Source organism: Mesoplodon mirus, assembly GCF_964341445.2.
Source record: "Mesoplodon mirus genome assembly, chromosome: 7".
In the NCBI taxonomy this organism is placed as follows: domain Eukaryota; kingdom Metazoa; phylum Chordata; class Mammalia; order Artiodactyla; family Ziphiidae; genus Mesoplodon; species Mesoplodon mirus.
The window spans coordinates 13,761,666-13,817,089 of NC_138983.1; the positions used below are offsets into that span (position 1 = coordinate 13,761,666).

Genomic DNA, 55,424 nt, shown 5'->3' on the forward strand with positions numbered 1-55,424 from the left:
CCGTGGAGCAACTGGGCCCGTGTGCCACAACTAGTGAGCCCGCGTGCCACAACTAGTGAAGCCCACACGCCTAGAGCCCGTGCTCTGCAACAAGAGAAGCCACTGCAATGAGAAGCCCACGCACCACAACGAAGAGTAGACCCCGCTCACTGCATCTAGAGAAATCCTGTGCACAGCAACGAAGACCCAACGCAGCCAAAGATAAATAAACATTTAAAAAATGTAAAATAAAATACACATTAAGGGACTTCCCTGATGGTCCAGTGGTTAAGACTCCACACTTCCACTGCAGGGGGCACGGGTTCGATCCCTGGTTGGGGAACTAAGATCCCGCACACTGAGTGGTGCAGCCAAAATAAAATAAAATACACATTAAGCTGCATAACCATCAGTATGTATAAAATTTCCATGGGGTGGCTTCTCAGATCTGTTTCACACTTCGGGGAATTGGGTCAGGGTGGAGAGTCAGGGGCTTCCCCATGGACTCCCTTCCTGTACCTGTTTCCTCTATGAGTAGAGGGTGGTTGAACCAGAGATTCTCTCCCACTTAGCACAGATGTTCTGTAACTCACGATTGAGGTGGTAGATCTTCGTCTTAGGACTCCTGTATTCCTGAGATAGAACTTGATATAAAAATAGAATGAGGACTTCCCTGGGGGTCCAGCGGTTAAGACTGTGCGCATCCAGTGCCGGGGACACAGGCTCGATCCCTGGTCAGGGAGCTAAAATCCCACATGCTGTGTGGTGCGGCCAGAAAAAAAAAATGCTAAGTACAATTTGAATATCTTCCGGTTTAACATCATACTTAAAGGCCGTTGTTTCTCTTTAAAATTTACCAAAAAAAAGGGACTATGCCAAAGGTACTATTTTTAACCTAAAAAAAAATTGACTTATGCATCTTTATAATCATATATCTGTGTCTTAATTAAACTATTTCTTCTAAAAACCCACATGCAGTCACCTTTTATTTTTGAATAGATTCCTTAAGCACCTAATTGCCGCACTCCTGGTTCCCGGCTTACTGGCTTTCTCAGTCAGTACACAGCCTCCCTAACTCTCCCAGGTACTTTACATGCTGTGCTCACCTGAGCATCTCAGTCCCTGATGAAGAAAAGCCATCAGGAAGGAAATGAAAGAGCAGGTTTGTTCCTTCACCTCTGGGAATGTCAAAATAATGTCTGATAACATTGTCCTTCCAGGAGGGATCATAGATGGCTTTTTTTTTTTTTTTTTTGCAGTATGTGGGCCTCTCACTGTTGTGGCCTCTCCCGTTGCGGAGCACAGGCTCCGGATGCGCAGGCTCAGCGGCCATGGCTCACGGGCCCAGCCGCTCCGCGGCATGTGGGATCTTCCCGGACCGGGGCACGAACCCGTGTCCCTGGACTCTCAACCACTGTGCCACCAGGGAAGCCCCATAGATGGCTTTTTCTTGCACCTTCTGCCTTTTTCAAGCTCTTTCCTTCTCTCTGGGGAGTCCTTTCCAACCCCCTCTGCCACCATCTGGTGTTTAATTTTTTTTTGCATACATTGGCTTTCTCTTTACTGGTAAAGGCTCCAGCTGTTGAGAGGACTGTTGTTCTTTTCAATCAAAGTCAGATCTTGGGATGGGGAAATGAACACGTTTCAGCCGGGAACGGCTGTCCCAACACTCCTGCAGCCAAGTCTGTAGGACCTTGGCCCTGCTTCCCTCCCCACACCCCCATCCCCCCATGCAGGGTCCCAGTGACCTGAGGCCTCCTGAGGTTTGGGGTGTTCTTATACTGTCTGATTGAGGTATAATTCACACACTATACAATTTGCCTACTTAAAGCATCCAGGTCTGGTTTTGAGTGTTGTGCAACCATCACCACAACCTAATTTTAGATCATTTTCATCGTCCTAGAAAGAAACCCCATACTCATTAGCAGTCACTCCCCTTCCCCCCCTCATCCCCATTCCCAGCCCCTGGCAACTACTAATCCTTCTGCTCTGTAGCTTTGCCTGTTCTGGATTTGTCATATAAATGCAGTCATACAGTACATGCCTTTTGTGTTTGGCCTTCACTTAGCCTTACCTCCTGAGGCATTTTCTTCTTTCCTCCCCATGCTTGAAAACTGCTCACAGCAGTAGCCTCGGACCACCTGCTCCTGCCGTTTCTAGCCCTTTTGAGCTCGTCTCCTTGCAGACCAGCCGTGTTTCTGCAGCGCCCTGTCCCTTCTACTTCTCCCAGCCCCTCCTGTTACCTGCTGTGTCATCTGCCTCTCCCTGAGTCTGGCAGGCTTCTAGACCTACCTGCATTGTCCAGTACGATTACCCATTAGCCACTGTAGCTACTAATTAAAATTAAAAACTTCATCTCAGTTTCACCATGAAGCCACATGTGACTAGTGGCTATCATGTTGGACTGCAGGACAAAGAACATTTCCATCATCACAGTCGGTTATGGTGGTTGGGACTGCTCTGGAGAGTTACTTTCCTTTTAAGAAAACAGAACAGCTACCATTTATGAGTTGTAGCCCCTGTACTAGTGCACCCAGCAACTGGCAGCATAGGGAGATGGAGACTGAGACAGAGACACTGCAGTTCTTCTCTGTCACAGCTATACTAGGAGAGTTGGATTTTAACCCAGGTCACCCTGACTCCTGCAGAGCATATTCCTCTGGGAGTGAATGGTGGACCTTGGGGGCCCTGGTTTAAATTCCACCTTTAGAGTGGAGCTTCATGAAGGCGGGGACCATGTACGTATTGTTCTTCACAGGAGCCTTAGGGGCTGGTAGATAATAAGCATCAAGGAGACATTTAATGAGTGAGTAAATGAACAAATAAATATCAAAAGATGACAGTTGCTTTTGTCCAAGAGCTTTCGGACATGCTTTTTCCCCCAACTACATGACATTCGAGTTTTATTTAGAAATTTCCATCCACGCCAGAAAGAAAGGGAATAACTTATTTTCACGCCTGTTTATAGATTACTAGCTACCAGCCAGGACCCAAATTCTCTATAGGCCCTCAGTGGCTGTGAAACAAATGATGGCCAAGTCCGTTAGAGCCACTTTACAAGAATTCTGCTAATACAGCTTCCTGCCCCGTGAGGAAATTGGTGGAGGGGCACCTACGTGTGGTACTCCAGCCCTGAGAGTGCCACCAACCTGGTCATTCCTGAAGTGGATAGTGCCCAGAGCCTGGGGCTTACATGACACAATGACTTTTTTTTTTCAAGTTAAGGTTTGAGGGTTTTTTTTTTTCCCAAAGCATAATGTTATAGACGAGGACTTAGTGTGTGGTGGGAAAAGCTTGTGTTTAGGAGTCTCTTAATCTGATTATAATACCAGCTGTGTGACCTTGGGCAGGTGACCTGATTCAGCCTCAGATTCCTCACCTGCCAAATGGAAATGAAAACACCCACCCAGCAGGGCTGGGAAGATGAGAGAGTGTCTCCAGCGTTTAGCACACTGCCACCCTTGGCAGACATGCTCATTCAAGTCGCTAACGGCCCTAAGTACATCAGAGTTAACAGTGAGCGTTTCCCCATCCCGTAGCCCGTTGATAACTGTCAAACAGGTGGGGGAGTACGCTTCCAGAATTTCTCTCTATATACAAAAATATGTACACATATAATGATGTTTGCTAATAAAAATGAGATCATGCCTTAATGTACAGAATGTTTGCATTTTTTTTTCAGTTACTTTGTCACGGGCACCCTTCCATCTGGACATGTACACTGGAATCTACCATTTTCACTTTTAGAGACTACATAGCATTTCATGGTTTCTCGACTGTCCTATTGGACACAGGTTATTTCTAGATTTTTCACTATTATAAACTGTAAGAGCCAATTCAAGGAAGGTTCGGGGACTTCCCTGGTAGCGCAGTGGTTGAGAGTCCGCCTGCCGATGCAGGGGACACAGGTTCGTGCCCCGGTCCGGGAAGATCCCGCATGCCGCGGAGGGGCTGGGCCCATGAGCCATGGCCGCTGGGCCTGTGCGTCCAGAGCCTGTGCTCTGCAACGGGAGAGGCCACAACAGTGAGAGGCCCGTGTACCACAGAAAAAAAAAAAAAAAAAAAAAAAAAAGAAGGTTCAGGAGTTCCATTAGAGGGGCATTAGTGCAACATCTTGTTTTCAAAGCAAGTTCTTATTTTATCGTCTCATTTGGTTTTCACAGAAACTGTCAGAAAGGTAAAGCTCCATTTACAACTAGGAAAATGAATTTGTCGAGAGGGACAGATGTCCCAAGGATCCCGCTAATCGTGGCAGAAGGGGCCTGGGACTGTCCCCTTCAGTTACATTTGTTGTGCAGGGACTATAAATGCAGGGGCCTGCAGGGGCCAGGCAGGTGATGCAAGCCTGCGAAAGGAGACCAATCTAAGATGACAAGTGACAATTGGCTCAGTGTCAAGGCAAGAATAGCAAGAGGTGGGGAATGTGGACGAATGAGAGACATTCTTGGTCTCTTGAGGCCAGACACCAACCACTTGACTTTTTGACATGCAGACTCATGGGCCCAGGGATTGCTTGAGCTTCCAGTCTTCAACAGAAGCAGGAAATGCCGATTCTTATATGAAATCTCCCAGATAACAAGTGTAGCCAACCAACTTGGAAATCATCAGCCCTTGCACGCTGGATTGTGAGCCCTGCTTCAGGCCCAAACTTCATTTTCTACTTTCGATTTTAAAATGGGAATCTAAAGTGTACCAGGCCGCATAGCTGCTACCTGACACAGCGGTCACTTGGAACAAGCCCCCACGCTCCTGCTGTCCCATTACCCTGTGAGGTTAAGTGGCCCAGAAGAGACTCATTTTGTGACTCGCCCTCCCGGTTCCGGGGGCCTTTTGTCAGCCTTCATTGCTGGGCTTTGGTGAGCAGGGCTTGATTTTGTTCACCTTTTCCTTAGCCTTCTTTGTATACATTTCTTCTGCTCACCCAGGCCAGAGCCTTGGACAGCATTCCCAGTGGGCTTGGGTGTGTCCGATGAAAATCACTGTGATTCCTGAAGACGGCTGTCCAGGTCCCCTTCACTTTTCTCCTTCTCCTCTTTTCCGGGACAGTGTCATGGTTAAGAGTAGGACCACTAGAGTCACACTGCTTGGGTTCAGTCTCTGCTCTGTCCCTAGGTCGCAGTGTGCTCTTGGGCAGGTCGCTTTACCTCTGCGTGCCTCCCAGTTATCTGTAAACTGGAAGAAATGCTCAGCTTAGGAAATGTTAGTTGTTACACTTCTGTTGGTCTCCTCTCACTTTGCCAGGGGCTGTGCAGGTGCTGGTGGTACAAAGACCACACCGTTGCCCTAAAGGAGCATGACCTTGACCTAACTGTGTGCAGTGGTCAGCAAATTGCTGACTCTGGGGCAGAGGAAACTGTCAAGTTTTTGAGTTTTGCAATCACTCGCGTTCCCACGTACCCGTAAGGCTGTGGTTCCAGATTCCTTTGGGATGCTGAGGCAAACTGCCCACCTCCCTTCCCTCCTGTCAACGACTCGACTCCAACTCGTGCTGGTCTACAAATGGGAGAGAATCTGCTGGCTCCTCAGCACTTGCCCTGTGTGCCCAGCTTCCTTCCCCTCTGGAGGTTAACTCCAACCCAGGACCCACCTTCCCAGCTGAGAGGAAGATCCCAGCCAACTCTCCTGTCCAAGTGGCTCCCTGACTCTCCCTCGCTTTCCCAGCTTCCTGTGGTTCCGGTTCAAGAGCACTTCCCCTGGGGCGTCCCGGTATCCTTGTCCAGTCCCAAGGGCCCCTCCTCCATCCCCTTGACCTATGCTGAGCATGCACCCCCGCCCCACTCCCAGATTGCCCCACTCTGGACCCATTTTGCTCGCAGTAAACAGGAAGTCATCTCTGCCTCTACTCAGGACGAGGCGGACAGGGCAGATCGGCTGTAAGCCTGGAGCGGTTGCTTTAAATTTCAAAATTAAACTTTCACTTCTCCCCTTTTTCTCCCCATTAATTTAACATATTTATTGAGTGGCCACTGTGTGCCAGGTCTTGCTCTGGAGACATAGTGATGAATGAGATGAAGTCCCTGCCCACACATCTGAGTGGGGGAAACAGACACTAAGCCAATAACCTCATTAATGAATATGATAAATCTTGTATCAGAATGGAATGTAATTCTCTATGAGTGTAATAATAAGCTGATCCACCCCAACTAGGACTTAACTGGGCAGAATGTCAGGGTAGGGACCACGAGGGGCAAAGGCCCTGGGACAAACAGGTTGGCAGTTCCTCACAAGTTGAACACAGAGTTACCTATGACCCAGCAATTCTACTCCTAGGTATATACCCAGGAGATATGAAAACATATGTCCACATGAAAACTTGTACATGAATGTTTATAGCATCCTTATTCATAATAACCAAAAAGGGAAACCAACCAAATGTCCATTGACTAATGAATGGATAAACAAAATGGTGTGTTGAATACTATTCAATGAATAGTATTGAACCTTAAAAACATTATGCTGAGTGAAAGAAGCCAGTCACAAAAGGCCATATGTTGTATGATTCCATTTATATGAAATGTCCAGAATAGACAAGTCCATAGAAAGTAGATTGTGGTTGCAGGGTGTATTCGTTTGCTCAGGCTACCATAACACTGTGCAACAGACTGGAGGGCTTAAACAATAGAAATTTATTTTCTCACAGTTCTGGAGGCCAGAAGTCAGAGATCAAGGTGTTAAAAGGGTTGGTTTCATTCTGAGGCCTCTCTCCTTGGCTTGTTGATGACCCTCTTTTTCCTCCTGTGTGTGTCTATGTCCTGATCTCTTCTTATGACACTAGTCATATTGGATCAGGGCCCCTTCTAATGACCTCATTTTACCTTTTTAAAGATGGTGTCTCCGGGGAATTCCCTGGCCGTCCAGTGGTTAGGACTCCGTGCTCTCACTGCAGAGGACCTGGGTTCGATCCCTGGTCAGGGAACCAAAATCCCACAAGCCAGGTGGCACAGCCAAAAAAAAAGATGGTGTCTCCAATAAGGCACATTCCGAGGTTGGGGGGTGCGGTCTACATATCAACACCAACCTATGAACGGGGGCACAATTCAGCACCCCATAACACGAAGGAATGGGGGGTGACTGCTAATGAGCACAGGACTTCTTTTCAGGGTGATGAAAATGTTCTGATATTAGAAATTTGTGCTGATCAATGCACAAATTTGTGAATACAGGCACACCTCGAAAATACTGCAGGTTTGGTCCCAGACCACCACAGTAAAGTGAACATCACAATAAAGCAAGTCACATGAATTTTTTGGTTTCCCAGTGCATATAAAAGTTACGTCTGTGCTATATTGTGGTCTATTAAGTGTGCAATAGCATTATGTCTAAAAACACAATGTTCAGACCTAAACTAAAAAATCTTTTATTGCTAAAGATACTAACCATCCTCTGAGCCTTCAGTGAGTCATAGTAGTAACATCAAAGATCACTGATTACACCTCACCATAAGAAACATAATAATAATGAAAGAGCTTGACATATTATGAGAATTGCCAAAATGTGACACAGAGACAAGAAGTGAGCATACGTTGTTGGAAAAACGGTGCCGATAGACTTGCTCGATGCTGGTTTGCCACAAATCTTCAATTTATAAAAAATGAAATATCTGCAAAGTGCAATAAAATGAGATGTGCTTGTATACTAAAAGCCAGTGTCCACTCTGAAAGGACAAATTTGCCCTGGGGCAAGAAGGAGTCTGGTTTGCAGAGAGGGAAGAGAAAGATGGGGTGAGTCAAGCTGGTGGGGATGGCAGGAGCCTCCCTCAACCCCATAAGCCCCAGTACTTCACTGGTCTGCTCCCTATATAAGACTTTGCCCTTCTCCAGTGTGTCTGGCATTAAAACTCATTGTAAAGCACTCTTTCAAACTGGGACTGGGGTTGGAATTGGGTATCTTTTAAACCTTCAAAGACCAACTTCTGTTCCTCATGGTCAGTTTGCCATGGAGCATACGGACGCAGCTCTAGATAACCTCTTGCTTATTGTCACATAGTGTTTCCTGTGTGTCAGGCAGGCACTGTTCTAAGTCCTTGTCAATTACTAAGTCATTTAGTTCCAGCAGTCCAGTAAAGGGACTTCCCTGCAGTCCAGTGGTTAAGACTTCGCCTTCCAATGCAGGGGGTATGGGTTCGATCCCTGGTCAGAGAGCTAAGGTCCCACATGGCTCGTGGGCAAAAAGCCAAAACATAGGGCTTCCCTGGTGGCGCAGTGGTTGAGAGTCCGCTTGCCAATGCAGGGGACACGGGTTCGTGCCCCGGTTCGGGAGGATCCCACGTGCTGTGGAGCGGCTGGGCCCGTGAGCCATGGCCGCTGAGCCTGCGCGTCCAGAGCCTGTGCTCCGCAACGGGAGAGGCCACAGCAGTGAGAGGCCCGCATACTGCAAAAAAAAAAAAAAAAAAAAGCCAAAATATAAAACAGAAGCAATATTGTAACAAATTCAATAAAGACTTTAAAGAATGGTCCACATCAAAAAGAAAGAAATCTTAAAAAAAAAAATCCAGTAAAGTAGGAACCATTATTCTCCTGCCCAAAGTCACACTGCCCATACAGATAATAAACGGCGGAGTCAGAATTCAAACCCTGGCAGCCTGGCTCCAGGGTCCACGCTGTTACCCACCACACTGTGGGGCTCATAGCAAGCCTGTGGGTTAGGGTTTATTAGCCTATTGCAGCCTCAATTTACAGATGAGAAAACTGAGGCCCAGAGAGGTGAATGACTTGTTGGCTGGGGTCGGACTGTGAGTTAGGACACGTTGGGATGGTGTGGGCATGTGCACGGGTAAGGGACCTCGGCGCCCAGTGACTCACAGGAACAGAGCCTGGGGTCGGTGGGTCTGGGGGGAAGGTTGGGATGGGGAGAGGCCCCAGCCTCCTGCTGCCTGTGTGCCCAGCCTCATCCCTGATTCTTCCAGCTCTCAGCCCACCCCTGGAGGCAGCTCCTTGGCAAGGCTGCGGGGACGGCCTGCCTGGCCAGGAGGCTCAGGGCCAGTGTCAGAGGTGCTGAAGAGACGCCCAAGGGGATGCCTCGGGGGGCAGGCACCTTCCTCCCAGCTCGGGAGTGGGTGTGGCAGAGGCCCCGCGTGACCTTGTGGCTGACATTCCTTGGCGGCCACGTGGCCCCAACTGGCAGGGACAGCTGCGGACAGCGACGGACCAGCTTTGTTCGCAGGGTGGCGCCTGCTCTCCATCCAGGCCCTGCTCCTTCTGGGGGCTCGGTGGGCAGCTGGCGCCGTGTGTCCCCCGCCATGAGTGTCTAGAGGCACGGAGCCACCAGGGTCTCTCTGGAGGGGGCTCGGGGCGCTGGAAGGATGGGGCAGGACCAGACGAAGCAGCAGATCGCGAAGGGGCTCCAGCTGTACCAGTCTAACCAGACAGAGAAGGCGCTGCAGGTGTGGACGAAGGTGCTGGAGAAGAGCTCGGACCTCGTGGGGCGTTTCCGCGTGCTGGGCTGCCTGGTCACGGCCCACTCGGAGATGGGCCGCTATAAGGAGATGCTGAAGGTGGGAGCGCCGCGGCCGGGCTGGGAGGGCGGGGCCGGGGCGGGATTTCTCCCAGGCCTCCCAGCCCCCCTCCCGCCTCCTCAGGCTCCCCTGTATCCCACAGACTAGTGGCTGGGGCCTGAGGCTCTGAATCCACTGGGTCTCGGCTTTGGATTTGGGCCTGTGGCCTTGAACTCTGGTGTCTGAAGCTCTGAGACTGAGGTTCTCAGCCTCAGGGTTCGGGGAGCTGAAGGCCAGGTCTCAGAGTCGAGGTTCCAGCCTTCCTATTCGGGGTTCTGAGTCTGAGTCTAGGGGGCGCTGGCTCCAGGTTTGAGGCTGTGGATGGGTGGGTGGTGGAGACTGCAGACCTAGGCTCAGGATGGAGAGGTGGAAGCTGTGGGTCTGGGTTTGGGAGGTGGAGGCTCCTGGGCTGCAGCTTCTGGGGCTTCTGGGACTGGGGAGCAGGGAGCGCATATGAGGCCAGGGGTGGACGCTCTGGGCCTGAGGCTTTGGGCTGTGAGGCTTGGAGGGACGGAGGCTCGGGTCCCAGGCTCAGGGTCCAGGCTGACGCTCCCGGCCTGCCACCCTGGCGGGCAGTTTGCTGTGGTACAGATCGACACGGCTCGGGAGCTGGAGGATGCCGACTTCCTCCTGGAGAGCTACCTGAACCTGGCGCGCAGCAACGAGAAGCTGTGCGAGTTTCACAAGACCATCTCCTACTGCAAGACCTGCCTCGGCCTGCCCGGCACCCGGGCAGCCACCCAGCTCGGAGGCCAGGTCAGCCTGAGCATGGGCAACGCCTTCCTGGGCCTCAGCCTCTTCCAGAAGGCCCTGGAGAGCTTCGAGAAGGCCCTGCGCTATGCCCACAACAACGATGACACCATGCTCGAGTGCCGTGTCTGTTGCAGCCTGGGCAGCTTCTACGCCCAGGTCAAGGTGGGCCCGGCCCCCCAGGGAGGGCGGTAGAGTCTCGGGCTCCCTGAGAGTCTCCCGTGAGCCACGCTCCCTGTTGCATCACCTCGTTCAATCCTCCCATTTAGGTAGGGATGAGGCAGACGGAAGCCTGGGAGGGAAAAGACAGCCAGGAAGTAAAGACATGGCCAGGCAGGGCAGAGCCAGAATTCAAGCCTTGATCTGTCTGACTTCCTGGGGGAATGGGAAGCTCCTATGTGAGGACAGGCCATGAACCTGTACTACCACGTGTTTGTTGTGTGATCTTGGGCAAGTCACCTCTCCTCTGTGAACCTATGAAATGAAGGAGAATGGAACCCACTTTACAGCGTGGTTGTAAGGATTCATTCATCAAATATGTACTGAGCATCTTTGATATCCCAGACACTGCTGGCCTAGGGTGCAACAGTGAAAACAACAGCCAAGTCCCTGGGTTCATGAACCTTGCATTCTAGCTGGGGGAGAAAGACAAATAAATGCAATCAGCAAATCAAGTATACAGCATGGTGGAAAGTGCCTAGGAAAAAGGCGAGCAGGGGAAGGGGGCTGGAAGTGCTGAGGATGAGGTGTTGCAATTTCAAACAGGGTGGTTGGAAGGCCTTGTAGAGGTGATGTCTGATGTCTTGGAGGAGGTGAGAGGGTGAACCATGCAGAAATCTGGCAAAAGAATGAAAAAGAGGGAACAGTTAAAGCACAGCTCTGCCCTTGGGGGACCTTACCCAGTATGTTCCAGGAAGGATGGAGGCCAGCATGGCTGCAGCAGCTGTGTGAGAAGAAGGTAGGCGGTGGTGGGGTCAGAGAGGTAAGGGGGAAGGGAAATGGCAGACTGAGAAGAAACTGATGGGGTCAATGACCTCAGGCTTTTGGTCCTGAGCATCTGCTCTCTTTCCCCCTAGGCATCTAGGCTGTGCTTGGCCCATGGGGGATGTTAGTGCCTGGCACATAGTAGATGCTTAAAAAATCCTGGAGAGTGTAAATGCTGATGGATCAGAGGTGGAAGTATGAGGAAGTGAGGGTCATCCATGACCACACTGAGGATTTTGTTTTCAGCAACTAGATGTATGGGGAAGCCATTCAGTGAGATGCAATAGGATTGGAGAGGGATAGGGGTGTTTTATAACCTTTTTTATTATGAAGAAAATTAACCATGCAGGAAAGCAGAATAATATAATGAATCTCCATATACCCACTACTTAGATTTAACAATTATTAATATTTTGCCATATTTGACTTACAAATTTTTCACTGAAGTGTTGTGATGCAAAATTATAGACATCGGGCCTCCCTGGTGGCGCAGTGGTTGAGAGTCCGCCTGCCGATGCAGGGGATACGGGTTCGTGCCCCGGTCTGGGAGGATCCCATATGCCGCGGAGCAGCTGGGCCCGTGAGCCATGGCCGCTGGGCCTGCGCATCCGGAGCCTGTGCTCCGCAACGGGAGAGGCCACAGCAGTGAGAGGCCCGCATACCGCAAAAAGAAAAAAAAAAAAAAAAAAATTATAGACATCATGATATTTTACCCCAAAGTAATTCTGTATGCATTTCTGGAAAAAAAAAAAAAGAAAGAAAGACCATTTTCTGATATAAGGACACTTTCTTACATAATCACAATACTATTTATCACACACACCATATTGAACAATTATCTCTTAAATTTCTCTACTTATCCTGAAAATATGCCTTTATCCTCGGCTTGTTTGAATTGGAACACAAACAAGAACCACACATTGCAGCGGTTATTATGTCTCCCGAGTCTCTTTCTATAGAGAATTCCTACCCTTCCCTTTATTTTCCATGGTTTATTGAGGAAGCCGGATGAATTGCCTTGTAGAATGTTCCATCTCATTGTCTCATTGCTTCCTCAAGGAGTCATGTAAGTTGTTTCTTTGTCTCCATTACTCTCTATGAACTAGAACTTACATAATGACTTGGTAAGATTTAGGTCACGCATTTTTGGTGAGAATACTATACAAGCGAGGCCGCGTGCTTCATATTACATCAGATCGGTAGTTAAGGGAGTGACCACCTGATCCCACTGTTTTCAGCTTTGCTGTCTTCCTTTCACGACCGGTAGGTTAACTTGTGGGGTGACACTTTGGCTGTGAATATTCAGTTCTGCAACAACATTTTCCGTAATGGTTTGAGCATCCATTGATGTTTGTTGCCTGAATCAATTCTTTCATTTCAACTCTCATGAAATGGTGATTTCCAAGTTCTATCATGACTTCTGCAATTATTAGCTGGGATTTTTCTATAAGGAAGAACTTTCCCTCTTTAACTGGAGCTAGTGGATTACTCTGAAATACAGTTCCTTAAGGAAAGGCAGAATAAATACTTTTTCCTTTTCCTTTAATTACCACTTTCCAGAATAATGAGTTGATGTGATAGTTGCCTTCAATGATCACACTTACTTGTTTTGCTTCCTCTTTTTGTAGTATCGTTGTGAAATCATGGATTTAAAAAAATATTCAGTACTCGTCAGGCAGTTGCAATCATTGTTCCTTTTTATCTTAATTTTAGTCAGTGGAATTCTCTTCAATATGGCTACTGTGTCCTTTTGACGAGACTTCATTTAGTCTTTGAAAGAAAGCATTCTTGTTTTCTGGCACAATAGCCTGTCCCACACTTGTTTTGTATACTGTCGTCCCTCTGTATCTGCGGAGGATTGGTTCCAGGATCCCCCAGGACACCAAAATCCGGGAATGCTCAAGTGTCATATAAAATGGTGTAGTATTTGCATAACATCTACATACATTCCCTCCACCTCATACTTTAAATCATCTCTAGATTACTTATAATACCTAATACAATGTAAATGCTATGTAAATATAAACAGGTGTGTGGCAAATTCAAGTTTTGCTTTTTTGGAACTTTCTGGATTTTTCCCCCCAATATTTTCAACCCTCGGTTGGTTGAATTCAAGGATGTGGAACCCTCGAATACAGAGGGCCCACTCTATTTCCTGCTCCAAACCTGGAGCCAGCCATTCCTCCGGGTCCTTTTTCAGTAGGAAATGGTATTTAAAGACCAAACATGGGCTCTCAGGATGCTCGTGGCTACTGGGTTGTTGTTGCTACTAAATCTCTTCCGTTGTGAGGACGACTGGACTTTATACTGATATTTCCAATTCAAATCCAATGTTTCAGGATTTTCCTTAATTTATTTCAGACTTGATTCTCTTTTCTCTTAGACTGAAAATCTTGGTTTCTAAATATTTACTTTATCCTACAAAGTACATAAAATAATTTCAAAAGACAATACCAATATTGTCTTACTCAAAAAAAAAAAAGAAATGACGAATGAGGTTTGATTTCTTTGCCATTTTTTGTCTTTATAATATATCCCACTATGGCTGAACTGTTCAAGTATATATTTTAAGGTCCTTTGAAATAATAACTTTTCTGTATAGCTATATTAATATATAACATATATAATATAATATATAATATATTAATATATATTATAAAACAATCGTAATATACTATGATAGAATATTATAATATACCTTGATTGTATTATAATATATACTTATGATTAGAATTGATTATAATATTAATATAATGATATACATTAAGGTCATTTGTTTCCATTTTCTATTTTTAGGGTTTTTAAAATTAAATTTAATATTTTAAAGCCTGTAAAACATTTACATGGCTTCAAGTTAAAAAGTACATAGTAGGGACTTCCCTGGTGGTCCAGGTGAGACTCTGTGCTCCCAATGCGGGGGCCCCCGGGTTCGAGCCCTGGTCAGGGAGCTAGATCCCACATGCGTGCCGCAACCGAGAGCCCGCATGCCCCAGTGAGGATCCCACGTGCCACAGCTAAGACCCGGTGCAGCCAAAAAGAAATAAATTAATAATAAATAAATTAATAAAAAGTACATAGTACAAATTAAGTATGTTAGGAACAGGTTTTTATTGGGGTTACTGAGAGTTCTCTTTTGGTCATATTAACTTGTTAAATATTAAATAAAAATTCAAATAGGTTTTCTACAAAGAAGAACAGAGAAGTGGGGCTGTAGCTAAATGGGACATGAGATCAAAGAAGGTTATTTGATTTTTATTTTTGTTTTTGTTTTTCAAATGAGATAAGAAATGCCAGGCTGTGATTTTACATTGATAGGAATGATTCAGTAGAAAGAGACTGGGGAGGGGGTTCCAGAGCCCACATGGAGGGGGTCATATTTAATTTGTTAGGAGCAGGGAGTAGCAGGAAGGAGGCAGTGTGGGAACAGATCTGGTGGGTTTGACGGATAAGGTGGATAAGGGAGCTCCTCTCTGATTTTCTTCTCTTTTTTAAAAAATAATTAAGTTATTTATTTATTTATTTTTGGCTGCGTTGGGTCTTTGTTGCTTCACGCGGGCTTTCTCTAGTTGCAGTGAGCGGGGGCTACTCTTGGTTGCGGTGCACGGGCTTCTCATTGTGGTGGCTTCTCTTGTTGTGGAGCACGGGCTCTAGGTGCGCAGACTTCAGTAGTTGTGGTGCACAGGCTAAGTAGTTGTGGCACGCGGGCTCAGTAGTTGTGGCTCGCAGTCTCTGGAGCACAGGCTCAGTAGTTGTGGTGCACGGGCTTAGTTGCTCTGCGGCATGTGGGATCTTCCTGGACCAGGGCCCCTGCACTGACAGGAGGATTCTTAACCACTGCACCACCAGGGAAGTCCCTCTTCTGTTTTCTTAATGGTGCATAACGTGAGCTCATGTGCTAATAATGGACAGGTTGAGAAGACATTTGGAAATTTGAGGAGAAAGAAAGGTGAGAGGATGATTTCTTTGCCTCAGTGAGTCTGTCCCAATGTTCTTTCAGCTGACTGTGCTGGCAGTCACTGAACATTCAGTGATGACTGGGTGCCAGGGGGCAAACTCCAGTGGGGTTGGAGTGGGCTCTGATATCCCCACCACCACCCTTCTGTGTGTCTCTGAAGCCGAGGGGCCCAACTGGGACTGGGTGAGAGTAGGAGCCAACTGTATTTTCTTCCTTCTCATTCATCCGTTCATTCATTCATTCAATAAATACTTACTAAGTGCCAGGAACTGTGCTAGGCTCTTGCCATTCATCGGCAAACCAGATGGAAACCCCTGTGTTCATGGAGCCCACACCTGTGCACTGGCTGTTCCCTCTGTCTGGATCACTCTTTCCCTGGACACCAGAATGAATGAATGAATGAATGAATGAACATGCAGTGGAGCGTTCCACTTAGGGGCAGCCCCTGCCACTCTGTGTGCCCCCTCCCATCCCACCCCCTCCCTGTGTCCCCTGCAGGACTACGAGAAAGCCCTGTTCTTCCCCTGCAAGGCTGCAGAGCTCGTCAACGACTATGGCAAAGGCTGGAGCCTCAAGTACCGGGCCATGAGCCAGTACCACATGGCTGTGGCGTATCGTCTGCTGGGCCACCTGGGCAGTGCCATGGAGTGCTGTGAGGTGGGGCAGCAGGGAAGGGGGGCAGTTAGAGGGTGGTAGAGTAGGCGGGGTCTGGGCCCAGGGCCTCTTCCTGCCAACTCAGCCCACTGAGACCCCCAAGCCTTGCCCCTGGCCCCTCCTCTCTACAGCTGAGCCCCTGAAGGATGTGTTTGTTCCCCAGTCCCCCTGCCCCAAGCCTCATTCCCTTCTAGTCTGTTTTCAGGGGAGGGCACTTCCCTCTGCGCCCCCACCCCTGCCAAAAAAAGTGCCCTTATGGGGCACTTTAAGTAGGAAGAGAGCCAGTCTCTGGAGTTCCACTGATCTGGGTTCGAATCCCAACTTTGCCACTTAATAACCTGGTGACCTTGGTCAAGTCACTTCTGTTCTCAGAGCCTCAGTTTCCAGTGCTGTCAGACCTCAGTGGTTCAGTGCATGGGCCTCAGCACCATGAAAGGTGTATTGGGCTCTGAGGATGTTGGTGACCCTGGACTGCCCATCAGAGGGGCCCAATGGGTGAAGGCACCCCAGTGGTGGGGGCAGACGAGCAGGTCTGAGTGACCGGCCTCTGTCACAGGAGTCTATGAAGATTGCACTGCAGCATGGGGACCGGCCACTGCAGGCACTCTGCCTGCTCTGCTTTGCTGACATCCACCGGAGCCGAGGGGACCTGGAGGTGAGGTCACTGGGATGCAGGGGGAGGTGGTGCGAGCCTGGCCTGGCCTGACTCCACCCCTGACCTGGCTGTGCAGACAGCCTTCCCTAGGTACGACTCTGCCATGAGCATCATGACCGAGATTGGAAACCGCCTGGGGCAGGTACAGGTGCTGCTGGGTGTGGCCAAGTGCTGGGTGGCCAGGAAGGCGCTGGACAAGGTGAGGTGGACCCCTTTCCTGCAGCCCACAGCTCTCCCCAGTGCTCCCACTTGAGGCCAGTAGGTCAACCAACAATGTGTGGGTCTGGTTCTGGGCTGGACTCTTCCAGACACTGTCTAACATCAGCCTCACCCCAGTCCCATGAGGCCAGAGGATTCCAGATCATTTTCCGGGCTCAGAGAAGGTCCATGACTTGCCCAGTCAAACAGCTAGTAAAGGGCCAGGCCTGGGGTTTGCACTCAGGACACTTTAACTGCCTCCTATGATTTCACGACACCTCGTGAAATAGGAATGTTCTTCCCATTCTATATCTGAGTAAACTGAGGCAGCTCTGGTGACTGTACCCCAGCCTTTTCCTCTTACCTTCACACACAGGGCAGCTGCCCAGAGGTGCTGCCCTCCCCAGACCCACCCCTCCCTACCCCTTCCTTCCCTGTGAGCCAAGGCCTCTGTCAGACAGCTCTGCCTGCAGCCCTGGCCTGTGCTCACCTTCCAGGCTCTGGATGCCATCGAGAGAGCCCAAGACCTGGCCGAAGAGGTGGGGAACAAGGTCAGAACTGAGTCCATCTGCTGGGTCTGGAGTCAAGAGCCCAAGGTGGGATCTTGGGAGCGTGGGGAGGCCCCCCTGAGCCTGCTCATGCCCTGAGCCTCCCCTGATCTCCAGGAGCTGCCCCCATCATCCCCAGACCCTGGCTGTTTCTCTTCCACCCAGAGAGCACTTCGGAGGACAGGGCAAGAATTCCATAGCTCAGGGGATATCAGAATTCCTCAGAGGTTTCTTGATGGTCATTAAAACTCCTAACAGTGGCCTCCACTCATACAGAGGTGGGCATCACAGGGCTCTTCTAGGTATCGGTTCCAGGCCTCACTGGCTCCCTGCAAGGTAGGTACAGCAAACCCCATTTTACAGATGAGGAAAGTGAGGCTCAGAGATGTGCTCAAGGTCCCACACCTGGTAACTGGTCTGTCTTAACTCCAAAGCCCGTGTTCCTTTCATAGTATATGTGGCCTCTCCAAATTTGATAATCCTATCCAAACCTTTAAATGTTGAAAATAACCTCAGTGTTTCTCAAAGTCTTCTAGAAGATGTGCATTTCTCAGGGATCAGGTGCACAGTCCAATTAACATGCCAAACATATGTGCCTTGGCTGGATGATACCTGCTCCGGTTTACTCAGATATCTCAGGCTCTTCAGAAGCGCTGATGAGCTGCTGTGTGTATTTAATTAACAAAAACAAGAAAGAAAATTAATTGTTATGAAGTCAGTGCAGCAGGTTTGGTCAATAAAATCCTTCAAAAACATGGAGTCCCCAGCGGGTTCTAGGAGTAAGGATCACCCGTCTCACCTACCTCCTTTCTGCGTGAGGGGAAACCGAGGCCCAGAGAGGGCAGGACGTTTTTCCTAGGCCCACCAGCAAGGCAGGAGTGCAGCCAGGACGGGACCCCTGTGTACGGACCACCCGGTGGCCCCGTGGGGACAGCTTCTTGGGCTGGGCAAGGAGGGAAGCAAGGCGGCTGCTCACTAGCACCTACTTGTCTCATCCCCACGTCCCACTCTCCTGGCCGCACCGGCCCCAGCTGAGCCAGCTCAAGCTGCACTGCCTGAGCGAGAGCATCTACCGCAGCAGAGGTCTGCAGCGGGAGCTGCGCGCCCACGTTGTGCGCTTCCACGAGTGCGTGGAGGAGACGGAGCTCTACTGCGGGCTGTGCGGCGAGTCCATAGGCGAGAAGAACAGCCGGCTTCAGGCTCTGCCCTGCTCCCACATCTTCCACCTCAGGTGAGTGCCCCACCGGTGGACACAAGGCACTCGGGGCCTCTCTGGGGCCTAGTCACAATAGTCATATGAACAGCAGAGACCTACACAGTGCTTTCGGCATCCCATGCCTGTTCTAAGCGTTTCCTATTAACTCATTGAATCCTCCCAGTAGCCCTATGAGGTGGATGTTCTAGTATTCTCCCCAAAGAGGACCAGAGAGGCATCTCAAAGGTCATAGGATTTAGATGCCCAGGGCCAGAGCTGCCTCCATCACAACCTCCTGACTCCCAGCCCAGGCTCTGCCCTGGAGGCCTCCCCAGGCAGAGTGCGAGGGGCCAGCAGGGCTGCTGGCAGGAGCCTGGTGGCTGTGGATACCTCCTGCACCTGCAGAGGACGGGGGAGGAGAGAGGGCCAGGCCCAGGATGGGAGGACAGGCCCGCTGAGTGGACAGGGCCCTTTGCTTCCCAAGGTGCCTGCAGAACAACGGGACGCGGAGCTGCCCCAACTGCCACCGCTCATCCATGAAGCCTGGCTTTGTGTGACCCCATCAGGTCGTGGGCTTCTGCCTCGCCTCCCCTGCTCCTTCTCTAGCCTAACGCTGGAGGCCGCCCTAACCGGCTGTGCCTCCAGCACCTGTTTACTCCTGGGGCAGCCTCCAGGGCCTCCTCTGGCCTCAGCCAGGGCCTGGGGCCTGCCCACTGCTGCTCCTCCAGGCCCAGCTGCCCTCCCCCACCTCTTTGTACTTTGCTCTTTACAGAAAAATAAACCGTTTGTACCTGGTCCCAGCAATTCTGATTTTCCCTGCCCGGGGTCTGACGGGTGGAGGAGAGTGGGAGTGAGGCTCCCCACGTGAGCTTCCTCAGACACACGTGTCTCTGTGCCTATATGTAAGAGTTCCTCCAGCTGCCCTTCCAGGTTTTGGGGCTGCCACTGTGAGCCAGAGGCAAGATCCTGCAGGTGAGGAACACCTTTAAATGCTGACATGCAGGGCTGGAGAGGAAGATGTGTTGAACAGTAAACATAGTAAACCAGCAACGTAGAAAGCCTGTTAGAAAGATGTTATGGATGGAACTGTGTCCCCCAGATTCATGTGTTGAAGCCCTAACCCCCAGCATGACTATATCAGGAGACAGGGCCTTTAAGGAGGTAATTAGGGTTAAATGAGGTCATGAGGATGAGGCCCTAATCCATTAGGACTGGTGTCCTCATAAGAAGAGGGGGAAACACCAGAGAGCTTTCTCTCTCTCTGTGCTGCACAGAGAAAAGACTGTCTGAGGACACAGTCTTACTGCAAACATCTGCAAGCCAGGAAGAGAGGCCTCACCAGAAACCTGATTTCCTGGCACCTTGATGTTGGACCTCCCAGCCACCAGAACGGTGAGGAAATACATTTCTGTTGTTTAAGCCACCCAGTCTGTGGTATTTTGTTATGCTGAAACTAATGGCAGAAACTAGCAGACTAATACAAAGTGATAAGTGCTTTGGAACAATAAAGAATAGAGCAGCATTCCTCTTCCTCATCTCCATTCCCTTCTCTTCTTGTCAGTCCTAAAACCATTAGGTGGGACAGAGCAAGACAGGCATCCATGTGGAGGGGTGGCCTGGTGTGGGATATCGGAGCCCAACTAGGTGAGGAGAGTGTCCACACAAGGGAAGCCCCAGTGTGGGGAGGTAGAGCCTGTGTGGAGAGAGAAGGGTCCTCACACACATGGGTGCCTCACCCTGGAGTGTAAGAGCCCAAGTAAGGGGAGAAAGGAGTTCACATGAGGACAAGGCCTGGTGCTGGGTATTGGGGCCAAGAAAGGTGAGGAAGACATCCATGCAGATGGGCAGTCTGGGAGCTGGAGCCTGGGCAAGGAGGGCAGCTATGCTCAGGGCAGCCTGGTGTGCTGTGTCAGAGTCAGAGCAGGGTGATGGGGATACCCTGGAGGAGAAAGGCCTAGCATAGGCACCTGAGCAAAGTGAGGAGAGCATCCACATGGTGGTGGTGGGTGGAATATGGTCCAGTGCAGAGTGTCAGAGACCAAGTCAGGTAAGGAGGGCAGCTGGCATGGGCTGTTGGGGCCTAAGTGGGCTAAGGAGAAACCCACGTGGGAGAAGGTTGGGTGTGAGGTGTCAGAGCTTTCTTTCTTTCTTTTCTTTTTTTTTATTTAACTTTTTGGCCGAGCCACGTGGCTTGTGGGATCCTAGTTCCCTGACGAGGGAGCGGACCCGCACCCTCAGCAGTGAAAGTGCAGAGTCCTTACCACTGGACTACCAGGGAATTCCCTGTTAGAGCTTGAGTAGAGCAAATAGGGCATGCACATGGGGCATTTGAACAAAGACGGACTGAAGAAGGATCTGTGCCTGGAAGGGAGTGGCAATGAGAATTTGATTACATAGAAGGGTTGATCAAATAAGTAAACATATTAAAGGTAATGGGTGGCAGGTCACTATTGAAGAAGAGAGTTACAAATAAGGAAAGGGAGAAAACCAAAGGGACCCAGTCATATTGAATTGGAATTGTAGAGATTAGTGTGAACTATTGGATTTCTAAATATATAGCTTAATAGAGAAATAAATATAGTTACAAATGTGTGTGTGTGTTTGTGTGTACGTGCAAACACTCGTGCCTGGGAGTGACATGCCAGTAGCAATGAGCACATCTAGCGCCCAGATATTGGCTTCTAAATACCATGTTCCACTAATAGAACCAAGACTCTTTGGAGAAATGGCTGGTTCTAGGCCTGGACCAGGGAAAGTACAAGATGAACCTGGAATATCTTATGTCAGAAAGCAAAGAAAGCTGAAAGAATGATGAAGATAACCCAAAAGGACACAGGAGCAAGAATGAATGGGCTCCCACTGGCCCATTAATAATGACTGTCTTAATCAGCTCAGGCTGCCATAACACAATACCATACACTGGGTGGCTAAAACAATTGAAATTTATTTTCTCACAGTTTTGGAGAATGAAAGTACAAGATCAAGGTGCCAGCAGGGGTGGTTCCTGGTGAGGCCCTCTTCCTGGCTTGCAGACAGCCACTTTCTCACTGTGTCCTCACATGGCGCTTTCTCTGTGCTTATGTATAGAGAGGGAGAGAGCAAGATCTTCCTCTCGTCCTCTTCTTATAAGGTCACTAATCCCATCATGAGGTCCCCACCCTCATGACCTAATTGAACCCTAATTACCTCCCAAAGGTCCCATCTCCAAATACCTTACATTGAGGTTTAGACCTTCAGCATATGAATTTGGAGGTGGGGATACAAACATTCAGTCCATAGCAATGATTTATTGGATAAAACAAGAATCCATACTGATGTAAATAAATAAATGAATAAATTAAAAATTTGATGAATAAGAATGGGATATTTACATAGTTCCAACGTACTTCCCCACAAAATACTTATTAATTTCAAGGGGAAAACAATTAACCTCACGGTGGAGAAGGTTTGCAGATACGAGATTAATCAAGTGAGAAAGGTTAACATCTCCAGTAATGGGACAAAATGAAATCAACTGCTACCTGAATGAATGGAGTGAGAAACTCAGTATCTCTTTTGTGATATTCCTGCAAAGATGAATCACCCGAATGTAAAATCATGAGGAAACACCAGATAAACACAAATTTAGAAATATTCTACAGAATAACTGTAATCTTCAAAAGTGTCAAGGTCATGAAGCCAAGGAAAGACTGAGAAACAACTCCAGATTGAAAGAAACGAAAGAGCTACAACTAAATACAATGCCTAATTCTGGTCTTGATTCTGGACTGGATCCAAGTCCGGAACCAGTATGTCCTTTAATGCTGTGAAGGACATTATTGGGACAATTGGTGGAATTTGAATTCAGTCTTAGGATTAAATGGTAGAAACAAATCAAGGTTAACTTCCTGATATTGAAGGTTGTATTGTGCTTAAGTATGAAAATGTCCTTGATTGTAGGAAATTCCCACCAAAGTATTTGAGGTGATGTCGTATCCCGTCAGCAATTTTCCCTCAAATGATGCAAGAAAAAAAATTATTTGCAGTGTATTTGCAACTTTTCTTTAGGTTTGAGATTATTTTCAAACTAAAAATATATAATTAAAAAAAAAAAAGAGCAGCACAGGGTAAGGGGTTGAGGAGCGTGGGGACAGGAAGGACCCAGCAGGGCAGGCTGCAGCACTAAAAGGCTGTGAGTGTGGGTCTGGACGAGAAGGAGGTATTTGAGCAAAGACTTGAAGGAGCAAAGGTAAGGGAGTGAAGCAAGAAAATATCCTGGAAAGAACATTCCAGGAGAATGGAACAGAGTCCAAGATAGGAGCTGGCCTGGCCTGGTCACGGAGCAGCAAGGAGCCCTGAAACTGTGAGCAGGGAAGAAAGGAGTGGGAGTCGAGGTCCTGGAGAAAATCGTGGGAAAGCAAAAACCTGCAGGGCCCTGGGCCTTTGTAGGGACCTGGGGCCGTTGTAGGGACTTTGGCTTTTACTCTGAGTCTCGCAGCTGCTGCAGGGTTTTGAGCAGAGGAGTGACATGATCTGATGAGGCTTTAAAATAATTCCTTTGGTTGCTGTGTTGAGAACAGACTACACAAGACAACTGGCCTGGATGCTTCAAAAATGTTGATGTCATAAAAGACCAAAAAAGGTTGGGGGACTGTTCCGGACTAAAGGAGGCTAAAGAGACCTGACAACTGAATGCAGTGTATGATCCTTGACTTGATACAGGATTTTTTTTTAAAGGCTGTAAGGGATGTTTTGCAGATGACTAGAGAAATTTTCATATGGATTATATATTAGATATTACTGCATCAATATTAAATTCTTTAGGTATGACAATATATTATGCTATAATGTGTTGTAGTTACATATTAGAAGGTCTTTACTCTTAGGAGACACAAGCTGAAATATTAGAGGTGAAGTGTCATGATGTCTTCAACTTACTTTGAAATGGTCCAGAAAAACACACATACACAAACAGAGCAAAAGCAAATGCAAAATGTCATCAATTAGTGAATCTAGGTGAAAGATGTACAGGTACTCATTGTCTATTCTTTCAACTTTTTAATATATTTAACACTTTTCACAATAACAGACTCTAAGAAGTATATTCATCAGGGTTCTCCGGAGGAACAGATCCAATAGGAGTCATATATAATATATATAAAGAGATTTATTATAAGGAATTGGCTCACACAATTATGGCGTTGGGACATCGCCATGGTCTGTAGGGTAAATTGGCAAACTGGAAACCCAGGAATGCTGATGGTTTAGTTCCAGTCTGAATCAGAAGGGCTGAGGGCCAGTAGAGCTGATGGTGTAAATTCTAGTCTGAAAGCTAGCAGACCCTATAAGAGATGATATTTCAGTTCAAGTCCCAAGCCTGGAAAAGACCCATGTCCCAGCTCAAGGCCATCAGGCAGGAGGAGGTCCCTCTATCTAGGGGGATGGTCAGGTTTTTGTTCTATTCAGGCCTTCAACTGATTGGACGAGGCCCATCCACTTTAGGGAATCCCCTAATTCCTAACTGGGCCAGATTTTGAGGTTGAAAACCCCCTTCAAAAGCACCCTTTCAGTTACCCGCCAGATTAGGACTACATTTCCCAAGAGCCCTGCGGGGCGCTCTCGTCTTTTCTCCCTCCCCTTTCTTTCCATTTGTTATCCAGGCCCCGCCCCGCTGCTCGTGCCAGCCAATAGCGAATTCGCCTCTCGCGCCGGCATCAACAGGACGGGGGCGGGAACGTTTCAGGAGCCGTGGGGGCGGGTCCTGTGGCCTCGGCTTCATCTTTTAAGTCGGAGAAGCAGTTTCGCTGTGGCAACTGGCCCAAGCTAATTCCGTCAAGAGTCGGACTTGGAGAAGGAGTCTGGCACTAATCAAGAGCAGGCGTGAGGAGAGATAATATTAACCTTTCTCCCCGGCTACTGCCCAGTCTGATCTTCGGCCTTCTCCTGCAGGGGGTGAATCTGCTGCCGAAACTCGAGAGTCCAGTGACTCGGCAGGAGAAGATGGCGACCGTGTGGGATGAGGCTGAGGTGCGCGCCGGGAGAGCTGGGGGCCCTGGAGCCGGGGCCAGTGGAGAGACGCACGTGGCGGAAGCGGAGGCGGTGGCTGGGGGGGATTCAAGGTCTAGCCCGGTCCCGGGGTTGGGACCGCTTGGGATGTGGGCAGGCGTCCCGACTCCTCCATTCTGGTTTTATGGGCGGGGAGTGGGCTAACTGAGGCTGTGAGTGGGCTTACTCACAGTCCTGAGTTAACTAACCTGACTTTAAGAAAGAAAATTTTGTTTTTCACAGCAAGATGGAATCGGGGAGGAGGTACTCAAGATGTCCACAGAAGAGATCATCCAGCGCACACGGCTGCTGGACAGTGAAATTAAGGTGGGCGCACAGCCCCTATGTCAGGCAGTGAAGCCCTTACACAGCAGGCCCTGGTGATCCACCTGCCTCGCTCATGTCGTTCTCGGCCTCCCTAGGCGAGGCGTGGGGACCGCGGTTTCCTTCTCGGACCAGGAAAAAAAGAAAACTAAGCTTTAAACGGGACCAGAAGAGGGACAGGGTGATGGGAAACCAGGCCTGAGAGAAGGAATCATCAGACTGCCTTTCCCAGCAAGGTCTTTAAGTATTCCTCTCAAGAATCCTTTTAGGAAATCCCCATTTTACAGATGAGGAAACTGAGGCTCAGAGAGTTTTTGTTTGTTTGTTTTACTGTGGTGAAGTACGCAGCCTGTAACAAAAGGCAGAACCTAAAATCTGTGTTTGCGTGACTCAAAGTCTTGCTCTTTTCCCTTTAGTACAGCTAATACTTCACCAGGAGGTTTCCACACTGGCCTCCCTGTTCTGACCTCTGCTGGTTGTGGACACAGGCGCTGAGCATTCAGAGAGTCTTAGAGCTGAGTGAAGGGGGGCAGGAGGGTCCCCCAGGCAGCCTGGATAAGGCTCACCAATTACAAGGCCCTAGGATAAGCTGAGCTATAGCTGAATATTTGCCTCCAATCACCCTCATCCCAGATCATGAAGAGCGAAGTGTTGCGAGTCACCCACGAACTCCAAGCCATGAAGGACAAAATCAAAGAGAACAGTGAGAAAATCAAAGTGAACAAGACACTGCCATACCTGGTCTCCAACGTCATCGAGGTGTGTGTGTATGTGGAGGGGAAGAGAGGGGTCAGTGGGGCTTGGGACAGCCTGCGATGGGCCCACTGGGGAAAGAGTGGGTGGGTGTTTTGAGGCCTAAATTGCATGTAAGAGCTAAACCTCCTAGGGTTTCCTCTCCAGTGTGCATTTCCAGGGAGATATATAGGGCCTGAAAAGGCCTTGGAAGGTTCGCATGTTTCCTTTTCTACTGGTTATTTTTTCCTGGGGGTGGATGAGCTCTGCAGAGAAGCAACACCTGAGCAGAGATCTTACTAATCTGGTTTATTAACCACACCTTTGCTGGGCTCAGGGCTAGTCTGAGGAGTGAGGTAGGGATGGCCAGCCCTGCCAGTGTTGAGATTGTCTCAGCCTCAGAAGCACTGGGCTCTGGAGAGTTCAAGGAACTGAGCTGGGCTTGACCTGAGCTTTTTCCTTTCCCAGCTTCTAGATGTTGATCCCAACGATCAAGAGGAAGATGGTGCCAATATTGACCTGGATTCCCAGAGGAAGGGCAAGTGTGCAGTGATCAAAACCTCTACACGACAGGTGAGGCTGGCCCAGCCATAGGAGAACTGAGGAGGGTGAGGGGTGGATGTGGGACAGGGAGCCTTACTAAGGCAGTAATTGAGGCTGCACCTGGAATCTCTCCTACAGACATACTTCCTGCCTGTGATTGGGTTGGTGGATGCTGAAAAACTGAAGCCAGGAGACTTGGTGGTGAGTGGTGTCCCTGAGCCCAGGCTGGGCTTTTCCAGCAAGGTTTCTCCCACTGATTAGCTGAGCCCCTGCCCCAGGCCCAGGTCATTGTTGGTCCTGAATGTCTGCAGAGCAGCCTGCAGAGTCTGAGAGCTTGTCTGCCTGCTCTTTGACTCTTGTGTTGCCCACTCTCATATCTTTCCTTTCATTCTGTAGACACCTGTCACCCAGCCACTTAGGTAGGCCTTGAGCTGAGACAAATCTGAAGTCTTTGTGCTGTGTCCCCAGGGTGTGAACAAAGACTCCTATCTGATCCTGGAGACCCTGCCCACAGAGTACGACTCGCGGGTGAAGGCCATGGAGGTGGACGAGAGGCCCACAGAGCAATACAGTGACATCGGGGGCCTGGATAAGCAGATTCAGGAGGTGAAGGAGGCATGGCAGCCTGACCAGCCTTTTGTATTTCTCTACTTCAGTGACCAGAGCACTTTCCCCCAGTTTGCCTCTTACCCTCATAGCATCCTAGGGAGACAAGGAGGAGACCATGTAACAGTTTAGGAGACTGAGATCTCCTCAACTGAATGACTTGCCCAGGATCACAGAAGGTTAGGGCCAGAGCCAGGACTGGAACTCAGGCTCCTTTTTCTTGGCCCCGTGTCTTTTCTGCCATATCCATCTGTTCCTGGGGAGTCCATAGCCAGCCTTGGTGGGAGCGAGCATTCTGTGTCCTCTGGATGTGGGGGAAGGAGAGGGCACTGTCTCTGAACTGGAGTAGGAGGGTTACAGATAGGGGTTGAAGCTATTCAGGGTTGGGCTGTAGGAGCCCACAGGGCTTCACTGTCCTCACCCCGGACTTCTTCCTGGCAGCTGGTGGAGGCCATTGTCCTGCCAATGAACCACAAGGAGAAGTTTGAGAACTTAGGGATCCAGCCTCCAAAGGGCGTGCTAATGTACGGGCCCCCAGGTACGGGGAAGACCCTGCTGGCCCGGGCCTGTGCTGCACAGACCAAGGTGAGTGCTTCGGGAGGGATGAGGAAGCTAAAGCTCTGCCAATGGGCTCAGGTCGAAGGGGCTTCTCATCGTGCCTTTGGCCTGATATGTCAACCCTACTCCCGCCCCAGGCCACCTTCCTGAAGCTGGCTGGCCCCCAGCTGGTGCAGATGTTCATTGGGGATGGTGCCAAGCTAGTCCGGGATGCCTTTGCTCTGGCCAAGGAAAAAGCTCCATCCATCATCTTCATTGATGAGCTGGATGCCATCGGCACCAAGCGGTAAGGGGGTGCTGAGTGCCACCAAGGGGATTGTTCTCAATTCCAGCTCTCCCACCCTGTTCCCTACTCCCCCTGGGATGGTGGAAGCTCTGTTCTTGTGGTTGTACTTCTTAAATTCTCTTCTAAGTAGCCTCCCTGCTTCGTTTCTTTTCCCCTGACCATCCTTTCTCCTCACAGCTGCCAGCATGTTCCTTTCAAAACTTCACTCAGCTGCACCCACAGTCCCTCACGCAAACAGATCCTGCTTTCCCTTCCTGGGCCTCCCCATTGCTTCTTGGGATAAATGCTGGGCTTACCGTGGCCTGCAAGGCCCCTGTGTGGCTGCCCCTGCTCCCCTCCAGCTTCATCCTGTCCCTGCCTTCCCCTTCCCCTTCCCTCTGGACTCCCTCCACAGTGTCCCCTCAGTTTGCAGGCCCAGTCTGGTGGGAGAGATTTTGCATCTGCTGTTTCCTCTGTGGAATGTACTTTTCTTTTTCCCCTGTTCTCCATTGGCTGGTTGCCCAGCCGATGTGTTTTCAACCTTCAGATCTCAGCCTGAGGGGACACTTCCTCAGAGACGCTTGCCTGGGCTCCCTGTTATGTGCCAAGTCTGGGCCAGATCTCTGTATTTCTAAGTTTTAGCTCAGATATGATGACACGTCCATCAGGGGCATAGGCCAGGCAGTGGGTTTTGCTCACTGTTTTATCTTAAACCCAGCACCTGATCCCAGGAGCTTCTCCAGTCCCTGACACCATTTCTGTGCTGGTCCCTGGGCTGGGGGCCCCAGGTTGAGTGTGACTTTTCCCTGCCCTGGATGGGTTGGGTTGGGCTTCTGGTGGTGGAGGAGAGGAGGGCCCTCCCTGAGCTGTGTCCTCACCCGTGTGTCGGGCCTCCTGTGTGCCCCAGCTTTGACAGTGAGAAGGCCGGGGACCGGGAGGTGCAGAGGACGATGCTGGAGCTTCTGAACCAGCTGGACGGGTTCCAGCCGAACACCCAAGTGAAGGTGAGTATTGTCACTTCACAGGTGAAGAACGTGGGGCTTAGAGTTCAGGGGATCTTCTCTGTCATCTAGCTGATGGAGCTAGAATTAGAATTGGGGTCGGTCTTGAATATTCCCTGCCGTTTCATGTGGACCCTGAGCTACCTCTTTGCCCGTCGTGGCTATGACTGTTGCCTGTCTGTGAACCCTTCCTTCTCAACTCAAGTTTCCGCTTCTCCTGTTGCTCAGGTAATTGCAGCCACTAACAGGGTGGACATCCTGGACCCTGCCCTGCTCCGCTCAGGCCGCCTGGACCGCAAGATCGAGTTCCCGATGCCCAACGAGGAGGCCCGGGCCAGAATCATGCAGATCCACTCCCGAAAGATGAATGTCAGGTGGGCAAAGACACAAGCAAGGCGCTGAGACCTAAAGGGGCAGCAGCAGAGCTGTCTCTGGCCTCTTTGTACTGACCTTCCCCAGGCCTAGGTTCTCCCCCTCTCCATGTCCCTTTCACACCGAGCGCTGTTCCACACGCTGGCCTCCATTTCTCCCCAGGTGCCCGACAGAGTCGTGCCGGGGCCCAGGCCCCAACTGAAGGTGCTGTGCTCCTTAGGGCCCACCTGCACACATACCCCCACAGCCCTCCCCCATGGTCAGAAGGTGTGCAGGCCGGAGGCCCTGTTTCCTGGCCACCCCTGCCCCAGCAGATGAACGCAGCCCAGCATGGCCCAGGGCAATCCTGCCAGGGGCCAGGTGGACCTGGGTTCAGATCTGTGAGACCGTCAGCAGGTGGCGTGACCTCTCTAAGCCTCCGTTTTCTTATCCGGGACTTGGGGATAAGGGCTCCGACCGACCTCACGGGGTTGTGGCAATGTCACGTGCAGTACTTGGCGCGTGAGGTGAGTGACCGGCAGCAGCGCTGCTTGGGAGGCAGAGGTTGGCCCTCTTGTCTCCACAACCTCCTGCTCCCCTGCCGCGGGCTGAATTCCCGAGTCAGGTGCAGACTTCCAGAGTGCTAGCGCTCAGGAGACACTAGGAGCAACTTGGTCTAATCTGCTTTGACCTACCTCCGTTCCTCTCCCCCTCTTGTGTGGAGGAGAGAACAAGGCACAGTGGGGAAGGGAGTCGCCCGTGATGGCGGCGAGTTGACCTCGCTGCTTGACGGAGGCACGTGGGAGGACGTGGGCTCCCCCGCCCACTCCCGCCAGTGGCTGAGCCCTGTGATACCTCCCCACCTCCCAGCCCTGACGTGAACTACGAGGAGCTGGCCCGCTGTACAGACGACTTCAACGGGGCCCAGTGCAAGGCCGTGTGTGTGGAGGCGGTGAGTGGTGGGCCGAGCGGCTGGGCGCTTCATGCCTCCTCCCCTGGACAGGCTGCTAAGGGGAAGAGGCTGAGAAGGTGGAGGCCTCTGGGAGCCGGGCTGGGGGTCTGGGGAGGCACCCTAGAGCCTGTCTGTCCTGGGTGCAGGGCATGATCGCGCTGCGCAGGGGCGCCACAGAGCTCACCCACGAGGACTACATGGAGGGCATCCTGGAGGTACAGGCCAAGAAGAAAGCCAACCTGCAGTACTACGCCTAAGGGGTCGCCTGCCACACCTGTTCTCTGGCCTCTTGCTGGTTAAAATTCGTAATAAAGGATGGTTTCAGGTTCCCGCCACCACCTGTCTGGCTCGCCTTCCCTGGGCTCTGGGTAGAGGAGTGGGGGCAGATGCAGGAGGCCCCTTCCCCAGGTGCTGCTACCCGAGACAGCCGAGGGCCTCAAATGCCTTGTCGGGGTGAGGCCCTCTTGGAGGGGTGGGCGTGTGCCACAGCTGTTCTCGGGGGTCTTCTGCCTCCCCCATCATGTCCCTCCAGACCTCTCTCTCCACACTCCCTGACCTGCCTCTCTGAGCTTTTGAGGCCCGTGGTGCTGCAGCTCTAGTGTGAGGGGCCTGAAGGGAAGCCAAACTAGTTTTTCCCTTCTTTTTTGAATTTTGGTGCTCTGGCCCTAGGCCTCGCTTCCTTATAAAGCCCCGGCTCTGGGTCTTTGCTCCCTTGTTTCCTGGCCCCCAAGCCTCCTGTTTCTCTACACGTTCCTTTTAGCTGTTGGCCCGTTTCCTCTGGCCGAAAAATGAACGTTGAGCAAGATCTACTCTGAGAGCCCTTCTAGGCCTAACCGTGGTCACGCTGTGTTCTCTCCCACCCCCCAGTTCTGCCGGCAGCCCCATATCCCGTCAGCTTCCTTTACCATCTTGCTGGTCCTCTTCTGTCTACCAGCCTTCCAGCTCCCCGACCTGGAACCTGACCTGGTGGTTCACCGTTCACTGAGCCCTCACCCTGAGCCACGTGCTATGCAGGTCGTGTGCATGGTTTTATTGAGTTAATCGCAGTAACTACCAATAGGGTGGCCCCACTTTATAGATGCATTTCGAGCAACTGGGCCAGGATTGCACAACTCTTAGACGGCATAGCTAGGTTTCAAACCCAGGACTAAGAATAAAGCCCAGTTTATGTTGTGCCGTCTTAGCAGCTTTAACCACCCCGAATGGCCTTTCAAAGCAGCAGCCCTTTAGAACTCTCCATCAGCTCTCGCCCCCTGGCAGCCCTTTACCCTCCTTTTCCCATCACCTCCCCTGAAGGGACATGCCCACAGTCAAGAGAGCTACTGACTGCCGGCCTGTCTGGAGCTCCCCTCTCTCTAGTCCCACCGCCTCCAAGCCGCCATCCTGAGTGTCAGGGTGCACCCCCATTGTGTTCTCCTTGGTGATCCCACTGACTTCCCATCCCCCGGAGGAGCCCCAGCACAGCCTCGGAAGTGCTCTTGTTCTGGCCCTCTCCTGGGCTTAGCTGCCCCGGCTCCCGCATCTCTCACCCCGACCCCCCGCGCCCACCTGCGTGAAGCTGCAAGCACCAACCTCACCCCTGACCTTGGGGTCCTCATTTATACGTGGGGCGCCACTGCCTCCTTCAGCGGGCTGAGTGCCATGACTGCACGTGCATCTGTCATCCAACACACGAGGAGCCCCAGGGCCTGCTCGGGAGGCAGGGACTGCCAGGACAGCCCTGGGTTCCTTCCTCGCTTCTGTCAGGCCTGGACCCACCAGGTCCTGGGCGTGTCACAATCAGCTGAAGCAGATCCCTTTTTGCTGAAAATACTGAGTCAGGCACTCCCAGCTGAGGATACAGCCCATCTGGGCTTCACAGCCCCCGTATCAGCCTCCGTGACATGGTGCGGATGCGCTGTCCGCCAACAGCCTGCTGAAGGTAGGAGAGGAAGTGGGACTCCACTTCCCGCATCTGCTCTCCTAACAGCACTGGGGAAGCAGCTCCCCCCGTGCCTGAGGCTGTCTTCATTCTCAGCATATTCACTGGCGGTGAGGGTATGGTTTAGAAAAAAGATCTCATTTTTTCTTTTCTTTCTTTTTAATGAAAAATAACTATTTCATGGAGGCCAAACCTGGAGATGACTTTGTGGATGGAGCTCCCTTCCATGGTTAAAATTACTCGGGGCAGGCCAGGAAAAAGCCCTTGGTTCGTAGGTCTATGAGGACACCACCCTTGGGGGTGACGCGGGCTATAATGGCCTAGAGCCAGGCTTGTTTTATTGGCGTAAAAAGCTAACAACAAAATAAACCAGGGAAACATGAAATGTATACCCTGTTCTGAGAAGCACCCCAAAAGTAACAGCTCAGAGACGAAGCAGAAGGCCCAGAAGGCGGGGATGACAGTGGAGACCAGCTGGGCGGCCTGCAGGAGCTGGGGCCCGCAGAGCAGCCAACCTGGCTGGAGCACGGGGTGGCCGGAAAAGCCCTGCTTGACCATGGGCTCTGGTATGCAGAACAGAGGCAGCCAGTTTGTGTATATTTATTTGCATCTCATCTATAGAACAGGTATTTACAGATAAAAATGGAACCATAGCAAAACTGCCGTAAAACCATTCAGACCCTCTTGATGGCTACTTCTCAAGACGCCCACGGTCAAGCAGCAGGGCTGGAGCCTGGGTGTGGAGTGGGCCAGCTGAGTACCTGGGCGTCAGCCAAGGGAAATAGCTGGGGATTATGGCTTCAGCATCCCCAGAGCACATTCCTGAGTGCTGACAATGTGGAGCCCTCGCCACCCCCGCCTAGCCCCACCCACAGTGGGACAGGAAAAGGGGCCCGAGCCGGGGGGCAGGGGGGTGGGGGGGCAGCCACTGCTCACTCTCTTCCTGCCCTCAGAGTGTCTGCCTGGACCCTGTGCTGGCACGAGCATCCCTGAGCCGACTGGGAAGCCTCTGGCCCGGGGCTGCTCGCTGCCCTGCTGGCTGCTGTTTGGCAGCTGGAGGTGGCAGAGCCGCGGGCGTTGCCAGGGAGCATTCCCTGGGGGAACAGGAGCTGGGCCAGGGCAAGCAGCCACGGGGAAAAGGTCTTAGAAAGCATCTCCCGGCTCCATGCTGGGAAGGGTAGGACTGTCAGTGCTGAGTGGCGCTGGGGGCTACACGAGCACCTGCCTCTCCTTTCTTTGGCCTTGGAGCTGGTGAAGGAAGGGCCAGGACACTGGACACAGCAGAGAGGAGGCGCCCCAGCCTCGGTTCCTGGCTGCCCAGGGCTGGGTGCATGTGCAGAGAGGCCCCAGCAGGAGACAGCTTTGGGGCTCCCTGCAGCCCTGGGCTCCTTGGGCTGCTCTCACTCCTCCTGGCATCCTGGTGGGCAGAGGCCTCTGCTTGGGACCAGTGTTGTGCTCCTCACTGCCAACTCCAGGAGGTGCAGGGTGACAGGGTGGCAAGGAGAGAAGACCACAGTGTGGCTGGAGGCAGGTGTGGGCATCGGGCCCTGGGCCCAGTACACGAGGGATCACAGTGTCGGTCCTGCACACGGTCACATGTGCACACCACACACACACTCCGTCCTCTTGTCAGGTCGGAGGACTCGCTCGCTCTCTGCCTCACACACACACACACACACACACACACACACACACGGTCACAGAGTGGATCTGAGTCTCTTATTGCTGTGCAGGGGGTGGGGCGTCAGGGACAGTTACTCGACGAAGACCGAGAACAGCACCATCACCACAATGCCCGTGCAGAGCAGAAGCACTTGCTGCAGGGAGCGCCTGTGGGGAGAGGGGCAGGGGCTCAGGGGGCGGCGATGGCCGAGATGCGGGGGGCAGAGGCCCTGCGAATGGCAGTGCCAGTGGGTAGCTCACCATGGGTCATCTTCCTCCAAGAGGTCGGGCAGCACGTTCACCAGGGCGATGTAGAGAAAGCCGCCAGAGGTGAAGGGCAGGATCCAGGCCACAGTCTCCTCTGCAGCAGGAGAAGCCCTGACTGGCTGGGAGTCCAGGGGAGCCATGTGTACTACACTCCCTCCCGCAGGGTGGACCGGGGGCAGAACCTGGCCTGGACACCAGGGTCAGGGCAGCTGTGACCTTTGGCTGGGGCCCCTCTGCTGACCGCCACCACCCACCACGCCCGTACCTACTCCCTTGGGGGACTGCGTACAGATGGCGAAGCAGGCGCCCAGCAGGCCCCCCAAGGCCGTTGAGAGCTGCAGCTTGGCTGCGCTCCATCGGTCAAAGCCGGCCCGGAGCAGGATGGCAAAGTCGCCCACCTGAGGGGAGGTCCAGACGATCACTCTGGGCCCCAGTGGGGCCAGATGCCCTGAGCATCGCAGGCATGGACACGCACACCAAGCCCCTTGCACCCGCCCCATAGCTGGGACCACCCCATGCCCCAGCCCGCATCCCCTCGGCTGGGACCCCCGTCCCGAGGATGCTGGAGCACAGCTGAAACGGTGGCTGCAGCCTGTAGGCTGAGCAGCTCCAGGCCTCTGTGGTCCAGCCGCCCAAGCCCACCATTGCTGGGTAGTCCCACCCCGAATCCCTGCCCCCAGCTCCACACCCGCATGGCTGATCATGGGAACCCTCTGGCACTCACCTCATGGGGGATCTCATGCAGGAGGATGGCCATGGTGGTCAGGAGCCCGATCTGCAGGGAGGGGAGGGAGTCTGGGGGGTCTGTGCCGAGGGCTAGGGCACCCACTTGTCTGCTCATTCTACAAACATTTACTCTGCTCTGGGTGCCCTGGCTGGGTACCATCTGGCTGCTAGAAATATCGTAGCGAATAAAACAGACAAGGAACCTGCCCCCAAGAAGCTAACAGCCTGGAGTGGAGAGGCAAGGTCTGAGTAAACAGACAAAGAACCACGTGATTCCACACCATGACAGGTGCTGTGGGGAAAGGATGGGCTGGGTGCTGTGGGACATGATGGGCCTGACTGAGATGAGGGGTCAGCAAAGGCCTCTTTGAGAAAGTGCACTTTAAGCTGAAGCCTGAAGGATGAGGAGCCAGCAGTTCCAAGAGTGGAAGGAAGAACATTCCAAGCAGAGGCAACAGTGAGTTGGAGGCTACCAGAGGGGAAAGAGGTTGGCCAGTTCAAGAGTAGGCAGACCCTGGGGCCAAAGCGCAGAGGGCAGAGGGAGGAGGTGGGGGGGAGAAGCATCTAGAAGCAGGCAGGGGCCAAGCACAGCAGCCTGGCAGAGGCCTGTGGTCCCAACAAGGAGTGTCCGCAGCAAGAACAGACCAGTCGGTGGTGGAGACAGGAGGCTGTGTCCAGGAGAGCAGCAGGGAGGCGTAGATGAGGGTGCTGTGATGGACGGGGCAAGGAGGAGACGCCTGGGACCTATTCTGGAGGCGGAGCCCACTGGTTAACGCAGGCACCACCCTTCCCACCGGACGGCCTGGGTCCCACTGCCCCAGCCCCACTCACCTTCTTGCTCACGAGGAAGCTGGCAGCCACAGCCAGCCCGTGGGTGAAGTTGTCTATGGTGTTGGCCAGCAGGTTGAGATAGCCACTGACCTGGGCGAAGGGAGAGAAAGCTGGGTTGAGCCGGGTGGGCAGGGCTGATTTGGGCCGGCCACTCGGGGTGGGGCGGCTGCAGGAGGAGGGGGCCCTGGGCGGGCCACTCACTTTGATGTTCCGGACCACGGCGCTCAGGCCGGGCCCTGCAGCTGGCTGGGCCAGATGGTGGCCTCCACTGAGCGCGGCCGCAGCTGCAGGGTCTTTGCTGGGGGCCTAGGGCCAGGAGAAGGAGGGAGACGTGACATTAGACGCCCCCCACTCGGCCAGGGTGGACAGAAAGGGAGTGAAAGATGGAGAACAGATACAAAGGGAACACCCCTTTATCTGGCTGGACTCTGCTGCTCAATCAGCCGGGTGCCCCCGGACCCAGCAGACCCTCTGCCTCCCGCGCTGCTCTCACTCTTAGTCTATGACAACAAGCCACGGCAGGGGCTGATGCCCAGATCCTTCCAAACAAGCTGGCCCAGCCTCCCAGAGCTCCCAGGCAAGGGCCAAGAGACACTCTTTTCAGGGCTTGACTCAGAACTTGGGCCTCCAGGCCCTGGCACCACCACAGAGCAGAGGCTGACCTGTGTAGGCTCTGGGGTTTGGGGCTCACCTGGCTAGTCTCCTCCTCCTTGCTGTCCAAGAACATCTTCTCCAGCGCCAGGAAGATCAGGAAGCCAGCAATGACCCACAGTCCCAGCTGCTGTTGCTGCTGCAGGCTCTGCCCCTCACCACCTGCAGGGGGCAGCACTGATACACCAGGCCAAGACAGGGCCACAGAAGGGGGGCTCCCTGGGATGGGACCTAGTCCAGGGCAGTGACAGGGGCAGGGTGCCAGGACTGGCTGGTGGGGCAGTTGGGCCCCAGGAACTCCCACTGGGACCAGGGCACTGGGACCAGGACAAGTTCCCTGCCAGACGTCCAGAACCCCCTCACAGTCATTCTACAGAGCAGGCAGGGTCTAGGCCATCCCTGGGCATGGGCACCAGTTCCCACCTATCGCCTGCCACCCTCCTGCCCCCGGCCTGTGGTCTCACTCACCAGGGCTGGCACTGTACGTGTAGGCCCACGCCTCGGGCAGCAGGTGTAGAAACACATTGCCCAGGAGTCCCCCCAAGGCAAAGCTGAGCAGCTGCTTCAGGCGCCGGGCCCCAGCTACAAGGCAGAGATGTGAGACCTGGGAGCTGGGGCACCAGAGCCCCTGGCCTGACCTCTGCCTCACCCAGCTTACTGGGCTCCTAGTGTGGTCCCAACCAGACTGCAAGTCTCCGGAAGGCTGGACATGGGCTGCTGGCCTTCCTGGGTCCCCAACCCTTCAGTCCCAGCAAGGGCTGGTGCCCAGCAGGAATACACCAGGACCTGCGGGCCGACTGTGGAGCCACTACTGCTTCAGGGTTAAGAGACTGGGCTTGGGAGGCTGACAGGTCCCAGCTCCCCAACCCACCAGCTGGTAACCTTGGGCAGATTACTTCTGGGACTCAACTTCATCATCTGTAAACTGGGGACAACTGTATCTATCTGACAGGGATCTTGTGTGAATTAAACCAGCGGTCCCCAACCTTTTTGGCAACAGGGACCGGTTTAGTGGAAAACGATTTTTCCACGGACGGGGGTGGTAATGCGTGTGACAGGGTGCGGCAGATGAAGCTTCGCTCGCTTGCCCACCGCTCACCTCCTGCTGTGCGGCCCGGGGGGTTGGGGACCCCTGAATTAAACAACAATACATATAGCAAGTGCTTATTAAGTGGGAATTTTTCTCTTCTCAGTCACTGTTACTCTCAGAAAAGTGGCAGAGATTTGAGGACTTGTGCAGACGTGCAATATCCAGAGTTAGAAGTGCCCTAAGGGGGCCATGTCGAAACCCTTGGTTTGATAGACAAACTGAGGCCCAGAAGGAAGAGGCAGCTTGGTGGTGGGGTGGGATCCCAGGGGGAAGCTGCTGCTTCCAGGCTGTGTGACCTTGGGCTCCTCCAAGAACTTCCCTGTGCCTGTGCTTCCCCATTTGTAAAATAGAGCTAATAATCCAAGTCCTCCCTAGGTTGACCTCTCAGGGATGCTATGAGAGGGGCTGAACTGATACACAGGCAAGACAGCAGAAGAGGGCCCTGTTCACAGCTGGGGCACCAGCCCTCAGCCCAGTGCCTGGCACAGTTGCGTTCATAATCATCTGTTGAATGAACAGTTCCTGGAGCCTGGCAGGCAGCACGAGCCCCTGGGGGACCCTCATTTCAAAGACTCCCGGGGCCTGGTCCAGACCTACTATGTCATACTCTTGGGTGGGGGTGACAGGCACCTGCATTTTTAGCAGCTCCCCATCTGATCTTCTTTATCTTTCATTATAGCATGTCACCTATGGACACATGCACAGCCAAGGAAAAGCCTCTACCAGGCCTGCACCCATCTCCCAGCCCCCCTCTCCAGAGGCAGGCCAGCTACCAGCCTCTCGTGTGTCCTTGGGTGAGGCCGCCCCAGGGGCTCTGGGTCTGAGCGCCCTCTTGCACTGTGAGCAGGGACTGAAGGGAGAGGCAGCGCGACGCCCAGCACTGGCTCGCGAACATGGAGCCCCGTCCCTGCACCGGGGCCGTCTCCTAAGTGCTTTGCCGACGTTAGTTCATTTAATCGTCACAATAACACCTGTGAGGTAGATACTATTATTATCCTCATGTTTCAGGTTGGGAGCTTAAGGCAGAGAGAAGTTAAGGAACTTGCCCAATACCACCCAACTGGTAAGTGGCAGAGCCAAGGTTTGAACCCAGGCAGCCCGGCACCCTATTTCCAGCCTTGTTTCTTGCCTCACAGTGAATGTTTGCTGACTTTCATCTTTCAGAATAAACAGATGCACAAACGAATGAACAATCGAGCACGGCGCACCCTGGCTCACTGGACCAAGGTGAGGAATTGTGCTGGGTCCCCACCCTCCACCACAGACACACTGCCACTTGGGATCAGAGACCCGGCTCTCCCAGGAAGAGCAGCAGCATGTTTCCCGCGCCATCGGCTGCCCCTTGGTGCCAGAGGAGGGTCACCCACCTTCTGAGCGCAGCATGGTCCCCATCTCCAAGGGAATGATGAGCAATGGGAAGACCCCGCTGAGCCCCACCATGAGTGAGCCCAGGAGGGAGCAGATCCACGTGTCTAGCCTCTCTCCGCTCAGCAGGGCCCCCCAGGACTCGCTTTCCTTATTGTCCAGGCGACAGGCTGCTGCCACCCCCCGGCTCCGGAAGGCCTGCTGGGAACCCCCAGCCCCTCCCAGGAGCTCCAGGGCAAGAGCAGCGAGGAAGAGGAGCCTCTGTCCCGCCATGCCACAACCAGGGCAGGGACATCCAGGCATGCCACGTGCTGAAAAACAAAGTTCACTTACGTGAGCTGCCACCCTTGGCCACACACCTGCTTAGGAAACGTGGCATCTTAACCCTCCCCCCACTCCCAGTGGCCATGGCACCCGCCCTCCTGCTTGCCTCCCCCAGGGCCTCTGAGGATCCCAGTGATGGGTGCACAGAGCAAAAGGGCTCTGGTCCGCCACATCCCACTCCCAAGGAGCACACATTTTTTCCTTGGGAGCCAGTTCCAGGCTGTGTGTCAGCCTGTCCGCCTGAGGCTAAACTTTTCTTAATGACAGGGTGAGGCGCTGGCTGGGTTCCCCTCAGGCACCGGTAGGCCTGGCCCAGCTGGGTGTCTGGCTGCCAGGAGAGGCTTTGCTGCCAGGATGCGCCCCAGTGAGGACACCCCCAGGGATGGCGGCCAGCACAGTCTAGCTTGATGGGGCAATGTTAGGAGGTGCAGGTGGGGAAACCAAGCAGCTGAGATAGGTCAAGACCATCAGGGCTTCTTCCTAGGAAATGAGTCCAATATCCCTGGGGCACGGAGACAGACAGGAGGTGGGAATAAGAGAGAGGATTCTTCAGTTAGGAGCTGCCTCACAGATGTGCAGAGCACGGGCTTTGAAGACCCGCCCTTGACTTTGTGCTCTGCATTTACAGCTGCTTGACTGCGGACAAGTCCCTAAAGCCCTTCTCTGAGCCTCAGTCTCCTCGTCTGTAGCAGGGAGATAAGTATTGCCTCCCTCACACAGTGGTGAAAATGAGATGAGCTTGCTAATCAGGTGAGCGTGCCTGGCATGGAGGAGGCACAGAGAACCCTCCTTATGTTGCGGGAGCCCAGGAGCACCAGGCAGCAGGAGTGTACCCAGCAGACGGATCACAGGATCTGGATGTGAGTCAACCAAGACGGAAGTTCAACCTGGAAACTCAGGCATGAGGTTTAAATGTGGTCTGCCCTCCCTCATGCTGGCTGTGACCTTGAGCCAGTGATGTCCTTGCCTCAGTTTCCTCATCTGCTGATGGAGGTGGGAGGGAGGGAAAGCAGCTGGAAAAGATGCTCGGGTCTAGGACCTCCAGGCCTTAACGGGACCCTGATGAAACCCTCTGGGCTCCACTGGGGACCAAAGGCAGGACTGCGCCAGGCCGGACTTGGAGGCAGAGGCGGGTCAGGGGACAAGTTTGAGGACAGGAGAGGTGAGGGGACAAGTTTGGGACAGGAGAGCGGGTACCGAGAGAGTCGGAGAGCAGAGGGAAAGCAGAAAGCAAGAGCGGGAGAGCCAAGAGTGAGAGAGCCAGAGACGGATGCGGAGGCGGAGAGAGAGGGAGAGATAGGGAGAGATGGGGAGCGACGCGTGGGGAGACAGGGGAGAAGAGCCCAAGGAAGTTTAACTCCCGGGCTCTGGGCGAGAGGCCCAGGTCTGATCTGGACAAGCCGGGTCGGGGGCAAGGGGATCGGCAGAGTCCGTCTCGTCAGGGGCTCTGGCCCTGGGGGTGCGGCGGTCACTCACCGTGCGGCGGCGACGGCGGCGGAGGCGCTCCGGACGGCCCCGGCCATCCAGCTGCGGCACAGCGCCCCGCCCCGGCCCTGCCCCGCCCGGCCTGGCCGCCCGGCCCCCGGCCCGGAGCCGCCCCCTGCGTGCGGCCACGTCACACGGGACCTGTCCGGAACCCGACGCGCCGAGCGCCGCGGGGTCGTGGGGAGCGGCGGTGGGAGAGCGCTTCCGCCTCGAGGCCATGGGGGACCCGGGAGGCTGGCGCACTTCCGCTCGGGCGGGCCCGGGACGGCGGGGAGGGTCGGGCGGAAGTGGGGGCCCCGTGGGCACCCAGCACAGTCCGGCTGCGCAGGGCGGAGACGGCGGCCCCGCGGGGACCGCGAGCAGTTGGGTGGCTGCGCTTGCGGGTCTGCCCGCCGCTTCCTCTCTCGGGCGGCAGTCCCAGCCGCGCCCGCACGGGGGCGCGCTCTGCTGCCAGACTGCACCGTCCCGGGACGGGGTCGGGGTAGGAGGATGGCTGCGGCGCTCCTGCTCTGAGTCAGCCCGGCCTGGCTCCTCCATGAGCAAGGGAAAGGGGAAGTGCCTGCCGCAGGGAGGGGCCTAGCCCCGGGAACCTCAGAAGAGGGAATTTTATTCTTACTCATCGAATTATTTTTATGCTTTGGTTTTTCACTGGGAACCTCAGGCCTTTGTCTCCAGGCTTGTAACCCTTTGGAGTCCAATGCACGGTGGCCTGACACTGCTGCTGGTAACCCCAAACCTGGGGGAGCAAAGGCTCTGTGCTTCCCTCACCTCAGACTGGGGCAGCAAACAATAGCATTATTATAACTGCAATTTACTCAACACCTACGAAGTGCCATTCACTCTGCGTGTATTGTCTCCCTGAATCCTCAGTCTATCCCATTGAGATGGATACTGTTAGCCCAGGGTCACACAATACCACGGATGGCAGAAGCACGATTCAAATCTGGGTGTCCTTGAACCCAGAGCATGTGATAGCACCTCTCACTTATAGGGTCATGGGAATCTGCCTTGGCATTTACACTTTGCATTCTTCTCATCCAGGACCATATAATACTCAACAAGGGGCACTTGGGTACTCACTGGGGCAGAGACTGTGATGGGGTGGGAGTCTCCCAGCCTCTGACCCTCATCTGCCTCATGCAGTAATTCCTTCATCTGTCCTGTGTCACTCTCCATTACCAGGGGCTCTGAGGGCACAGGGCTCTCACAGGCTGCACCAGTTGCCCGATTCCACCTCACATTCCAACATCTGCCCTTCTTAGACCCCCAACTCCTACCAGGCGGGATCAGCTTTCCTCTGAAAGCCCCGTGTCTGCCTCACCCTCCAGGCCCATAGGTCTACAGGGACACCCTCCTGTTCTGCTCCCTGAGTTCTGAAGTGGAAACCCTGAGCTGGTTACTTTGCAAAGGGAGGAAAACATTCAGGGATGCTGCTCAGGGATCTCTAAGATGCGCCCCCCCCATATATGCAAATCACTCCATCATATGCAAAGCAATTCACAATATACAAATGATTTCACAATAACACAGTCAGCATTCCTGCCTCTAGGAGCTGAGGGCTGCTGGCCACCAGCAAGCGGATGGGCAAGACCCAGCTAGAAACACCACTTGCTGCCTTCTCACTGCCCTTTCCTCTCACCTGGCCTGGAATTTCCACCATCAGACTCCCTAATGTATTGGGGGCTGGGGATGGGACTCCAGAGGATGACCATGAGCCGGGAGGGCCAAGTAGAAAGACAATGGGTGGACTAGCGTGTGGCTGTTAAAAACAGCGAATTAGGGGCTTCCTTGGTGGTGCAGTGGTTAAGAATCCGCCTGCCAATGCAGGGAACACAGGTTCAAGCCCTGGTCTGGGAAGGTCCCACATGCTGCGGAGCAACTTAAGCCCATGCACCACAACTACTGAGCCCGCGTGCTTCAACTACTGAAGCCTGCATGCTCTAGGGCCCTGCGTGCCGCAATTAGTGAGCCCATGCGCCGCAACTACTGAAGCCTGCACACCTAGAGCCTGTGCTCTACGAGAGAAGCCACTGAAGTGAGAAGCCTGCGCACGGCAATGAAGAGTAGCCGCCGCTCACCGCAACTACAGAAAGCCCGCGCACAGCAACGAAGACTCAACGCAGCCATAAATAAATAAATAGGTAAATAAACAAATAAATAAATAAAAAGAAGAGTTCTGGAGGAAAAAACAAACAAAGAAAACCAGTGAATTAGATCTGCCAGGGGCTTCCAAATATGGACGAGTGAGAAAAGAGAGATGCAGAAAATTTTTTTACTATAATCCACTAGTTCAAAATAATGACAAAAAGGAAACTTGTATAGGTACACGTGATTATAGGTATTAGCATATATAAGTCCATTTATAATTGTGAGTAAATAAAAAATATAGAAGATCTCACGTCAGCATGGTAACATGGATTCCATGGTGGGGGGAGAAAAAAATATAAAAATATTACAGGAAAATTTGTGAAAACATGTTAAAACATGTATATGATCATAATTTATACAATTATGTAAAAAAAGATATGTAAAAGCTTTTATATATATCATATGTAAATTAAATATATGATATATATATTAATTGACTCCCTATGCCTCAGTTTCCTGTAAAATGGATTGCTATATCAAGTAGTTGTGCAAATTGAATGAACACAGAAAACACTTAGAACAATGCCTGGCACATGGGAAGTTCTACTTAAGGATTAGATGTTATTATTATTTACATGTGCGGACACATGTGTATAAAGAAAGTATTACAGTAATGAAAAGAACAGATAAAGACACAGGGTGGGGGCCACCCCTCTCCACTCCTTGCTGAGCACAGATGAATGTTTTCCAACACATTTATCAACTGGTTTGAAGGCCTCAGGGTCTTCCTGGGTCATGGCACTGGGCAGACAAACCACAGCAGGGCAGGGTGAGCCTGGACACTGCTTGGCTCTGCGTGGTTGGGAGGCATCTGGGATTGGAGGGGCTGCAGACCAATTTCTCTGATCTGGCCCTTCTCAGCGACCAGGTCTCAGACCCCTATTTCTAGAAGGTGGGACTGCTTCTGGGCCTACTGACCAGGCGACGGCTGTGAGACCAGCACAGCCTGGCGTTGGCATTGCCGATGCTCTGACAACCCTCCCCCTCCTCTGGCGGTCAAGGGCTAGAGGCTCTGGGATGGGCACATTACTTCTGCTTCCAGAGTATGGCCTTCTGTGAGAAAGCAGGCCTTCACCTTCTCAGGGCTTTCCGTGGGGGTCTGCAGGTAGGCAGCCATCTCCTGTAGAAGGGCATCTGAGGCTCAGGGTGACCAAGGTCGCCCTGAGGAGGTAAGGCAGAGCCGAGTGCTCACCCAGGGCCCTGCTGCTTTTACTGTGGCCTCCAGCTCTGCCTCTGCAAAGGGGACCTGCCCCTCTGGAACCCCTGACCCTAACCCTCTCTCAACTTGTTCTTCTCAGGGCAGCCTTAGCTCTCTCGTGAGTTCCTGGGGTGGTTTCTCCCTTGAATTTCCAGCCCTGGCCTGATGATGCCCCAGTGACTCCACAGCAGCCCCCTTCCCCCACGCTCAGCAACTCTTCCTTGGGCAGCCCAGGCTCACTACTTTCTGTCTGGCCTCTCTGCCTTTACAACCCCCTTTGTAACTCCCACCCCACCCCTGGCAGGCCTGGCCTGTGCTTCCCCTTCCACCGTCTCTGTGGATTGAAATCCCGCCCGTTTAAAAGGCCGCTTCCTCTCTGAAGCCTTCTGGGTCTGTCCAGGCCCTCAGTGTTGTGTCTTTGGAGCCCTGAGCCCTGTACCCTGAACACAATGGGACTTCTTCACCCTCCCAACCCCCATTCCCGCTGTGGGCTTCTGGAAAGAAAGACAAGCTCTTGCCTATACCCTGAATAGAAGTCTGTCCAAATGAATTTAATGTCTCTCTTTCCTCTCTCCTGCCTCAGGAGCACAAAGTGGGGTGAAATTCCTGTGCACTATGCACAGTAATCTGTGCCTTCGCAGGGCTCTCTTTTATTTAATTTATGTGTATTCACAGATTTGCTTACTTGTTATCCCTTCCCCATCCCATCTCACTGCTTCCTTCTTGGGAGAATCGGAATGTTAACAGTCCTTTTTTTCCCCTAAAAAACAGACAATATTCTGTCCAGTTTGGCCTTTCTTTTTAAATAAGGAAAAAAAGCTCTTTTAAGGTTTTCTTTTACGTTATTCAGTGATGTTTACAATTGTTCTCATATAGGTCCTGCATAACTCTTTTTTTTTTTTTTTTTTTTTTTTTGCGGTACGCGGGCTTCTCACTGTTGTGGCCTCTCCCGTTGCGGAGAACAAACTCCGGACGCGCAGGCCCAGTGGCCATGGCTCACGGCCAGCCGCTCCGCGGCATGTGGGATCCTCCCGGACCGGGGCACAAACCCGCGTCCCCTGCATCGGCAGGCGGACTCTCAACCACTGCGCCACCAGGGAAGCCCCCTGCATAACTCTTAATAAGTTTACTTTTAGGTATTTTACATTTTGTGGGTATTTAAAAGAACATATTTCCCATTACATTTTAAATGTAGTGCACAGGAAGGCAAATTATTTTTATGTATCCCTTTGATACCTGGTAAGCCAACTACATTTTCTTACTGGTTCTAATCATTTCTCAGTATTACTCTTGAGTCTTTTAGGTGGGTAATCATGTCAGCTCCTAATAACAAAAGTATGAAAAGGAAGGAACCAACATTGTTTTTTGTAGAGGTATGGTTTGGCTTGGTTTTGAACTTCATAGGAAGTATTTGTCTTCTGGGACTGGCTTTTTCCCTCAACGATACGGGTACTAAGATTCATTCATGATACGGGATGAAACTGGTTCATTTGCTTGCACTACTGAACGATGTGCCACTGTGTGAATGAATCCTCTGTAATTTAGTTACCCATTCTCTTGTCCATGGGCATTTGGGTTATTCTCTAGATTTTTGCTGTTCAGAGCAGTGCAGCTTTGAATGTTCTCGTTTCTGTCTCTTGGAGCACGTGCCCAAGTTTCTCGTGATTTTAAGCCTAGAGGGGGATCTGCTGGGCCTCGGCTTTATAAGGCCAGATTGTTTTCCCCAGAGGTTGTAGGGAGTTGCACTCTGACTAACAACGCACTGGAGATTCCGTGGCGCCACCTCTTCTCCAGCACTTGGTGCTGTCAGACTCGTTAATTTTTGCCCGTCAAACGGTATAAAATAGCATCTTATTGTGGTCTGCATTTGCATTTCCCTCATCACCAATGAGCTTGTGCATCCCTTACATGTTCATTGGACAAATGGGTTTTCTTCTTCTGTAAAAAGGCCTGTTCACGTCTTTCATCTGTTTTTCTGTTGGATTACTTGTTTTTTTCCCATGGATTTCCAAGAGTCCTTCATGTGTTTTTGATGTTTATCCATTGCGGTTTGTACATGGCAGACGTCAGACGTCTCACATCTCCTCCAGTTTGTGGCTTGCATTTCACTTTCTCAAAGGTGTCTCCACTTCTCTCTTCCCTCCCACGCTTGGGCCTGGGACGCTAGTGCGCGTGTGTGTGGATGGGGTGGGGGGTCGTGCCCCTCAGAACGCCGTGCAGAGCAACCCCACCGCTCCTCCTGTTCCTTGGGGCTTTAAGGGACCCTCATCTCCCTCCCAGATTTGGCTGAGGCGGCCTGGATGGGGAGCCCCCGTCTGGTCTGCTTGGGGTGGGCACGCTGCGGCAGGGAGGGCCTCGCTGCGATGGTGCCCCCCCTCCCAGGAGTTATTTATCACTTCCGGCTCCTCACCTGGGGGCCGGGCGCCTCTCTGCTCGGCTGGGCAGCAGCCCGCGGCAGCTCGGGCGCTCCCTGGGGGCGGACGGCCTCGGGGGAGGGGCGCTCCGGGCCGGCCCCTCCGGAGGCGGAGGCGGGGGCCAGGCCTGCGGCGGGGGCTGGGATGGGGGGCGGAAGCTGCCCGAGCAGATAAGGGCCGAGGTCGGTCCTGCGGTGAGACTGTGCGGGACGCTACCTCCGCCGAGCCCGCCCCCGCACCCTCTGGTCCCAGCTCCCTGAGCTACGGTCGGCGCAGCGGCCCCCTCCCTGCAACCCGGGGCTCGGCATCCTGGGTGCTGATCCCAGAGAGCAGTGAGGGATGATGCTCATTCCGTTCCCAACCTCAGTCATCGCAGCTGGAACATGGGGGTAGGGTCTCCAGTTACGCCCCAGGGCCGTTAGGGATGGAACAGGTGCAGGCTGGTGAAATCCCTCTGTAGATCTGGGCCTTTTCTAAAGGATGGGTACCCTGAGTTCCTCGCATTACCCCTGCTGTACCCGCTGACTCTCCAGGCTTCATCCCCGTTGTACAGATGGGAAATTGGGGGAGTCACAGAGCCAGCCAGCAGGAAGCAAGTGGGGAGAGGAATGGAACTCTACAATCTGGGGGCCCTCTTTAAGAAAAAGATTACAAAATCACATACAAATTTGTTGAGGCCTCTCCCAGGGCCTTGGAAGAGGCCCAAGTAAGTGAGAAGCGCAAGTCCAACTTCTTGGTTTCCTGGCCTCACCCTGCAGGCCCCCTGAAAGGGCTTACACCCCTCCTCCAGGAGAGGGTCAGACACCAACATAGTTGCAGGGTAGGCTCAAGGTAGTACAGCAGGGGCCTGGCGGAGTCCCCACTGCAGCTGGGCCCAACCCCTTGCATATGCCTAGGCAGCCCTCCACCAGCCCAACCCAAGAGCAAGAGCAGTCAGGCATCTGGGGACTGCACCACAGCTGGGCAGGGCCAAGCCCTTGAGGACCAGCCAGTCAAGGTTCACTTGCCACTCAGGGCCTCTGACCCTGTGGGCTGGCAGTGGTAGGGAAAATTCCTAGGAAAAAAGGAAGGGGGAGCCTGCCTGAGACAGTGTAAGTGCATCTGACTTGGAGTCACACGGGACTGAGGTTTAAGCCACTGCAAGGCCATGTGACCTTGGGAAGACTCCTTCATTTTGGTTTCTTCATCTGTAAAATGGGAGTAATAATAGTACCTACTTGTCAGAGCTGTAATGAGGCTTAAATGAGGCCATGCATGACGAAGCTTGGCTTTTAGAAGCAAATTTCCCTTCTGTGAAATCTCCAGGTCAGGAGAGGCATCCTTCTCTCCATATTAGGATTAAGTCACTTACCCAGGGGGTGGTCTCTTGATTGCAAAGTTGAGATTTAAACTCATGAATGTCTGGCAGCAATGCCCTGGTTCTAACCATCAGGGAACACTGCCCCCTTGGGCCTGTCTCCCCTGGGAGTTAAGTGCCACTGCTAGGTGTGCATGCCCAGGGCAGGGAGCCAAGGGGAGCATTTGATTCAGGAGGTTGCTCACCTTTCTGGATTTTATAATCTCTTTGCTCTCATGGGCACCTGAGGCTGGAATTTTTCTAACTCTGGCATCCTACAACCTGGACCAGGAGAAGCAGGAGACTCTGGTGATGGAGACAGGGCAGGGGAGCTGGGAATAGGCCATGACCATGAGCCTGGGCAGCAGTGGCATCCCAAAGGGCTCAAAGTCTTCTTCCAAACAAAGAGGTGCTGCTTTGCCTCATGGTTTGCATGGGATTTCTCCTGGGTTGGTGGACAAGAGAACTGAGTTCTCAGCTCAGAGATGCCCCTCTCTAGCCAGCTAACCCCACACCAGTCACTCCTCCCCTCTGAGCCTCAGTTTCCTCATCTGTGAAACGGGGATAAGAATACCTGCAGCTGTGAGGATTACAATATGTTGTGTACGTAGAGTGCCTGGTAAATGTTACTAGTTGTTAAAACAGGTGGTCTGAGGATGGAAGAGGGTGTCTTGGGAGGGCAGGAGGTATGCAAGCAGAAGTGGGGAGTCCTGCCAGGGCAGGAGTTTGGGCTTCTAAGGTCTCCGTCTCACAGATGGAGTGCCTTGGGGTAGGGCTGGGAACCCCAGCTCCGGTACTCTCCCAGATCAGGACAGGTCAGAGTGAGGTCAGGGGCCCTGGGGGTGCAGAGAAGAGCAGGGAGCAAAGGTTCTCAAGCAGGTGAAAGGGAAAGGAGGGAGGAAGTGGGGGCTTCTGGGAGGAGACGGGAGTGGCGGTCGCTGGGTGATGCCGGCCACACAATCACCCCGAGGCCCCATTCCATGACCTCCTTTGTCCCTCATTGCAGACTTTCAAGTTAGGCATTTCCCACATGGGGAAACCGAGGCTCAGAGAGGTGAGATCACTTGCCCAGGGTCACACACTGCAGGCTCCCCAATCTGTCTGGCTCTGCAGCCTGGACTCCAACAGTCACAACCACTTTCTTATCTCATCTCCCTGACAAGGTTGTGAGTGAAGCAGCGTGATCTCAGAGGCTCAGAGGGATCCCAGACCCTGCTGCTGTCTCCCAGGAGCCCCAAGCTCTAGGCTGGCAGCTGTCCAGGAGACATCACCAGGAGACACGGGACGGGGCCCAGGAGGATTTGCTCACGGTGAGAGCAGAGACCCCTGGAGTAAGGGAGCGAGCACGCCATCTCAGGAGGGTTCAAGTAGAGGCATCCTGTGTCTCCCCAGCAGCTGGGAATCTGGAGGCATGACTCATAATGGGGCCAAAGCTAGCCAAAATATTTCTGAAATTCCTTCTTTTTATCTTAAAAATTCATACAGATTTGTATCCTTTTAAATATGTGGGCTTCCCCCTCCCCTTTTTAAAAAATAAGTTTCCACTCTCGGTCTCTATCTGAATGGACACTCCAGGAAGACGTGGGGCCTCCACTGGCTGTGTGTATCTGGTGCCTGCACCGTGGACCCCATGCCCTGGGCCTCTGGTCTGGTTTGCGAAAGTTCAGGGACAGAGTTGCGGTCAAGGCCCTGCCTGTTTTCGGTCTAGGGCCCTCCCCACCCCTGCTCCACGCTCCTGCCTCTTGCTTTGGCTCTCCCATCTCCTCTCACAGAGGTTTGTCCATCCCAGTCCAACTCTCCCACTGGGAGTTCTCAGAATGTCCCACCCCCCTCTTCATGCCCTGAGGGTCCTGGTCCGGAGGGACACTACCCGTCTTCAGCCCTCTCTGCTGGCCAGTCTAACCCTTCACCTCCCCAGAGGAGCACTCGACTTGGGGAATTTCCATGCCCATTTGGAAGAAACGGAGGCGCAGAGCTGAGAGATGCTGGACCTCCAGGATGCACAATGAGAAGGGCTGTTGGATGCCCAGGGGGATCTCTGGGCAGGTGGGGTGCCTCAGCCTGGGGAGAGGGCACCAGATCTGGGCCCCAGCCAGGGATGCAGGAGGGAGGAGGGAAGGCCATGGGGTGCCGGGGGCTGCCGCCTGGCAGGTCCCTGTGCCCAGGGTAGGGAAGTTTCTTATTTCTCCTGCTCCGACTTCCCCCTTTGATTTATTATAGCCATGAAATGCTCTGCTCTCTTCTCGTTTCCTTGCTGTCCCCGGGGCTGGAGGAGCACAGGCCTCCCAGGCACGGGGCCTTGGCCTTGTTGGACTCCCGTCTCCTTCCAAAGGTTGAGCCTGGGGGGCCCAGAAGTGAGAGGTGAGTCAGGGCAGGCAGGGTGGGACGAGGAGGGGCCCCGACCCCCCAAAGGCTAGCCTGGGCAGGACCGCAGGGGCCGGCACAGTCTCGGTTGGGAAGGGCTGGGGCCGGGCAGAGGCTGTGGCAGGTGTGGACTTGACAGCAGACAGCTCCCTGGGGTTGTGGAGGTGGCAGGCTCTGGGCCAATGGCCTCTCAAGTCCTGGCAGGTCTGAGGGCTGCGTACAGAGTCCTCGAATGCTACCCACCGGGTCAGAGAAATGGCTTCTCTGCAACCCCTGATGCCATCTTCGGATTTAATGGTGGCCAGAGCAGGCCTGGCCCAGGTGCGTCTGCGGATGGGGCTGAGAACCCAGAGGAAGGCGTGAGGCCCCCGTGCCCAGACCTGGGGCTCCTCAAGGCCACCGCTGGACCTCACCTCGTGGCCTAGTCCAGGCAGGTGAGGGCTGGAGTCTGTCTGTCCGGCCCCTTGGCGGACCTGGCGGCCAGAGCGTTCCTGGCCGCTGCTGTGCAGCGCCTGTGGTAACGGGGCTGTTGGCGTTTTGCAATGGCCGGGGGTGGGGAGGCTGCACACACATGCTTCCTGTGGTGACTGGGCGCTTCCTGTTTTCTCAGGCGCCGGACTTGCTACTGCCGATGTGGAAACAGGGGCAGCTGCAGCCTGGGTGGCTCCAGGTCGGGCGCCTCGACCTTGCCCAGAGGGGCCTAAGTGGGCCCATCACCCCAGGCCCCGACCCAGGGCAGTGGATGGCCCGAGTTACCCCCCCACACAACTGCAGGCCCCCATCCTTCCTGTCCCCAACAGCTTCCGCCAAGAGGAAGGGGCCAGGCAGGGCTATCACTCAATGCTGAGCAGGTGGTCCAGGAGGTCGGAGGTCCAAGGGTGGGAGCTCTGGTCTCAGCTCTGTCCTTTGCTCACGGAGTGCCTTTGGCCATCCCTGACGTGATCCAGGCCTTGATTTCCTCTTTTGTGTGGTGATCATGGCACCCGTTATCTAAAATCCCTCACCCATTTCTGCCCCAGTTCTGACCTCCCTTGATTTTTCCATCCCAACACCCTCAGCTTTGGGGACAGGGTGAGCACTAAGGCTGGGACCCTCAGAGGGGGGCTTGGCATAGGTCTTGACAGAGACGGGCTTGGAGAGACTGGGGAGAGGGAAGGGCACGCCAGGTGGGGGAACCAGACTTAGAAGAAGGCATGGAGGTGGGAAGGCCGGGACCGGGTTTGGAGATAGGGTGTTGATGGGACAGACAGAGAGTGGTAGGCGACAAGGTTGATCCGGAAGGATTCAAAGCAGGAGGAGAATTTTAGGATCCTCTTTATTCCTGAAAACGTTAGGAAAGTGTCTGATACCCCCTCACATTCCTCCTCAGAAGAAAGGCAATGGGGGTGGGGGGCAGGGCCAGCCCTTCCCATCCATTCACCAAGGAGATGGGTGCCCATCTGTTGTGATGCCAGGGCCTCAGGAGGGATGCGAACCTTTCTCCAGGTGTCAGGTGCCTGGAGTTCCACCATCAGGGCCAGGCCTTAGGATTTGGCACAGCCCTGTTCCCGAACAGGTTTTGTTTTGTTTTTAAGCGGCTATTGCAAGAAGGAGAGGGGAGATGACTTGGCTTCTTGTCGAGTATGTTGACAGCATCTGACCTTTGGAAGAAGAGTTTCTTTGCAGGAAGGCCAAGGCCTGAGCCCCCTGGGAACTGACCAGTCCACGGACTGAGTTCAGCCACACGCGTGGCCCAGGAGGTTCTGAGGTACCCACCTCACAAGTGGCTCCTCCTAAATCTCTAGGCCTGCCCATCATGGACAGCCAAGGACGGGTTCCAGCCAAAGAGGCCTTGAGGATCCCAAGACCCTGAGGCCCAGCCTGAGGGGCCATCAGGCCAGCCTGGCCCCCACCATCCTGTCCCCTGCCTTGGTGCCTTGGGTCAGCCTAAGTGCTGAGTTGGCGGCTCAGCAGCTGCTTCTGCCCACGGAGGCCCAGTTATAAATAAGCCCAGTGTGGCCAAGTCATCAAGTTCTGTCCCAGCTGCATTACCTCAGTGACCACAGGTTGGGGCTGCCCAGAACCAGGCCCACCAGAACCTGCATGCCCAGGCCAAAGGCTGGGCCAGCCTTGATGCCTGCAGGGGTTCTCAAATCCAGGGTTGGGGTGTCTGCAGCTACTCAGACCTGGACCGCCCTGGACACAGGCCACAGAAGGGGCAGGGCCCATCCCGCCTGCCTGGAGCCAGCCGCTATTTACAAACCGAAACCGGGAGAAGTGAAGCGGCTGTGGCCAAAGTGGCTCCAGGCCCCCAGCCCCCAGTCCCGCTCCATCCCCGGCAGGCCCATCCCCCCTCCTCATGGCTTCCTCTTTCCTTTCCCACACAGCTCCCCGACCTCCCACTGCCCGGCCAGGTCTCTCTGGACAACCTGCCAGTACTTCATGGTGACCCCCGGCCCCATGGCCACTTGCCTGGGGGGGATCCCCTTCTACTACTCACCCCCAAGACCCCATCAGTCTGGGCTCCTTGGAGCAGCCTCCTCCCACCCGGGCCCAGCCCACCGTGGCCTCCCCAAAGCACATTCCCACAGTTCTCAGTTCCCCTTCGTGGCTGGAAAAGCTCCAGCACCAATGGCCACCATGATGCTGCCAGGCCCTGCCTGAGGGCAGCTTCTCCAGGGGACCTTGACCTTCAAGGGGGGCGCCAAGTAATCTGGGGAGCTGTGGTGGAACTTGGGGGCACCTGGGGCCTTAAGGGGGCATGTTTCTGGGCAGGAGGCCCCAGCCATCACTCTCTTTGAGTTCGGTTTCGGCCCACTCATCCGGCTGGCATGGGTCTCAGGCCCTTGTGCAGGTCAGAATTGAGCTGAGACAGACGGACACTGGGCCCGAGACCACGGCACACACTGCTTAGGAAGTGGCAGGCAGGATGGTGCCGTAGCAGGGACCTGTTCCAGGGAGAGACAACAGGCAACGTAAGTAATACTCACTTCTAATAATAGACGAGCTCCCTCGCGATGGTGCAGAGGAAGTCAGTTCTTTCTGTCCCCCGAACAAGCTTATCCCATTACCTCCATCATAAATGGACATGGGCTCACAGGGGAAGTCATGTGTCCCAGGCTACACAGCTAGAAAGTGTCTGGACTGAGATTCAAGATTTCCTGACATCCAGCCCCCTTCTGTCTCCGTCTGACTGCCCCTCGCTCCATCTCGTCCCTCAGTCTCCTGCCCGGGAGGACAGGAGTTTCCCATGCTGTGACAAGGCAGGAGTGGGGCTGGCCCAAAGCTTGAGGGGGAAGCAGGCCTTGGACAGCAGAGTTACCAGATGGGGTTCGTCAGTGCCCAGTGCCGCCTTCCCTGCCCCATTCCTTGCCTCCCACTAAGTCCCAGCTGGGGCAGAGCCTTAGCCCCCCTCAGCCACAGTCAGCTGGCTGCCTTTCACCTAACTTCTCTGAGCCTCAGAATCCTCTTCTGTGAATGGTCGTTCCACAAACACAGAGCACCGACTCGATGCCAGCCCTAGGCTGGGTGGAAGCAACCTCTAGAACTAGGGCACGGCCCCTGTCCACAGTCTTGTGGAGAAAGCAGATGAGTTATAAGATCCTGAGTACTCTGAGAGGGAAACTGCGGCTGTGAGACACCAAGAACAAGTGATGAGTGCTGCCCGGGGTGAGGAGGGGGCCACTGGGGTGGGATAGGAAAGAGTTCCCCAGCCAAAGCCGGGGGACCGGCTCTCCATGCTGAGTCACACCCCTGTGCCTTGGCTCTGGTCATTGCCACGGTCCGAGTCAAGTGCCCTTCCTCCCTCTGGGCCCGGTAAACTCCTATCCATCTGTCAGGACCCATGGACACACCACAGCATGACCAGGCCTGGCCTGGCCTGATGGCTCCCCACCTCCCTCTTCCCACGCAGGACCTGAGCACACCCGGAGGTTAGGCCTCCTTGGTCACTATGCCCTCACCAACCCCACCCAGGCAGGCATCTGCTCCCGGGCTCAAGCCCCCACCGTCCTCTGCTCCGAAAAGCACCGTTTCCCTTTTCTGGGTGACCACACGCCATACACAGGGAATTTCCATCTCAGCCTGTGGAGCCTCTGATTCACTCAGGCTCCTTATGCATTTAACTCCTTCCGGGTCCGTGCCTCCTACTTCTGCACCCTGGGCTGCCCCTCAGACCCACCCGGGACCCCTAGGCAGCTTCAAACTAATCTTGGGCTCCACAACCTGGAAATCAAGCCAGCCCCTCACTCACTGGACCCCTCAGGGCCCTCCCACTCCCATCCTATGCACAGAGACCCCTGCTCCTGGCACACACGCTGGGGCAGCTTTGGGCTGAGAGCACAGGCTTTGGAGTAAGATAAGCCTGGTCCAACCCTGATTTTGGCCCTTTCTGCTTTGTGACCTGGAGCAGTTTAAGTATATGCTCTGAGCCCCATTTCTCATCTATAAAATTGTGGTGATTCCTGTCCCATAGCTTTGTTGTAAAGATCCAGTGTGCTGGGCCCATGATGGGAGCTCAATAATGATTACTTTTCCTTCTTTGCAAAGGCCCCCTCATCCTATCACAAGGTCCCTACTCCAGGCCTGGGCCCCCTTTCTCTGGCTGGCTTTCCCCTCCCGAGAGCTGGCTGCTCAGGCAGGGAGAAGGAGAGAAGTATGGGCAGAGCAAAGGAGGGCGAGATATTGCTGTCTCAAGGCTCTCCTCTGCCAGCTTCTCGACTCCTCACATTTCTCAGTTTTTCCAAGGAGGCTTTGGAGAGGCCAGGAGGCAGGAGCTCCAAGGAGCTGAGGGCTGCAGAGCTCCTGAGCTCTCAGGGACAGGGTCAAGCCTTCCTCCTCCCGGGGGATGCCGGGTGTGCACATCACACACGAACATCTCACATGTGGGCTCCTCTAATTCTCACGGCCTGGTGAGGTGCATCCTGTTATTGCTCCCATTTTACAGATGAGGACACCGAGGCTTTGAGAAGTGACTTGCCCTCAGCCACGCAGCAAACAAAGGGCAGGGGTAGGATCTGAATCAAGGTCTCTAGAGCCATACTCCTAAACTCCACAAGGCTCAGTAAGCATTTGTGGAGGCCAATGAGGGAAACGTGGACTAACTGAAACCCTACTGTATACAAAGGGAAGGCTCACACAGATTGTCTCTTTCTGCCCTCTGTACAATGCTGCGGGCTGGGTCTTGTTGGCCCCTCTACAGAATTGAGGCATGTGAGTTTCGGGGAGGGGAAGGAGCTTGCCCAGAGGCCACACAGCCAATCGTAAGGAAGGATCCAGGGGTACCTAGATAGAAGAGGGCGGTGTAAGGGGCTTCACAGAAGAGGGGGCCTGGAGGGGGAAAGTGGCTCCTGTCCTCAGTGAGTGAGCCAGGAGTGGGGGGGTGATGCCCGTGGTGAGCAGGAGGAAGTCGCTGTGGGTGGCGGTGGGTTTGAGGTGCCGGAGGCTGAGTGATGTGGCCGGGAGGTGAGCTCCCTGTCTGCAGGTCTGGTCAGCAAGAGACAAGGGTCTGGGCGGGGCGGGTGGCGGCAATGGGATTCGGGGCACGCAGGAGGTCAGGCCGCTCTGGAAATCTGTGCCTACTGGCCACTGGGGCTGGAGAGCAGGGGGCAGGAGCTGGCGCAGAGTGCAAGGAGGGACTCAGCAAGGCTGGGGAGAGATGGAGGTGAACCGGGAAGGGAGAATCTGGGGGGACAGCCTGGAGGAGGCGAGCCCTCAAAAGATGGAGGGAGGTCTTAGGGTGTGGGAGGCGGTGGGACTGTGAGCAAAGGCCGTGGGAGATTGAGAAAGAGGTTCTGGGAATGTTGAGTAGTGTCTTCTGGCTGGAGGTGGGGGTGGGGCTGGTCCACTTGGGGTGGCGGAAGGTGGAAATACTGACCGGACTCCTGGGTGCTGGGGG

At 53.5% G+C, this 55,424-nt stretch overlaps 3 protein-coding genes across 10 annotated transcripts; 2 read left to right on the forward strand and 1 right to left on the reverse strand.

The window, feature by feature from the left end:
- Positions 1-9,280: 9,280 nt before the first annotated feature.
- Positions 9,281-18,968, forward strand: RAPSN (receptor associated protein of the synapse; the record flags this gene model as incomplete). Of its 5 annotated transcripts, XM_082627724.1 has the most annotated exons (8): positions 9,281-9,472; positions 10,049-10,387; positions 15,660-15,818; positions 16,372-16,470; positions 16,547-16,669; positions 17,166-17,219; positions 18,248-18,447; positions 18,896-18,968. In XM_082627724.1, 8 exons carry the CDS (start codon positions 9,281-9,283, stop codon positions 18,966-18,968), a joined length of 1,239 nt encoding a protein of 412 aa, XP_082483850.1. The 5 variants fall into 5 exon arrangements, with proteins under 5 accessions (XP_082483850.1, XP_082483851.1, XP_082483853.1 ...); XM_082627725.1 differs by lacking the exon at positions 17,166-17,219; XM_082627727.1 differs by lacking the exon at positions 15,660-15,818.
- Positions 18,969-24,155: 5,187 nt separating this feature from the next.
- PSMC3 (proteasome 26S subunit, ATPase 3) lies at positions 24,156-30,102 on the forward strand. Its single transcript, XM_082626267.1, has 12 exons — positions 24,156-24,417; positions 24,679-24,762; positions 25,393-25,518; positions 25,960-26,064; positions 26,173-26,235; positions 26,503-26,640; positions 27,082-27,225; positions 27,336-27,484; positions 28,371-28,467; positions 28,693-28,838; positions 29,686-29,767; positions 29,914-30,102. The coding sequence occupies exons 1-12, from the start codon at positions 24,391-24,393 to the stop codon at positions 30,022-30,024; spliced, it is 1,272 nt and encodes a 423-aa protein (XP_082482393.1). The 5' UTR covers positions 24,156-24,390; the 3' UTR covers positions 30,025-30,102.
- A 2,172-nt stretch (positions 30,103-32,274) lies between these two features.
- On the reverse strand, positions 32,275-40,288 carry SLC39A13 (solute carrier family 39 member 13). Of its 4 annotated transcripts, none has more exons than XM_082626702.1 (10): positions 40,081-40,282; positions 38,283-38,591; positions 36,294-36,407; positions 35,866-35,987; positions 35,376-35,480; positions 35,175-35,264; positions 34,342-34,392; positions 33,887-34,015; positions 33,612-33,711; positions 32,275-33,518 (listed from the first exon to the last, which is right to left on the reverse strand). In XM_082626702.1, exons 2-9 carry the CDS (start codon positions 38,581-38,583, stop codon positions 33,649-33,651), a joined length of 975 nt encoding a protein of 324 aa, XP_082482828.1. In that variant the 5' UTR covers positions 38,584-38,591; positions 40,081-40,282; the 3' UTR covers positions 32,275-33,518; positions 33,612-33,648. The 4 variants fall into 4 exon arrangements, with proteins under 4 accessions (XP_082482828.1, XP_082482825.1, XP_082482826.1 ...); XM_082626699.1 differs by having other exon boundaries at positions 33,883-34,015; positions 40,081-40,276; XM_082626700.1 differs by lacking the exon at positions 35,376-35,480 and having other exon boundaries at positions 33,883-34,015; positions 40,081-40,288.
- Between the last annotated feature and the right edge of the window lie 15,136 nt (positions 40,289-55,424).

What these genes read in the sequence shown, in the direction of transcription:
- PSMC3 (XM_082626267.1), top strand. Translation starts at nt 24,391, where the DNA reads ATGGCGACCGTGTGGGATGAGGCTGAG. An exon ending in TCAAAACCTCTACACGACAG is followed by an intron (nt 26,065 to 26,172) that starts GTGAGGCTGGCC and finishes TCTCTCCTACAG; the next exon opens with ACATACTTCCTGCCTGTGAT. An exon ending in AGGCCGTGTGTGTGGAGGCG is followed by an intron (nt 29,768 to 29,913) that starts GTGAGTGGTGGG and finishes TCCTGGGTGCAG; the next exon opens with GGCATGATCGCGCTGCGCAG.
- SLC39A13 (XM_082626699.1), bottom strand. Translation starts at nt 38,583, where the DNA reads ATGCCTGGATGTCCCTGCCCTGGTTGTGGCATGGCGGGACAGAGGCTC. An exon ending in CACGTACAGTGCCAGCCCTG is followed by an intron (nt 35,988 to 36,293) that starts GTGAGTGAGACC and finishes TGCCCCCTGCAG; the next exon opens with GTGGTGAGGGGCAGAGCCTG. An exon ending in AGGAGGAGGAGACTAGCCAG is followed by an intron (nt 35,481 to 35,865) that starts GTGAGCCCCAAA and finishes TCCTGGCCCTAG; the next exon opens with GCCCCCAGCAAAGACCCTGC.